The sequence below is a fragment of the Thalia democratica genome, chromosome 5 (genome assembly GCF_965202585.1).
Source record: "Thalia democratica chromosome 5, ktThaDemo2.hap1.1, whole genome shotgun sequence".
Taxonomy (NCBI): domain Eukaryota; kingdom Metazoa; phylum Chordata; class Thaliacea; order Salpida; family Salpidae; genus Thalia; species Thalia democratica.
The window spans coordinates 73,048,286-73,120,374 of record NC_139169.1 but is presented as its reverse complement, the minus strand read 5'-3'; the positions used below and the strand labels follow the sequence as shown (position 1 = coordinate 73,120,374).

The 72,089-nt window shown below is 26.3% G+C and overlaps 1 protein-coding gene across 1 annotated transcript; it reads right to left on the bottom strand.

The window, feature by feature from the left end:
* Positions 1-28,414: 28,414 nt before the first annotated feature.
* LOC145837170 (kinesin-like protein KIF13A) lies at positions 28,415-67,404 on the bottom strand. The gene is made up of 31 exons (XM_082944938.1): positions 67,288-67,404; positions 66,740-66,802; positions 64,202-64,399; positions 63,637-63,817; positions 63,092-63,321; positions 60,416-60,524; positions 58,958-59,161; positions 54,031-54,148; positions 53,387-53,485; positions 50,685-50,819; positions 49,149-49,288; positions 48,642-48,784; positions 47,808-47,909; positions 46,138-46,265; positions 44,017-44,216; positions 43,256-43,418; positions 42,775-42,921; positions 42,033-42,173; positions 40,730-40,953; positions 40,022-40,162; positions 36,541-36,828; positions 35,936-36,068; positions 35,537-35,655; positions 35,112-35,236; positions 32,990-33,113; positions 32,218-32,392; positions 31,221-31,328; positions 30,765-30,884; positions 30,399-30,485; positions 29,671-29,790; positions 28,415-29,450 (listed from the first exon to the last, which is right to left on the bottom strand). Exons 1-31 carry the CDS (start codon positions 67,355-67,357, stop codon positions 29,025-29,027), a joined length of 4,761 nt encoding a protein of 1,586 aa, XP_082801064.1. The 5' UTR covers positions 67,358-67,404; the 3' UTR covers positions 28,415-29,024.
* Positions 67,405-72,089: the final 4,685 nt, after the last annotated feature.

The window sequence follows — 72,089 nt, the reverse complement described above, 5'->3', positions numbered from 1 at the left end:
ATTGTATAACTGTATTGTAATGTGCTCAGTTAAGCCATAAGACCGTGCTAGACGCACACGAATTCATTATAAGATTTTTATTATTATTTTTGTTCTATAAGACCTTGATGCTTATTTGCGTTATCGTATTATATTGTGCTTAGTTTAGCCATCGTTGTGCATGAAGCACGATATATATTAAGAATCTGTATTATTAGTACTTTGATTAGTAAGAACTATTTTAGTATTTAAGATTTTAAACACTTTAATAACATTTCTATTTGTAGAACTTTGTGTTTATTTATTGTGTTTATATTCGCAGTTTTATTCAACTGATTTATTAGCTGCTTTATCATTTCTACTTCCTAATTTTTACATTAACATCACGTTTTTAATAAACTGACTTCATTAAAGAAATTATATTTATTAAGTCTATTACATACTTATTAATTACTAAGTTAAACCTAATGAGTAAGGTAAATTCAGTAAAAACCGTAAGAGCTAAACTTGTATTGTTATTATTTACTTCATTTGCATCTTGTTCTAGTTGACTAATATCTTATACATTTTCTTCGAAATCATTGTCAAAGTTGTCGGCTATAAAAACGAATACTATAAAGCCTAGTGTCTTCTTTTTAGTTTTTTATTGATATATGTTAATAAAATAAACAATTATTTTTCAATGGTGTAAACAGATAAAAATAACAAAACCAAAATGCTACTTTATACGGTTTTTTAAATAGGTTTACTTTGTTCCAATTGGAATTATACAACATACATTGTTTTATTAAACATAAAATAGAGACTTAATCTGCATTTATATAAAATTCAAATTCTATTGAAGATGCCCATAGTAAAATTAACAATACATTCTAATACTCAATATTTATACATACTACAATTAACTGTGCTATATTGTTTTGATGAACTTGTTATTAAGGATGTTTAATTACTAAAATATGTTATTATTCCCAGTATCTGTACAAAAAAACTTTTAAATTTAAAAAATGACTCTCTGTTACGATAAGTACATTTCAACTAGACTTGTTCATGGGTTGGCTAAAAAAAAAACAAAAAGAAGTTTAGAAATATATAAAAACTCTTAAATGGAGAAAAAGTCTAAAGATTTTGGTAAACTTTTAAAACATCTCTGTGGTATTATTTTTAAAGTTTGAAAATAGTTGTGCAACATTTCTTATTTAATTAGTTAAAAACACATTAGTTTATAGCAGTTACACTAATTTTTGAATACATTTTAAAACTTAAGTTTTATATGAATTAATAGAAAATTAATATATTGACATATTAAAAAAAAAAAACAAAGACTGAGACAAACATAACGTTTAACAAACAAATTTAAAACAAGTATTTTGGTTAAAAAAATGTAAACTTTTTTAGTTTCTTAATGTCAAATCAAGGTATATTTGTTTATAATTTAAAAGGTCTTATTTTAGAACAAAACATTGGCTATAAACTCGTAACTTTTCAATAAAAGCTAGCAAATAGAAAAAATTAAACTGTCATACTTTAAAAACAAGTTTTACGAATCGTGATATTTTGGATTTACTGATTTTAAACAATATCTGTCAATTTTAGTTTCAATTTACAAACAAATAGGGTTTAATGAGAAATAAAAGTTTTCATAATTAGTTTTAGCTTAATTTATGTTCAGGTTTAATTTAGGTTAATATACAATGAAAAATTAGGTAAATGTATTTCAAGTTCTTTGAAAAAAACTGCTTTGATTTTGACCAAAAACACAAGCTTTCAATATAAAATGAAACACGCTCGACTCAATAGACATATATTCGTCTCGTCCTATGTAGAAATAACAACTTGTTATTCTTTACTGTATGCTTAAAACTGACAGCAACTATCTAGAACCACTTTAAGGTAAAAATATAACTGGTGTATCTTAAATCCCTGAAATACTTTTTACCCATCATACTTTAATGAAACTAAACATTAAATATCTAGAGGAATGTTCTTCAGCTTTTTAAAACTCTGCACACTCTAAAATACTTGAAAACAATTTGTGTGCACACTATACTGTAAGCTAGCAAGCAGTAGTCGACTTTTTTGATGACTAGAAAGTTAAACTAAGTGTTTTGACGACTTTTTTATAAAAATAATTTTTTGTGTTGCTTAACTTTACGTCTCTTTTCGCTTGTCTTTCACTTTAAGTGGTTGTGTTTCGATGACTAGGTCCAGCGTTGAAAAATAAACAAAAATGTATCAAAATAATATTTTGCGAAAGTCAGTAGTAATAAAGTTTATAAAATTTGTAATAAAGTTGACAATAAGTTTTATTTCGAATCAATCCGAGATTTGCGAATAACAATTTAACTTAAATTGACAATTACAAAACTTCAATTAAAAGTTGCAAAAATAAACATACAACTGTTAGAATGAAAGAAGTTTCTTTTTTGCTTTGTAAATAAAATTTTTCAAAACTGAAAATTTAAACAAAACTTTTTGCAAACTCTGTTATTCAAAGCATTGAAAGCTTCGATAGTTTTCTCAGAAAGCTACGCTTCCTTCGAGTCAGTTTAAATTACTACTAGCAAACTTCCGGATTGCTTTTTAATAAAATCAAAACGCAAGCGCATTATGAAAGTTTTATGGCGGGTGGATTTATAAAGTTGATGAAAAAACTAAATTATTAAATATATTTGCTTGAAACACCGCTGGAGTTCAGCTTCGCTTATTTCCGCTCATATTTATAACTTTGTAGATGTTTTTTGTTGCGAATGAAACCGTTTTCGCCAGTAACTATTTCATTGGTTTCCATACTAAGTAGATCGTGTATAATTGATATCTTTATCAAATTATGAAATACTATATTCATTAAAGCATGGGCGACTAATACATAGCGATAATAAGAATTTTTAGAACTTACTTACTTTAGTTCTGTTCATGTTTTTGACTTAAGTAACATTTTTTGTGCGTTTAAAGTGCTTATTTCATTACGTTTTAAATATTTGGATTCAGTCTAATTACCATAATAATTGCTAGTCATAAAATCAGTTGGCAAAGTAAACAATATTGGCTTTTTAGCATTAGTATTTTGATTAAATAGTTAAATACTTTAATCTTTTTAATAATGTGTTTTATAACTAACTTAAATGTAGTTGCTTTTGTCTCATCGACATAATAAAAAACCTTAAGCTTCGTTTCATCAGACTATCTACCTTGTAAAATAAGACATTGTAAAAATGCAGCTTTAACTTTATAACGCTGCAACTAAAATAACTACATAAAATTGCTCTAAAGCTAAAAAGAATTTTACTTTAAGAAAACCGTTCGAACGTTGGTAGGTCTAATCAGTGTTGAGCATATAAAAAGCTAAAGTGTTACAACATTTTATTCTGCGCTAAACAAATAATAAACATTTTAAAGCACTAAACTTATTTGTTTTATACTCAAATAAAATAATAGAACCAAAAACGTTTACTAAATGCAGTAAGCACAAGTATTTTTGTTTTATAAAAACAAAAGTTCAAGTCAAATTTTGTCTTTTATGCTGTCTTTCAAAAGTTCAAGAAGTTTCAGAGTTTCTTCATCAAGCTTATCTTCATTATTTACATCATCAAGATTGATATCGTCATTGTTTACGTCATTGAGTTTATTATTATTTAAGTCATAAAGTTGACTATTTTCATTATTTACATCATCAAGTTTGGTATTTCTATTATTTACATCATCAAGTTTGGTGTTTCTATTATTTACGTCATCAAGTTTGGTATTGTTAGTATTTACGTCATCAAGTTTGGTATTGTTATTATTTACTTCATTTGCATCTTGTTCTGATTGACTAAAATCTTCTACATTTTCTTCGTCTTCTTTGTCAAAGTTGTCGGCTATAAAAACGAATACTTTAAAGCTTAGTGTCTTCTTTTTAGTTTTTTTATTGATATACATTAATGATAATAAACAATTATTTTTTAGTGGTGTAAACAGATCAAAATAACAAAATCAAAATGCTACTTTATTAAATAGGTTTACTTTGCTCCAATTGGTATTTTGCAAAACGCACCGTACTTAGAATATATAATAGAGACCTAATCTACATTTTTATAATATTTAAAAATCTGTTGAATATGTACACACTAAAATTAACTATACATTTTAATATTCAATATTTATACATACTACAATTAACTGTGCTATTTTGTTTTGATGAACTGGTTATCAACCATGTTTAATTACTTAAAAATGTTATTATTCACAGTATCTGTACAAAAAAAACTTTTAAACTTTAAAAATTTATTTCTATAATTAGTTAATGTTAATTAATTTGGATCGTTTTGCTGCGCCAAGTTCTGCAGAGTATAAAAATAAAAAATATATACAGCAAAAAATAAATTACTTAAGACAATTTTTGTTGACAATATACTGAAAATTTTTTTTAAATACTGAGGTTGTCTAATGTATTTTAAATTCCTAAAAACCTTTGTTAAATATTTAAGTCTAAAATTTACATTAGTATGGACTCTGATTACCCAACAATTGTACTTTTGACTTGTCAATAAACTTAAAATATTTTTTAAGTACCTATAAGCATATAAAATATATTTTCTTATTTAGAATGAATAATTTTACTTTCTTTATCCGGGCTTTTTTTTAATTCTCCGTATACTTTTTAAATCATACTGCTTGATAATTTGAGATGGTTAAAATGTTTTTTGTTCTTTATATAACTTGTATTAATTTGGATATAATTTGAAACCATTGGATTTAAATTTTAATCATTTATAGTTCTGTATATTCCGTAATTTTGTAAAATTGACACTGCTATTACTAAAATGTTATTTATTTACCTTGTTGTCCATCTGATATTTCTTTTATGTCATTGACCATTTTGTAAGTGGCTAATCTACCAATAGAATCAAAAATATTATCCAAAGCTTAATTAGTAGCAACTTTTATATCATCCGATTCTGCCTGAAATAAAATTATTATTGTTCGTTTGAAAATTAAATTAGCATTTACTGTTGTAAAAATCTTAAGTATATTAATTCTCACATTCAAATTTTATTAATAAATATTTGTTTTATTTAATACTTATTTTTTGTAGTGTTTCAATTTTATTAATACTCACTTTATTTTTCCAATTGCGAAGTCCGTAACTTATCCCTGCTTTCAGAAGACGGCTTCCGCTAAAAGTTTTTGAATTGTTTTAATGCCCAAAAACCAAGTCATAAAAAGTAATGTTAAAGTTCTGATAATAAACTTTTATTTTTGTGCTTTTTGTAGACAGTGAAAACATAAAGTACAAATAAAGTTTTAATGCAAAGTTTAACAGAAACTCACCATCTTCTACTCCTACTGCGTCGACGACCGCAACTTGCGTTTCGTGCAATCAAAATAACGAGAGCAAATGTGAGCAACTTCATTTTACTTTCTAATTTTAGTCAAATGTTGCAGATGTCTAATATTTGAAACTTTTATTGCAAAAACTACAAATAGTCACCAACAGATTGTAAAAAGTGTTTCTATTTTATTATTAAATTTTGTTGTATTTTTAGTTAATGAGTCTACATGTATTTTAATTTAAAAATTTGAACTGCAAAACTAAAAATAATTTTTATTGTTTGTTATAAATATAATCAGAAGTCAAAATGTGGTTGACAACCAAAGTTTACTGTTTATGACTTGAGTTAAAACTAAAAATAATTTCAGTGAAATTTAATCCTTTTAATCAGTAACACAAACTTCAACGTATTATTAGCTCAAGATTCACTTTGGAAAACTTTGTAGAAATGTTATTTTAAATCAAAAAAATTTTATTTTTATTTATGTAAACGTATGTTATTGTCTCAAAAATTATTTGAGCTTCCTAAGTATGTACGCATAAATCTTATGGTAAAAAATAAAACTATTTGACTTATAAAAGTATTTTTAGTTAATCAGGTCTCTTTAAAACTTGTTATTTATATTTAAATAAAAAAATATATTGTAAAATTGAGCTTGCAATTTATGCAATGAGTTTATTTAAACTACAAAATAATAAAACAACTACAATTTATACTACTATTTATATCCTTGTTCAAAACTGCTAGAAAACGAAATAGGATATTGCACGCGTTTCGAAGATGCGGAAAAAGGAAAATTAAACAATATTGTAACTTTAATTCCAGCAAAAAATAACCTTTGGCCTAAATCCTTATTTGAGAGTTTATAACATTTTTGAGTATATATCTTTTTTATTGTGAAAACAGTGTGTAAAAAAAAGAAATTAGGTTTACTTTAAGCTTCTTATTATTCTGAGCAATCTTTATAAATGCTTAAAAATAAAGCATTTAACAAGATATATAATGATTAAACAAATATAAAAAAAGCTAACATAAACAATCATATGTTGTTCATAGTATTTTTTGTCATATATATATATATAAAGTCGCTTTTAAAGTTTAACAAGTTTTAATTTCATCTTAAAATAACCTAAATTTCAATTTGCATCTTAATTTTATCTTTATCTCTTTCAATTATCTGTCCTAATATATAGTTACTCACTAAAATTATATGAATTTTTGCTAGTTTATTGTCGATTGGTAAATTAATTTTTGCACAAGCCGTTTTGCATGATTTTTGATAGTTTCAAAATTACGTCATAATCTATTTACGCAAAAAATTTTCAACTTTCATTAGTGATTTTGTTTTGTTCTTTATTTTAAATTTGTTTTGAAGCTGATAAGTAAATAGTCACGAAACTCGAGTCCTTTGAGTTTTGCATCTTTAAATAAACCTTTTTAATAAAAAAGCCCTCAAGGTGGGCTCAGTATGAAAAGTTTAATTTATTAGGTTAAATAACTTAATTCTATATATACATATATATATATATATATAAATATATAAGCGCATTTTAACGTAGTTGAAAAATGTTTTTACTTGCTACCTTATTTTTTAGATTTAGAACAAGATTAAGTTACATTTTATGAACTAGTTTGATCACTAACAGTTTTACCTACATTGCTGCTTTACTTACTTTTATTCGTTCTTTTTTGAGTAGAAAATATTCGGTTACAACTTCGCAGCCGAAAAATTAAAACTGATTTTAATAAGGAGTCCATTTAAGTGAGATTTCTCTAAATCTTGCGGTTGTATATCTTTATGATTTTGCTTTTAGTTCATCAAGACGATCCCTAAAAGTTAAAAACCGAAATTATTTATGGCCGTTTACTTAAAGATAAACTTCATACAAAACAGGCATTCCCAAACTGGGCAATACCACCGATTTTGAGCAATTTTTGCTAATATGGGGCAAAAAAAAAGGAGGATAAAAGTAAATGGGTTAAAAACTAGTATGTTTACTAAAGGAGCGAAATCTATGTTCATTATAATTAGTGATTTATTGTCTGTTTAGTTTTCAAAAACAACCTATTTATACAATTAAAAGATAGTTAGTGTTTCTGTATCGACTTTATTTTTTTTTCAGCAAAAAAATTATTCTTTATTCACTATCTAAGCTACTTATACTTCCTTCTTAAATTTAGAAATAAAAATGATATTGCATGTATTTCAAATATTTTATTTGAAGTTTGTTAAGGTAATGCGAGCAAAAATTCAAACTTTCCTTTGAACTAAGTTCAAATTAACTTTTGACCTATATTTTAGTTATCTAAATAAATATAAAATTATTTTAATGATTTTTATTAGTTTGAGTGAAAAACAATTGTATTTGTTATGTTTAAATAATGACTGTAATAATATTCTATTGTATCAAATAATAATTCTTAAAGGAAGTATTTAAGTCGATCTTTTTACCTGTTTAAATTGTTAAACATTATAGTTTGGCATGACCAGGAGAGGTTAGCACACTGCACTGTAAATTTTAATTAAATCGTACTTGTTTAAAACAACAAGATAAAATTTGTGGTTAAAACTTACAATACCTTATTAAAAAGTTAACAATCAGAATACTTTACTGTTGCATATTTTGTCACATTTTTCGTTTAAAGCATGTAGTAATTTTTTATTGATTACTACAAATTCTCTAAGACAATTCAGCTCGCGGAAGACTTTTTTTACAATTTGACCCGTGAACCAGTGGCGTCGCGTGGTATTTTTTTTAGGTGGTGCAGAATTTAGAAAAAAAATCTCCTAATTTAAAACTCTTTTTTATCTTAAATAAAGACTTTTTTCTACAACAATTACATTAAATTGCTAATGTAACCTGGGAAATTTCGTTTAGAAATAAAACATTTATTTTTTCAAAAAAAAATTATGTAAGAAAATAACTTTTAAAAAAAAAGGTAAATACTTTGAAAATTTAAGTAAATATAAGAATATAAGTAAAAAATAATTATTTTAAGTAATTTACAAGACTCAAAAAATGTTAGCTTACTTATGAGTATTAATTTTTAAGAAGACTTTAAAATTTAAACTAACAGTAGAAAAAAATTTGGACAAAACAAATTTTTATTGTATTGAAAAACACAGCAACTTTAATAGTTTTTCTTTTGCCTCAACTTAAATTAAAAAATATTTGATTAAACATCATACTAAGAATGGTTATTTTACTAGTATTTAACTTAACAAAAAAAAAAGAAATGTCTTATTAGGCTTGGCAAGAACATTAAAAAGTCTACAAACAAACAAAAAATTGTTATATACAAACTGCAAGTTTATTTTAAGTAAAATTTATTAAAACTCAGTAGAAAATAATTGCTTATTTACTGATCAATATTCAAAAAAAAAAAAACGAGTATCAACTTATAACTAATTAAAATTTTTACGTTTGAAAAAAAAACAGCTTGACTACTAAGTTAAAAACACAAAAGTAAAATAAGCAAGCTCATAAATATCAAATTTTACGAAGTCTCTAACTTACAATTTAGATTAAACAGATTAATATTATAATAAAAAAATACAGCAACTGCAATGATATTTTTTTAGCCTCAACTTTAGTTAAAAAATATTGGATTAATTAAACATCAAACTATTAATAATTGTTTTACTAATATTTAATAAAAAAAAAGTCTAATTATACTTGGCAAGTAAATTAAAAAGTCTACAAACAAATAAAATGTTGTGTAGAAATTGAAATTTTTTTAAAGAACAACTTACATTACTCAGTAAAGAAATTTAAAATTCATTTATGATAAAAAAAAAGTTTAAATAAGTAAAAAACTCAAAAGGAAAACAAGCAAACTAAATATTAATATTAATAATAATTAATTAATAATAATATTAAGTTTTACAAAGGCTCTAAAGTTAAAACTAAAAGTAGCTTACAATTTAGATATAAGAAACTTATATTATAATAAAAAACACAGCAACTATAATAATATTTCATTTTAGCTTCAACTTTACTTGAAAAATATTGGATCAAATACCAAACTAAAAATAATATTTTTACTTATTTTTAACTAAACAAAAGAAGGAATGCATAATGAAGCTTGGCAAGTAAATTAAAAAGTCTACAAACAAAGAAAAAGTTATGTACAAATTACAACTTTTTAATGAAAAACTAAACTTGCTTAGTACAGAAAATAGTTACTACTGAATGTCTACCTAAAAAATTAAATATAAAGTCTAACTTTGCAAACATAAATACTTAGACTCTTACTTTTCACCTTTGAACTAAAATTCATTCTTCTCTCCTTTTGGATGATAAATTTCTCCATCACCTCTTCTTTGAAACTAGTACAGTTTTTAAGTAAGTCCCTACCAATCGAAATTACTTTCAAAGAATTTAATCTTGACTGACCCATGATGTTTCTCAAAAATGTTTTTATCCTTTTCAAAGATGAAAATGTTCTTTCAGCTTTTTTTTGTTTTTTTAGTTTGCTCCTTGTATAATAAATCAGTGTAATCTCTGGCCTGACCGGTTGTATCTAAAAGTTTAATTGGAAGTTTCAAGTTTATTAAAGAGTAACTATTAGCTTTCTGAAAAACTTAGAATAAGAACAACATGTAAAAAAGTGCCTATACGTTCCCCTCCCCCTTTACCCCTCACTATTTTGCACAATTTTTTAAACAAACTTTAAAATTTTTATAAACTTTTTTTCTAAACTTAATATTTTTTGTTGGAGGTTTAAAATTCAATACTATTTTAAGGGTATCTTTTCTGTATTTGAATTTAATTTGTTTTTTATTTTGATGACAGTATTTTTCTCAAGAGCTCAACTTTTTAAAGTTTAGTTGGTGAGGCTGTTGAACTTTTCAAGAAATTTAAAGATAATTAATAAATATGTAACCATTATAACAGTAAAAAATTGGTCAGTTAGTAATTATGTGGCCATAGGGGTAAAACACTTATATTTTAACTTTAAATAAACTTGTTATTTCCAGAGTAAAAAATTTCAGAGCCTGAATATTTTCTAATTTGGTCAGTTTTAATTTATTTTAGGTCATCTTGAATTTTTTTAACATTTTTAAGTTATCCTGATTATGAGGCAAGGCAACCATGTTTCAACAATTTTATCTAAAATTTTTGCTTTGTTTATGAAAAAATTAAACAAAAAGTCATATAAAGTAGACTAAAATGTTAAACTACTCTAAGTAATCAAAGTTTCTTGGGGGGTTAGACCAATATTTAAGTTAAGGCTATTTACTTTATCTAAATATGTGACTGTTTCAATAATAATAATTTTTATTTAATATAAATCTAAATTATTTTTCTGTAAGATTAAACTAGAAGTTTATAATAAACTGCTTAACATTTTTTTTCAGAACTCAAACTTTTCGTTTAAATATGATTTAATTAAATATTTTATTAACTTTATGATTACAATAATCAGTTATAGTTATGTTTATGTATGCAGATTAAAATAAAAAACCGAATTTCTTAGACTTTGGTGATTTAAGTTTCTTATCTTTTTTTTTTTCAAAATATTTAATTTATGACAAGTTTAAATTTAAAAAATCATGTGAGTACTAGTGATGTACCGGACTCACTATCCGGGTCCGGGTCCGGCCGGATATTGTCGTTTTTGTCTGATATCCGGATCCGGCCGGACTCTAATTTGAAAAAATAGTCCGGATCCGGTTCCGGCCGGATTCTAATTTGAAAAAAAAGTCCGGATCCGGTTCCGGCCGGATCTTTATTTGAAAAAAAAGTCCGGATCCGGGTCCGGCCGGATCCTAACAGAGATCCGGCCGGACCCGGATCTAGTTAGTAAAAAAGAGCATACCGAAAATTATTTTTTCAAAAACAAACTCTGTGTAAATTAATAAGAGTCATTTTCGTCAGTTAAAGTTAAGCACCTACCGTGATTGGCTCATTTTGTACACGTGACTAATTTACATTTGTTTACATTTAAACTATGAAATAAACATTTTAGAAATGCAACTCTTTACATATGTTGTAAAATTGAAGACTTTGGAATGAATACTTGCATCATTTATTGTTTAAAGTTGAGCTCAGAGAACATTAAGAGTTAATATGGTTGAATGTACGAGTCAATGAGAATCATATGACGAAATTTTTAAAACTAAATACTGATGCAACAAAACATCAGAACATGACAGGCAGTTTATATGTAAGCAATTAGTTAGTTCGGTGGGCAGCTTGAAGCAACAAAATATCTTGAACTTTTTTGTAAATGCTTATTGTAAGTAGTGTTTTGTTTTAAAAGTGAATATTTCAACTAGTGTTTAATTGTATAAATATTTAAGCCAGGTTTATAGTTTAGTAGTTTATTAAAAATTTTACAAATTATAAAAATTTTCTTCTTTACTAAAAGTTTTATTTAATTTTTAGTTTATTGTTTTAAGTCATTTGATATAGATTTAAATAGCTTCCAGTTTTTAAAGTGTTACCAAAGTAATTAATAATTTTGTATATGCTAGTATTTCTTGTTGTGTTTTATATATAAGACTCATCACTCAAAACTGTCGTGTCTGATTATAGAAAGTAGTCTCAGTTAGGATTTAGTATTTGTTAGATATTAATTAAATAAGGTAGGATTTAATTATGATGGGTAGTACTAATAAGTTAAGTGTACCACAATCAGTCCACAACTTTACTACCAAATTGTCAACCTTTGCTAGCTGTTCTACTGATTATTAGATTAAAGTAATTTTTTTCAGTTTTTAAAAACCACATTCTGACTCAGGCTAGTTTATACTCACTCTTGCTAGTTTTATTGACTTAAACGGTGGCAACCCTGCTAGTTTGAAAATTTTTGGGAATTTTAGAAAATATTGGACTGCCTCAGGCTAGTTTAGTTTTTTACAAAAACTCAGGCTAGTTTTCTTTTAAATTTTGAATGAGTTTGAGCTGATCCAGTTTTCAATATTTGGTAATTTTCTAGTGTATTTTGTTCAAGAACTTAATTTCATACTTTTAAGTGTAAATAACACCTAAATTTGTAAACCTTGTGGCTAGCTGTTCTACTTATTATTAGATTAAAGTTTTTTTTTCATTTTTTAAAAACCTCACTCTGACTCAGGCTAGTTTATACTAATGATGTAGCGAACTCACTATCCGGGTCCGGGTCCGGGTCCGGCCGGATATTGCCATTTTTGTGTGATATCCGGATCCGGCCGGATTCTAATTTGAAAAAAAAAGTCCGGATCCGGATCCGGCCGGATTCTAATTTAAAAAAAAAGTCCGGATCCGGTTCCGGCCGGATTCTAATTTGATAAAAAAAAGTCCGGGTCCGGTTCCGGCCGGATTCTAACTTGAAAAAAAAGTCCGGATCCGGGTCCGGCCGGACCCAAAATTGTGGGTCCGGTACATCACTAGTGAGTACATAAACTCAAGTTTAATCCTTTGCAGTAGCTTAGCTTTGTTTTTATTTTATGTTTACAATAGCTTGTAGATAATACTTAAGCAAGTCCTGTTTTAGGGAATTTTCAACTTAGCTTACTTACCGCAAGATATTGATTTTGCGGTAATTCTTAAAGAAATTTTGCTTTTTTGAGTTCATTTGCGGCAGTCAGCTAAGAGTTTGCGGCAGTGAAGTGGGCAAAATGGTCGTTTTCTAAATTGGAGTTTTAAAAGAGATTTCGTTCTAAAAAATAACTAAAGTATTATAGATAATTAATTTTTTCCTTACAAAATTTCCAGGTGGTGCAGTTGCGGCAGTGCAACACCCCACGCGACGCCCCTGCCGTGAACAACTTTTTCTTAGTACATAAATAGGAAAGTTACTTATAAAAGGCTGCCGAGCCGACCCTTGACCGAAAATACATACTTAAAGCTAAAAACGAAATTATAAGAAAAAAGTCATTAAAAGTGATAAAAAAATGTTCAGTTTTTTGAACAAATTGGTCATGACGTTTTAAATTTCACCTTAAGACTCTTTCTGATTTTTAACAAAATTATATTACTTATAAAGTTTGATCTCATCAACTTCGGAAAATGGATCAAAAGTTTATTGCGCTTTTGCTCGTAGCTAGCTTCACTGCTGGTTACTTGATTCACGGTTGCTTACTGAAAAGTAACAATTACACTGAAATAGTTGCAAAAGACGACTTAATTCATTTAGACTCTTTGAGAGATTACCTGATTAATCAAATCAGAAAAAATAACGAGCAAAATAAAAAAAAGTATTTTCTTGACGATATTATGAACATATTCAATCGAAAAGTTGCAGATAAAAAAGACCTACCATTATCCACGTTGGTATACAAAGTAGTTGAATTGAAATTTGAAAATTTTTACGATTCAGCAAAAACGGTGATTTATCTTTAATCGGAGTTATTTTTAGATTGATCGTTTACTACGTAACTTCCGAAATGTAAGTGATTACATATTGACAAGAACAATAATATATTTATTGTTGCTTACTAATAATTTTATTTGTTCATTTTTTATTAATAAAGCAAATGAATCTATTAAATTTAGACAAAAAAGTTGTTAATTGGTTCTATAAAAAAAAATATACTAAAATATTTTTGAACTCATGCGACTCAAGTATTATATATGAAGACTTATTTTCTTATAACTTTCAGGCTTGAATATTTATTTACTCACACAAATATTTTTTAATTCTCACTAGTTTTGATAACTAATCACTAGTTTTTCGGAATAGCTTAACATTATTTTAGGCAAAATTGAGTTAAATAAGCATACTTTGTAAACATATTTGTCAAAACGTTTTAATACATATCAAATAACGTGAACCTTAATAGTGTTATGTACGTTTTCTTTGATATATGTATATATATCTAAAAAGTAAATAAAGATATAGAATTATTAATACTAAACTGCAAGTAAGTTTATAAAATTTATTTTGACATTTTATTAGTAATTTAGTTTGTGACCAATAACTTTTAAAGTTCACATAAAAGTATCCATTAAGTATAAAAAGACACTGTAAACAAAAAAAAAACAAAATAAAAATATATTAAATAGTCCGAATTCATTTAAATATAAATTTTTATAATTTAAAACTAACAAAAGAATAAGTAATTTAACTATGTACAATAAAACTTTCAATTTATTTATTAAATAAAAAGGAGGCCAGTCAAAAATCAAATATTTTAATAATTCAAAAAAAGTTTAGTGCCTTATTTAATAGCTAGTAATCATACTACTTTACTTTTTCATTGTTTGTCACATTTTTTGTTTAAAGTACTAATTTTTTATTGATTACTACTAATATATTATAAATTTCGGCTCCCGTTAAACATTTTCGCAGTGACCAACTTTTCCTAAGAAAATTGGAATGTTTCTTATAAATATAAAAGGCTGTCGACTTTTAGTAAATAATAATAACTTGTAAAATATAAAAATAGCTAAATGAGACTTTTTATCAAAAAAGTAAAGCTTTTTTGCAATAATTTTTTAAGTTACATTATAATTTTAATTCTGATAGTTACTATTAACATTGTTTTGTAACACACTACTTATTTTAGTAAGTTAATTTTTTTTCAGTGTTTTTTTTGTAAACCTAACTATCAATGGAAAATATGACAAATATAACAAAATATTGTAAAATATGTCAAAATTAAAAAAAAATTGGCATATATGGCAAGTATTAGTAAACTTTTTTGTTTAAAGTTTTTGCCCTTGATAACATAGCTTAGATTATCAACATAAAAGATTTACCAGTTATATTAGGGACTTCTATTTATAAGTTAAAATATAAATCGAAATTGATGAGTCTGATGAGTTTAAAAGTAAAAACGTACAAAAAATATTAAAACTAAGCTTTATTTCAAGTAGGAAAAAATTAGTTGTTGATAATATTCAAAACCAAGTGAACAATGACATGTTGTTTATTTGACTCTTTAAACACGCGCTTAACAATCAAACAAAAAATAATCAGCATCACTGTTCCTCGATCGATTCGAAGACAACCAAGTACTCTGGCACCATCCCGTAGACGGATCGAAAATTGGTACAAATTTGCCACCTCATCTCGCTCAAGGAGCAGTTTTTCGGGAGGCTCTCAGGATCCAATGTTTCGTCTTCGCTCGCTCCTTCATTGGAGGATGCGACGAAAACAAAGGAGAGTTTTTCCGCGGCTCCGTCCACGCTGCACCGGCTCGATCCTTCGAAGAATTCGTGGAAGATGTTGTTTGAAGCGTGGCATTGCGACTCGTCCGAGCTTTGTTGCTTGGGAAATCCCCGTTGGAGAATGTTAACGACTTTTGTCGAGTCCGCGCCGTGGAAACAAAAGAGCTTCCCGCGTTTTTGTGCGGCTTCCTCGCGGTCAAACGAGCAAATTTTAAAGATGTGGCGTACCTTTGAACTCAGCTGGCTGTCTGCTCCAATAAACGAGTCCAGAACGTACTGGTAATCTTCCTCTGATTTTTTCAACAGCTGAGTTTTGTGCATAAAATTGCTCATTTTTCCTGGTTGAAAAAGTAGGCTTGTATCAAACAAAAGTTGCTGCATAGTCGCAAGCACGCTGTCCTGATGACTTGATTTAATATGGCTCAGTTCAGCCGAAAGAGCCGTGCTCACTGCTTTTTTAACTCTTTCAGTAAAGCCTTCGGTGGTAACTGGACTTTTTTGATTTCTTATTTCAAACTTAACTTTTTTGAGTCTTTTCTTTAAGCTATGAAAGTTATTCAAGTTTTTACTTTTAAGTTCAGTAAAATTTTCACTGATGAACAAATCTAGTTCTAGATTACCCCTTTCTTCAATTTCGACCAGATAAGCAGGAGTTACTAAGTTGTGGTTAGCTAAAACAACTTTACGGTCTCTACCATAGAACCTGCCACTTTTTATCACATTATGTTCGCTGTCACTTTTGCTTTGCACGAAGCCTTTTTCTCTCTGTTGCACACTTTTCGGATCAAGCAATAATCCTGAAAAATACTCGTGCACGGTAGGTTCTGCGTTCATGTACTCTTCGAAGGTTTCAGTTATTCTTCTGTAGAAATCCGACTTTCGCACGCCGGCCCGCTTCACTCTGGCCACGAACAAGTGCTTGAGCACTTTGGGGGTTTCCCTATCCCTCCCCATAGACTCGCCGTACTCCAGCGCCAACCTGCAGTCGTCTGTCAGGTAGACCCCGTAACTTCGCGGAATCTCGGAAGGTTTGAACCCGACGTTCAAAATTCCCATCACGTTTTTCGCTTTCGTGCCGTGAAGCCAAAGCTCCTGGGCTTCTTCGGACTCGGCCGCTCTTTTCGAGTTGGGCACTACTCTGTAAACTTTGGAAATTTTCTCCTTGCTCTTCAACCTCAGCGAGTATTTCAGAAGCTGGTAGTCCTCGAGGTCGTCGGGTGTCAGCATTTTTAGCTTGTACTTGGAACCGTCGGGGAATGGTCCTTTGAAGCTTGTTACTTCGTTCAGGCTGGCGAAATAGTCAACTAGTTGTTTCTCAAGATATTCGAAATCTTCCTTGCACTGGAGTAGTTGATCGGTCGCCGTTTTTACTTGTTCATCGTAAGAATTGACCAAAAATGTTTCCAAATGCTTATTGTTTTTAGAAAAGGTTTTAACTTCAATATCGACGTTGTTGTCTTTTACAAACGCTTCCATTTTGTTGAACTCATCTTTTGAAAAAACTTTCAACATGTTCTTAGTGTTGAATTTATTTAGAAATATTTACTTTATTTTAAATTTTTTAAATAAAACAGTTGTTTACTATAAATCAGTTACTATACAATTTGATTGTTTTTTGCTTGACTAAAAAAAAAAAGTATTTTATAAACAACGAAAAAGCACAGTAAAACTTTTAAAGTTTCAATAATACTTAAACTTAGTACACTTTTAGTTAATAAACTGATTATATAAACTCAAATAAAAATAAGTTTATTTAAAAAAATATTCATACATTTTTGAACAATCTGTTTGTCATCACCATTTTTTAAACAACAAGTTAGGTTATTTTACTATAAAATATTAAAATCAGATTTTGTGTTCTGTGATGCTAATAAAGTTTAACTTTATACCTGCTGTAAAAGTTATTTGAACAGTTTCTACTAATTAAAAACAAAGTAAAAGAATAAGTCAAATTTGTCATAGTTGAAGCTTTGTCAATTTTGTCATAAAAGCTTCGATTTTTTTTATAAATGTAAAATATTAGTTTGTAGACAAACAGAGCTAAATAAATGCTTTAAGTTTAAAATGAAATTAAAAAACAAAAATAGCTAAAATTTTTATGCCCTGAGCAGTAAATGTAAATAAAAAGATCACAACAAACATATAAGACTTATTTTATAACGATTGTGCTAGCCTTAAAAAAAAGAGTTTAGATTAATTGCTAAAAACATTTTAAGCTTAAAACTTTAGAGCTTCTTTGATACCAGTTTGTAGCAGTAATGCATGCTTCACTGCTTTGTTTATTGTATAAGAGAAGAGATTGCAAAAAAAGATCAATTTCTCAATGCTTAAATGTAATAGTTTTGAATAAACGTTGCTTTTGGTAGAATGGTGAGCCGAAGCCACCTGTTAACTCTTATTCAAGCTGAGTATTATTGAATCGACTATTATGTTATGTATTCTTTATAGTGTGTGTTTACTTTGTATATATTGTAATGTGTAATAAATTGTAAAACTTATTGAACAGCACTTAGGTAAATATCACAAAGAGATACTATTTAGAATAAATTAGCAAGGTTAGCTTTTTATAGTAATACTTAGTTTATATAATGAGTCCTCAGGTCTTCTATCACTATATTGGCGTCCTCGGTTATATTAGTAAAATTACCAACCTTTTTGATTAGATCAGTCTGAATTATAAAAACTTTTAGTGAAGACTAAAACAAAACAGCAATAAAAATTCTTGAATATTTTCTTTTAAAATCAGGAATAAGACATTTTTCTATATCTTAATCATACAAGTTTAAGAGTGCATTTACTAGGAATTTTAACAAGTTTGTAAGAACTTAGTATAAGTTTTCTTTTGTTACATTTCTTTTTACGATTAAGTAATAAAAGTTGTTTAAACAACAGTTTTTGATAAAGTGAGTCCACAATCAAAGTTACAAGTATGTAGTAGTAGCTTATTGAATATTATTAAGATAATAATGTTTGTTTCTCGGGAAATTTTTATGCTAGCCAAGATTAAGAGGTACTTAATTTTTTCGTTTTTGTGGTTATTTTTATTCACCTCCTCTATACTTTTTCAAGTGCCAAGGTGCACAATTTTAAGCAAAAGATGCAGTTTATCTAAGACGCCAACACACGCAAAAGTCGTCAACCGAGCGCAATAAATGCACATTGCAATTTTTTTTTATAAAAGTATAGGGAGGAACTTTTTAAACCACGAAAATATTTAGCAGCAAAAAATGAGCCCGATGAATAGGATTCTTGTTAACTTTTATTCTCAACTACTACTAAACGCTTCTAACTAATGTTTCGCATTTTGCTCAAAGTAAGCTACAAATGTTTATATTGTGGATATACTGAATCTGTAGCCATTGTTATATTTACTTTTATGTAACAAAATGAAAATCTATCTTATGAAAAAGATTATTTTAAATAACTGCAGACGGCAAAAAACTGTCTTATAAGTTATGAGCAAGTAATTCTTTAAAATTATGTTGCGAATAAGTTGCTTATGTGTAACGATACCGCAAACTTTCAATTTAAAAAACTAAGTTTAGTCGAAAAGAAAGTGATATTTCTTAAAATTTTTAGCAAATACTCTATACTAGAGGTTAAGAATAAATGAATAGTCTAAGGAAGCAGCTAATGTACTAGCAAATCATTTAAGCATTTTTATTGCTTCGAAAAAAGAAGCAATTTAATCAGGAAAGTAGAAAAATATTTTTTGAAAAACTGTTCAATTTGTTTTCACATTAAAACGACTCGTAATTGTTAAAGTTTATAAAACTAACTACTAAACGTTAGTGTGTTATTGTGAAGTTAAAAAAAAAGTTTATTTTGTTAAAAAAAAAGCTTCTTAAGTAGTCTTTAAACAAATGTATGTTTTGACAAATACACATTTACAGCTGATTTTTCACTGAAATTTGATGTACTTGTGTAAAGGGAGTTAAGTTTTGCACTTCTCTTATGACGTTATTTTCATTACTTAAAAGTAATACTTAATTTCGTCTGGGCTATTATAAGATGATTTTAAAACATTATTTTACAAATTAAAATGATTTTTATCGATGCAGATATTTGATAATTACTTTTAAAATGTTTATAGGAGTAACTCTCATAGTTATTTTTAACAATTGTTTTAAAAACAAATTTGTTTTTTATTTACGAAATCTGATAATTATATCTTTAAAGCTATTTCAAGCCATTTGTTTTGAAGTTGTGTAGCGAAAAGGAGTAATTGATTATTTTAAAACATAATTCAAAACATATACTTCCTCTATTTGTTTACGAATTTAAATTAATTCTTTCGTTTAAGGTTTGTTTAAAAACTTGATAGTTTTGTGATAATATTGTTACAATTTAATTGTATTCAAAACATTATACTTATTAAAAGTTTCTTTACGAAAATAAACTTACTTTGTTTATATTATTAGTAAAGCACTTGTTTAAATTAATAAAAACCTTTAAAAGTTAAAGCATTTAAAGTTTCTTTTGATCTTGAGTGACTAAAATAATATATATTTAAAAAATATGAAACTAAATATATTTTAAAATGTCAATGGACAACTACAACGAACAATCTAGTTCATGTCATCCTATTATGACGTCACAGCCGTAATTTTGATGAAGATCATCAATTTCGATGTAATTAGATGAGCCGATTTATAACCAACTTCAGCTTTTATTAAAGTTCATCGTCTGATTTAGCGGATGTTCGGACTCATTCAGTCGGCGACAACTACCTTCCTATTTGTACCCAACACAAAAGTTTTATGGACATTAGACGCTAGTTTTTCGACAAGATGATAGGAAAAGAAGTGGACTTCAGTTGACTGACTTTATAAACAAATGAACTGAATCAAACATATTAAGTGTTTTATTTGTTGTAAAAACTGTTAACACTTTACATATATTTTACTTATAACTTTGCATGTGCACTTATGTTATGTATATAAGTATTTTTTTAAACCTTTTGATACTTTCTATTAAGTTTTTATTGTTTTAAATAGCAATATAAAAATAACTTAACCAGTGAAATAATTTTTTAGTTTTCTAAAGAGGGGGAAAGAACCTAATATGAACTAAATTTCATATTTATGTTTTTATTTTAGAAACAAAGGAACAAATTTTAACTTTTAAAAAAGCAGGTTAAGGGAGTGTAGCAGTAATGCATGCTTCACTGCTTTGTTTATTGTATAAGAGAAGAGATTGCAAAAAAAGATCAATTTCTCAATGCTTAAATGTAATAGTTTTGAATAAACGTTGCTTTTGGTAGAATGGTGAGCCGAAGCCACCTGTTAACTCTTATTCAAGCTGAGTATTATTGAATCGACTATTATGTTATGTATTCTTTATAGTGTGTGTTTACTTTGTATATATTGTAATGTGTAATAAATTGTAAAACTTATTGAACAGCACTTAGGTAAATATCACAAAGAGATACTATTTAGAATAAATTAGCAAGGTTAGCTTTTTATAGTAATACTTAGTTTATATAATGAGTCCTCAGGTCCTCTATCACTATAAGTTTTTAAAAATTTTAAATTTACAAAGTGTAAACATTAAATAAAAAGTAAAAGATGCTAACACACGTTTTATCATATTTTTTATAAAATGTAAAAGATTTTCAAGTTAAAAAAATCTCACAACAACATAACTGTAATGAAATTTGGCAGCTAACCATAATTCAGTATTAATTAATCTTTTAAAGTGTATTAAGTAGTATTAATGTACTTATCATTAATTTATGTCATAGTGACTTTAAAATTTTTATTAATTAAATTACACTGAAAATTAAAAGATATCATTCACTAAAGATGTCCAAATTTAATAAAAATAACACTGCCTAATTAAAAAAATTTAAATGCCATAATAACAGAAGGTTTAAAAACTCATTTATTTCATTTAAACAAATTTCAAACTCTTCTCACTATCGCCCACTAGCAAGGTGACGAAAATGTATCGCCCCTTATTAAGTGATTATTGAAGTTACAGTTTCTTTTTTAGTTTCTCAAGTTCCAGGATTTTCTACGTATTTTACCTAAATTGTCAAGTTTAAAGTTTTTCCAAAGTTTCAGGTTTTTTGGCAACCCACTTTTTTTTTTTGCATTTTACTTTAAGAAAAATTTTAAAAATATTTGAAAATATAAGCACTTACTTCATTTTATGCAGTTTCACGAAAAAAAGTGAAGTGTCTGATATATTTCTAGAATAATCTTAGAGTACTTAATGCCCGTCATCAAGTATAATAATTCTTTATTGTAGCAATTTAACCATTTTGCTTATAAATGAGAAAAAACTTGGGATAGTTAATATAAAAATATATTAAGTAATGTAGGATCATAGTGTAGTGTACAACCACACTACAAACCATAAAACTTATAATTAACTTATACTAAATGCTGATAATAATATTAACAGGGTTGCCACTCGTTTTTTCAAAATTTTTTCAAGGTTTTCCAAATTTCTTCCAGGTTTTTAAAATTTATTCCAAATTTTTCAGATTTTCTTCCAGGTTTTTGAAAGCACAACTTTTTTTTTGATAATTTTAGTAGTAAGTTATTATTTAGTTAAAAAACTGTTGTTCAAAAAATAGAAATTACTTAAGAGTTACTGTAAGTTTATAGAGTTTATATTAATCATTTTAAACTAAAGTCAAGTGAGACTGCTATTTCATTAAAATATACATAGATTGTAACTAATCTATATAATTCTTTTCAAGCTTTATAAAACTTAAAAAAATTGAGAAAAAAACTAATTTGCCTGAAATACATGAAATTCATCTTGTGCTAAAATAGAAGAATGACAACATTCAAGATGTGCGTTGTTTATGATATTTTTTGTTAAAAGATTTTGAAGAGTTTTGTGTTCACTTCATATTTTCTGTAATAAATTTTTAACAATTTTTGTTAGAAGTAATGTTTTTATTTCTTTCCTTATGACCTTCACTCACTAACAATATCTACAAAAAGTTAATTTTAAAACATTATTGTTTCCAAAACAACAAAGTTAGCTATAACTACATATTAATAAGTCAAAAAAACTAAAGTATTTCATAAAAATTAACAAAAACTCAAGCTTAAAAAACTGTAGGTTTTTTGTTCAAAAATCCAGGTTTTTCCAGATAAAAGGGCAACCCTGTATTCAATGATACTTAGTGCTACTCTATATACAACCTGACATGACATGAATGTACATATTAAAGAAAAATGGCAAACACTAACAAACATTTAAAGTACATCATACTTAAGAAAATACTCCAAATGTACTCAAAACTTTTACTAAACAATCAATCTTACAGGAACATACCTTAAGAATGTATAAAACAAAATAAGATTTAACTACTTAGGATCAAAAAAAAATAAATAAAAACTAAAAAGGGTAAAAAAATACTTTAAATATAACAAGAAAACAATATAAATGTCTATTCTTGAATAACTTATTTACTGCAGTAGACTGTGGCTAGAATCCCAAACCACTTTCTGTGGCTTGTTAACATAGCAATGTTCTTAACTTTGTTCAACATTACATCAGTAATTTCTTGTCTGCTCTTTATTTTCTCCTTATCTTAACTGTAATAACGTTGCATCAGTAAAACACATGACATTGCGAGCTTTCTCTTAAACGCTTGGGTGACAATGTTTTGAACTCAAAACTTTCAAATAAATTTACACAGTTATCAATTACAGTTTGATATCCTGTTATTGTATCTTACTAAAAGACTGAACTTCTTAATAAGCCTTTTTATGCTGAAATTAGCTCAGATATTTTTTTAATGCTTCATCAAACTTAAATTACAATGAAACGGAATATATTTCAAAAGCAACTACAAATTGTATGTTCGCTACGAAGAGAATAACAAATAATAACAATGATATAATTGAAATGTTTACTCTCATAAGGAATGCTGCCGTTTAATAACCGGTAATAAACTTGTTTCACACTGAACGTTCACTACTAATCAGTAACTAAATAAAAAAACTTATAAGGGGAGGCTTGTCCTGGTTAAGACGTTAAAAGGAATCCATAGTGCACGAATCGATACCCAAATGGTTTTTTTCCGTGCACCAGGTCGTAAGACCAAATATTTTAAGCGTTTTTTTGTTGTTAAGTAAACTGTAATGGTTATATGTGTGTAAGAGAGTATATTGAAGCTTTACTTTTTCTTTATAACAAAACTTAGTTAGTCTTTATCAAATATTTTATAAAATGAATTAAGCGTCTACACTGTTTAATTATAACATATCTTTATGAAAATTTTAACACAAAGAAGTGCTAGTAATTAAAATTATACTGTTAAAAAGAAAAACGCGTAAACACTTGGTCCTAGGACTTGCTACACCTAGAACCTTTTGGCTATCGAGTCGCACACCACAGATACCTTTTTACGTCTTGTCCACAACTATATAAACATATTTTTTAAGTTATAATTTGAATTTTTATATAGTTCAACTATAAAACTATTCGAATAAAGTCTTTTTATTATATATATGTTTTTAAATTCAAAGTTATCATTTATTTAGTTTAAAACTGAATATGCCATTTTCCTATCAAAAATTTTTATAGACATTGTTATAAAAACATTACAAATCTTTATTTGACTCCCAATTAAAAATACTTTTTGTTATACAAATATTATCGGTGAAATTATGTTAGTTTAACTTAGTCTTAGTTTAACTAATAAAGTTTATCTGTCATAATTATAAAATTCAATGATTTTAGTCTAGGTATAAAAGTTTTAATATTAAAGTATCATTAAAAGATAAACTAACATTAATTCTTAGTTAGATAGAAAATTAAGATTTTTTCTTAATTCACTGTAGTAATGTTGTGTTAGTGCAACATGGTCAGATTTAGTAAGATTTAAAAACACAAACTTTATTTTTTCTTTTTAATCAAAAAAAAGTTTAAATAGCGTGAATAAATCTGCTTTGATAAAGCTAAAATTTAAAATTTATGCTTTTAACTAAAACAAAAATTTGATTCGCATAATTTAATTTTTGCAAGATAATAAGAATAACACAGCATTACACTACTGTAGTGTAACAGTTGATGTAATTAAACTATCTAATTTTGTTTCTTAACTTTAATTGGTAGCTCAGGCTCCAGAAACCGCCTCTCTTATAAAGGGGAACATAATAACCAAATATAGCATTTAATTTTAAAATTTGACTTCTATCTTTTTTTAAAATAACATGCTACCTTTAAATTAAAATAGTTCTGATTAAAAAGGTTCAATCACTACTTTCAAAAGTATTTACAATGCTCTAAGTTTTTAAAGTCTAAAAAAGGGTTTCCCAAACTTTTTTGCTAATGGCCCCCTTTAAAGATTTTGAAAAAGTAATGGCCCCCTTCAACATATAGATTACTCATAAACTACGATAAAATAAACATAAGACCTTTTTTTTTTGCTCTTCATCTGAAACTCAAGAATATCTAGTGTAAGTTTCTAAACTGCCATAAAATACACATCAGACCTTTTTTTTTTTTCTCTTCATCTGCAACTCAAGAATATCTAGTGTAAGTTTCAAGTTATGGCCTCATGGCCCCCCTGTGGCTCCTTTACTGCTCATGGCCCCCTGAGTATCTGTCATGGCCCACTTTGGGAAACCCTGGTCTAAAATGACCGTTTTGTTTTGATCAGTCTAAAAAATTTATCATGAATATAATATCAAAGTTTTATAAAACGTATCTTTTTCATTTAGCTATGCTTTATCAAAAATACATACAATTTTCAACTAATTAAAAAAAAAAACTTACTACATTATTTATCGTCTCTAAAAAAATACACTTAACTTGTTAAAGAAGTTATATGGCAATTATATATTTTTTGTACATGTAGTTATAAATTTGTAAAATTCTATTTAAAAACTGTTTTTTAAGTATAAAAATAAAGCTATCTTATAAGACTTGTTTAAAATTAATTGTTTTTTAAGCAAAAAAAAAAACTATTTAGTTTGAGGATATATCTAGAAAATAAATGTGCCTGAGTCAATGTAAATTTACAGTTTATTATAACGATACTTACTTCAATACTAAAGGTTTGTGCCTACATTTGAGTTTCTGTGAAAATTAAAAAAAAAAAAAAAAGTTTACGAAGTTTTGAGCATAAGCTTTTATAGTTTTAGCTCAGTAATCATTTTTGAGAAAGCAAGCACACTGCTTTAACCTAATAGTATTTATTAATTGCTTTCAACTAATTGAACAAATAGTGTAATGAAATACTTTGATTGTGTTAACTAATTTATTATAAGCTGTAATAATAAACTGTAAATGGTTTATAATGTTTTATAAACGTAGATGAATTAATCTGCTAAATCTGGTACACAATGTTTTAGGAATTGTTTATTTTAGTTTAAGTAACTTTTAAGTTAGTTTCTAAACTATAAAACTGTAAGATAAGTGATATAAAATTAGAAATTTTAAAATCTTTTAATACTTATAACATATTTTAATGAACAATATAAACTCTGTTAGAAACTAAATCTTATGATAATGAAAGTTTTAAACTGAAATTCAAATAAAAAAACTCAAAAGCTCAAACTTAAAGCAATTATTTGGAAAATAAAGTAGATTATTTAATTTTATCATTGTTTTACGTTCAAAAACAGCAAAAAAATTTACAGTAAAAATTAAACTGCTAAAATAAAATTTTTGTATAAAAGAGGTCCAAAAAAGGTATGGGTTTTAAAACACATTGAAAAAACATTTTCAAATAAGCCTAACAAGCGTTACTAACTAAAAAGTAGTAAATAAACTGCTTCAAAACTTTTGAGGGAATATTATAGGTTGTTTTAAATAATAATCTTAAGAATCTTTATTAGATAGCTTTATTTAGATTCCATGAGTCGTACTTAGTTTTTAAACTAAATTTAGTTTTATACATTTGATATGAGTAATCAAAGTCTACCTTTATCTTATACATATACCTCAGAAAGTTTTCAAAGAATCATATTTTAGTTTGTACCAAAAAAGTTCTTTATTAAAATCATAATATTTTTTGTGGAATAACGCTTTTATTTTTTGCATCTTAAAAGTAATTCATAACAACTTTTTTATCAGTTTTATTAAACTGCATGTGTTTTACTTAGTGACAGGCACGTAGCTTGATTTTTGATTTGCAGAAACGTATATACTTATGTGCAAAAAACTTAAGCTTGAAAAGACTAGTTATGCAATCCTGAGAGATCATTTTGACATATATGTACTCTTTAGTATTCTTAGTTACGTAAAAATAAAACGAAAAAAATACACCTATATTGTATACATTTAGCGCATTAAAGATTTAGTTTGTCAAAAAGCTGCATTGCAAAATTGATTTTAATGGAAGATTTTTCTTAGAAAATCATACAATTTTATGTTACATAATATGCATAATTTTATGTTTATTTTATTGTCTACGTTTTATGTTTGACTTTGAAAATAATATAGATGTATTTGAGTTAAATTGTGATTTTCTTATGGTTACTTGTTTTTTTTTTGGGTTTACATAAGTGGCATCACATAAAGAGTCATAGGGGGTGTGGAGCAAAATAAATTGCCTTGTATTCAGATATCACTCATACTACAACATTCCATTTTTGAAGTATTAACAACTGCATATTAAATTCAATAACATTAGAGGTAGTTTAAATTGCTGTGTTCCCGCTAAGACGTTATTACGCGTCATTTCAGATGTTTTAATTTTTGCAGACTCGTAACTTTTTTGAGCTAGCTACGTCCCTGCTTAGTAATATTTATTTGCTTTTTAGATTGGTTTACTTTTTTATATTTGACTAAATGTCAGTTATGAAAGTCACGTTTACCTTCAACGTAATTTGAAAGAATTCGACGGAGTAAACACTCTTAACAAATAATTACTCTACTATAAGTTATAAGAAGTTAGAATAAAAAGTAATTAAATTATTTAATTTAGTAGTTAGTGTAAAAATTACTTCTACTTTGCAACAGCTAAGAATTGGTACTACTACTAAATAAGAGGAGTGAATTCATACAGTTTGTATACATATGAAAAAGCTCCTCTTAAAATTCAATAAATTTTAAAGTATTCTATAGTCACTAAACTGGAGTTTGTGTAAGTTTTAGTTGTTTGTTCAGTTAGATGGAAGATCAATTTTTGAACCGAATATTTATATGTACAATATTCAATTCTTATGTCATATTGTTTTTTCTATAACTTTTGCATCTCTGTTTACCAAAGTGTTTTTTATTTTAAATTGAACTAGCTGAAGATTTTAAGACAATATTTTTATGTTTTTATGAAACATATGTTATGGAAATTTTAAAATTTCATTTTGCTAATAAATAAATTAAAAGCCCTTCAAGTGGGCTCTGTAGAAAGTGATTAAGTTTAAATAATCACCTTATTTTCTAATATATATGTATATATAATATAGTCAATTAAAATTTGAGTTTTTTAACTGAAAAGTTAGTTCTTTTAAATTTAAGTTTTATAAACATTTGCACTGTGTATTTTATATTTGTATTTTTAATTGTAACTTTTTTGATAGCTAATCACTAGTCTTCAGAAAAACATTAAATAAAAACTTTGGATACAAACCAATAAAAACGTATTAAACTTACAAAAAGTTCTGGTAGCTTACTTTTGGGTAAAACTTAACTTGAATAAATCGTACATTATAATGCATGTGAGTTACAAAATTTTAAAACTTTTTAAGGAACATATGCTTTTTAGCTTCAAGCACATTCTTATTGAGATATATAAAAATATATATCAAAAAATAAAAGAAGTAAATAGCATAATTGATACTGTAGAAGACTACAAGTTTTAAAATGTATTTTGACATTTTTTTAACAATTTAATTTGGTGATCGACAGTTTTTAAAGTTTACATAAAATATCAGAATGGCCATTAAGTATTAAAAGGCACTTTAAACAAAAATAGTAAAATATAATCCGCCACCATTAAAATTTAAGTTCTTTTTCTTCTGAAAACTAATGAAAAAAAAAAAGTAACTAACTTAGAAAAATAAAACTTTTTTAGTTTACTTAATAAATAAAAAGCTGGCCAGAAAAAAAATAAAAAAATTCAAAGAAAAAATCCAGAAATTTTGCACAAAAAAAAAATAAATAAAAGGACAGACAAAACTTATTGCTTCTTAAAATATGTCTCACGAAAAGTATATATATATGAAAATTTGTTTTTTTGTAATTTTTACCCTGAAAAAAAAAAATCACGGCCATTTTAGAGTCCGGCCTGTAACACTTTAAATTGTAGTAAAAATTAAAAAAAAAATTTTGATAGAAAAAAATCGTATTGAAAGCTTTGATAGAAGTAACTGAAACTTGATGATAAAAAACAAAATCCAATAAAGTAGCAACGCCTGATACGATTTAATTTGATTTTATCATCTAAAAGAAGCTTAAAAACTATTTCTATAAAAATCTATAAAATAGAACTATAAGATATTTTACAATCCATCATCAATTGCTATATATAAAAAAAACTTGAAAAACAATAAAATTTTAGCACAAAAAAAAATTCTTAGAAACTAAACTGTCGTTTTAAGAAAAACAAAAAATTATTATAACTAATTTTTTTTTATTAAGCAACCTGACACAGAAATGATTAAAAACTAAAGTAGAAACAATTAAATTAAACGCAAAGAAATAATTATTCTAATCACGTGTTGTGGTCGCTCACGTTCAAATAAGAGTTCGACTTTTGGGAAATCCCCGACAAATTCAGGTGGTTGCCGTGGGGCGAGTGGTTGTCATGGTGATTGTTGCCGTGGACCGCCTGCGAGTAGACCGAGGAGGCGCGGTTGGGGTTGCGCCCCCGCGACCTGCTTATCATGCTGATGACGTCATCCTTCCTCACCCTGCTGACGTTGTGGTTGCCTAGCAACAGCGCCCTCCACGCCAGCTCCTGACGCAGCCGGTCGAGCGCGATGATGTGGTCCACCGACCGCGACACGTTCACCACGTACGTCTCGAACGACTGTGACGTCACAACCGCGCTGCTGTCCTCTTGAGCGCCCCCCTGCGACTGCGTGTTCTGAGTTGTCGAGTCGTTCAGCGAGTCTTCGTCGCTCAGTGGCGCTTCGAGCTGTAAACATGTTTAATTGATTTTTTAACAGTTAACACCTGTGTATAAAAACTTCACGTCTCAATGTTAATCATGATTTCATAATAAAGAAACATTTTAAATGCTTTTATACTTTTTTTCGGTACTTATTTTTTGCTAAAATGTTAACAAATTAAAAATACGTTGACTTTTAATTTGAAAAGCTTTAAAAAATTCAATAGAAAATCCAACAAAAACTCACATTTTGCGCGCCGGAAGCGGCCATGAGCGCCATGATTTCCTGGTCGGTATTTTCCGAACTATTGAGGGGGAGACCGCTGACTATTTCGTAAATAACCCCGGATGTGGAATTTGTGTTGGTCTGTTTGAAATAATCCAACTGTTCACGAGTGGTACAAAAAACAAGAGGTTGATTATTTGTTAAGTTTATCAGGAAAAAATTGAAAATTTTTTATTTATTTATTATCAAAAAATAATATTAAAGATTTATTTATCAGACACAAAACTACGTTTGAATTCGCAATTTAATTATATAGGAAGCAAATTAAAAATCTTCCATTTAAGTACTACAGTTTTTTTAAGTTAGATACTTTCTTACTTATAAAGTTAATATTTAATTGTTAAATGTTGTGATGGTCAGCTAAGTTTTCTACTTATCAATTTAAAACTTTCCACGGTCAACACCAGTTGTGTTATAATAAGCAAAATCTATCTTAGTATTAAGTACGCAGTTTATTTTTTTTGTTAAGACTAAACTTTAAATCATCAAGTAACACAAGCTTATTAATTTTTGCACCGCAATCTAACAAACCTTTAAATTTTAGACAAAACTTAAAGTCAACAAAAAAACTTCTTTTCACTAATGAAAACCTTAACATTGTTGAAAATGTTAACAAAAAAATCCAAAGCAATGATTCTATGATGTTGAAACGCATCATATGTACTAAAACCCTTTAAAAAATGTTGAACCTGACAGCTATAAAGTGGCAGAATAAAGTTGTTATTGTTTGGGGGTCGAAATAAACTCAACACAAACAACCAAGCCATATCCATTATCTATATTTACACAATTGTATTTCACAAAAAAGTCAAATATGTAAAGTTTTTATAAGCGGCTTGTTAAATGGAATATATGGTGATACAGGTTATTTGAAAAAGCTTGTTTGTTTTAAAAATACCTTAGTTTTTTCATTCCAAACCGTATTCTTTATCTATTTCAACAAAGTTACTTCAAAACATTTTAGTCAAAATTAGCAGTAATTTGATGAAGAACGGCTTGCAATTTAAAAGTTAAAGTTAAAAAAAAAACTCAGATTTTTGTTCATAAGAATATACCTTAGAAAAGGACTTTCTGAAGAAATTGCTGGAGAACGATTTAGATCTGTATAAGGAAATTCGAATTCTTTTTCTCAATACGATGTCCATCGAAGCTGGGTGGCTCAATCTTACGTGAACCTGTATTATGACGTAATATGTGATTAACAAAGTCTATTTGCAATATATATATATTATTAGGAGATGACAAAACAAGACATTAGTTGATTTCAATACGCGTTTTAAAATATAGTGAAGACTAGCAGTACACCAAAATAATAAAACTTCTACCATTAAAACCATAAATATGACCTTAAAAAACAAAATCACAATCAGTATAAAGTGTGCCAACTGTTATTAAATGTACTGTAAAAATAAATATATTGTAAAAATACAGCTCATTTTTTGCATTCAAAACATAATTTCCGAAATAAGGCAATTATAAAGTAATATTTAGAAGCCAACAAAGATTCAAACCTTTATGACGACATAGACGGCTTTGTTGCTGGGAGTGACGACGTTAAGCGCGGGGTTGTCATGGATCGATGAATCCCAAGATACGAGTCCGCTCACCACTCCGTCATGCTGTTGATTAAAAATAAATCATAAGTTATTAAAATAAAATTAAAACTACACAATTTACGTAAATTTTATAACAAGTACAAACATTATCGGTTTTTATTGCTACTTTTTAAAAATAAACATTAAAAAAATACTTGAGAAATATACATGATACATATTAATATAGTTTTAAACATCAGAATATTTTCAACGAAGCTTTTATCAAACTGATCAAAGTGTATTAATAAGTTTGGTATAATAAGATAACTTAAAATAGAAGGGTAAATGTGAGAATATACTTAAATAAAACAAACTTTAGATACTCTTTATAATAAGTACTAAAACCAATGTTTATGAGCTACTTATTTGAAATAGACAATGTAAAAAAATGTTTGAGATAGACATGAAGGTACATATTAATACAGTTTTAAATTGAAATGTTTTAAATAAAGCCTTTTATAAACTAATTAAAGTGTGTTTAAAATGAAAAATTCGTACACTTAACTATTCTTAGACAGTAATTAACACCTTGCTCAACTTATAATAAATGTAAAATTTAAGCATAACTTACAAAGTCTTATAAGATCAACTATTTAGGTCATTAAAAAAATTAAACCAAAACTTTATTCCGACAGTTACTCGTTTTATAAATTGTTTTTTAGCATAATTTATATTCTACACAACAACCAACTAGCACTGGTTTACGTTACCAGACAAAATGCTATTGTTTTAAATAAAAAAGAATTTTAATATCTATAATATTAAATCTGCCCACATTGAAAATAAAAGTTCTAGAATGAATAACATTAAAAAAATTTGCAAATGTTAAATAAAAAACATATAAAATTTAATATTAAAACTGCCCACATTTTAAATAAAAAGTATTCGAATGAAATATAACATTAATACTAACACTGGCTTGCGTCGGCCGGACGAACTGAAGCGTGACGAAGCTGCCCACATTTTCATCCTGAAGGTCTGACTCGAGTCCTGCGGGTGTCCTCATAACGTCCATGTTGTCCACTTCATCCGGGTCCAGGTCCAAGTACAAGAGCGGTACGTGACTCTCCACTCCTTCGGGGGCGACCCTATGTTGAAGGTAAAAAGTTTTATAACTAATTGTAATTTTGTTTAACATTACAATTCGGATTAAATTTTTTTTAGCGCTTATACTAGTTCCCCTCCTTTCGGGCGACACTGGGTGGTAACATAGTTTAATTTCAGGTTTTAATTTTTTTGGAAAACTAAGTTCATAATGCAACACTTACAATACAAAAAACAGGGGCGATCCTTGAAGGTTTGTAAATAAATTGGTTTAAAAAAAAATTGTACAGGTTAAAGTGTTGTAAAATGCCAATATTCAACTATTAGTTTTTTCGGCGATTAAATTTAAAAAATGAACAGATGACACTTGTTTGAAAAAACTGTTAGAGGAAATATTTTTATGTCACATGCAGAAAAATGTAAACTAGTATTTAACTTTTATAAGGCCACATAAAAATTGTGTTAAAATTTGATTTTTATTTACAAGAAACTATGTACGTATAAGCGAGTACAGTGAAAATTTCCATAGCGCTAGTGAAGAATATTTTTTATATATTATACATCTTAGGCTCTTTAAATACATAATATACTCAACAAACTGCAAGTATATTTAAACATAAATAAACATACAAAAATCGTACCATTTATCATTAGGACTACCAGGTATGCCCTTCCCACCGACTTGCGCGAGTTCCATCTCAGTAGTCAGTTGTTTCCACTGATCGAATAATTTCATCTCACGTTCACTTTCAAGTGCTGTCTTGTCTGTAAATTATATAAGTATATTTGATAAAGTTTAAATGAAACTCTACTGATCGAATAATTTTATCTCAAGTGTTGTCTTTTCTTAAATTGGTGGTAATTAGTTATTTTTAATGCAGTAAAGTAAAAAATAAAAAAAATAAATTTTAAAAATCTGACTGTTTAGGATAGTTAATTGCCGTTCTTTCGTTACTAGTTTATGCAATTATATTCAGTACTTGTAGCAGTAAGTTTTTTTTTAAAAACAACTAGTTATGCTAAAAATAAAAGTATTACTTCCCATAAAATAGTTCAATTTTCTTGTAGAATAAAATACATGGTTGCCACTGATCAAGCTAAGAAAAATTTCCTGACTTTTTACCAAAATTTTCCTGACTTTTCTAAATCAAACTCTTCAATTAAACTGATTCAAAATACATAATCTAACACTTAAAACTATATAAAGCTTTCAATCTAATTTTATTACAGGTTAAAAACAACAGTTTTTTGCTGAATTCTATCATCAAACTTCCAGTACATCACTTAAACTATCTGTGTATGATTGATGTTTGTAATAATAAGCTCTATCAGCAAAATACTTGTATTATTACCTAATAAACACAGCTTGTCTGAAAAAAGACACAATTTTTTAGCATTTCCTAGCATAAATGTATCTAGATAAACAATTGACATATAAGGAACTTTTACTATAAAAACCTTGAATTAATAACAAATTTTCACAACTAAAATCTTAAAACAATAACAAGTATTTACAGTTGAAACCTTAAAACAATAAAGAACACATTTTTTTATAATTTCCGAGCTTAAATATATCTAAATAAACGAAACGACATATAAGGAAATTTTACAATTAAAACCTTAAAACAATAACGAATTTTTACAGTTAAAACATTAAAACAATAACGAACTTAATCAAATACTGTTTTTTTAAATGTATGTACTAAAATTTAATTTCTCCGTTTTTTAGTTAGCACTTCAACCTTTTCATCTAATTAAGATATGGTTTCCTTCATGCATACCGCTTAATTTTCTTGGCAGTTAAAATCATTTGCCTCATTTTATTTAAATCGCTCTCATCTGCTGCCTCTACACTTGTTAAAGAGAATCTTTTCTCTAAATCAAGCCACAACTTATGGGCTTTATTTATTTCTTTTTGGCACTCATTTATTTTTACTTCATTTATAAAATATTTCCTCTTATCATTTAGTAAAAAATTGTAACAAATAAATATACTCTTATTTACTTTAAAAACTTAAGTTACTCTAAAAAAAATACAAATAATAAGTAATCTTAGTCTTGGCATACTCCTCTCTTATAATTTATGTTATAAATTTAAACAACTTTAAAAAAATTATAAAGAGGTAAAGTATACACATTAACTTGTTACATAAAATACTAAACTAACTGCTTAGTTATAAAGAACTCAATTATTTACTTAAACAAAAAAACATTTTGATTCGAAAATTATGCTAGATAAACTTTTGTTTATATATCACAGTTTCACTATGGTAGTGTCCTTGCTACAGATCATCAATACTTAAAAGCTTACTTAATCAGCTTGTTCAAGTAGGGTACTTGTTTAATATGTTAATAGAAAATTTTTGCAGTTTTGTAAAGAATATTTTACTAACTTATACCAGATGAAGGCATTGGAAATAAAATTAAATTTCTAGGAAAATTTTGGAGTTTTTTTCTGACTTTGAAGGACTTTTAATTAATTTCTACCATTTGAACGCTTTGGAAAACAAGGAATTTTCTAAATTTAAACTGACAAAATCTGACTTTTTTTAAATTTTATCAAATTTCCTGACTTTTCCTGACTTTTTTTCAAAACCCCCCATTTTTTCCATATTTCCTGACTTTTGTAATTTTTTCAAATTTTTCCTGACTTTTCCTGACCGAGTGGCAACCCTGAAAATATAACATTATCTCTATTATTTTTTATGAACACAGAATAGCTAAAAACTAATGGTTTTACATTTTATAGTCTTCATTAAAAACCTTCTTTTTTGGTGATGGCGTCAATTTCTCTGGTCAGGTGGACTTTTCTCCTGTTCAGACATTTCAGCCACTGGTCAGCCAGATATTTACTGTCCCTGTCCTGGTATGAGTCCAGCCCTGGCGCTCTGTAAAGAAGTTTAAAAATGTTAATAACTAAGTAATTTTTAATAGTTTCATCAAATAAACTTGATTTTATGCATGGATAATAAAAACATGCTTAATAAAAAAAATAAATTATACAGGATTTGTTGTCATTATACAGTTCTGACAAAATTTAATTTCTGTTAACTTTGCAAATTTCTAAAATTCATAAAACAAAGTCAGACCAATTGTTTTAGTAAAAGACAAAGAAACAAGTATATTAAATTAAATATTTTTATTGAGCTTATTAGTATTCAAATACGCAACAAAAGTTTTAAACAAACTTGTCACTAATGGTTGAAATACTTCCCGCCAAAACGCTTCCCAAATTTTCACACAAAAGAGGTAAGGAACCTGATTTTTCAATAGGCGCTATTTGCACTTCTAGCCTCCTGGATAGACCCTGAATTATAAAAGTTTTTGTATTTACAAAATAATAGCACTTTATTTCATATAGATAGGCATTATTACTGTAATGCTATAATCTTCAATCAAAAGCAATATTGGCTAGTTAAAAAATTATCCTTAAGCAATAAATATTAATATGGTTGCTAAGTTTTCGTTTGTTGTCATATTATTGTTATTATTAAATTTCTAATAAACTTAACAAAAACCATTGTTTAAATTTAAACGACAAACTGGAAAAATATAATTAATTTTTATAATAAATAGAAATATCAAACCTGTTTAAGCATGAAACAGCCGCAACTGGGGTTATTACTTCTATTTTCAACTTGAACGGGTTCGTAATTTCCATTATCCGTCAACTCCATTATCCGAACATCCAACCGCAATCTCTTTGTTACTTCCGACCATCTGGTTGTATTATATTTTACTATTTGATGTCTATATACAGAGTTTTCTTAAGAAGAACTCGTAAATCAGTTTATATTCAAAACACGAACAAAATCTAAATAGGTATAAATTTAGCACGGATATCCCTAAAACTAACGCTTCACCTCTAACTCTTAGAGTAATATATCTTATACAAAGTCTTTAATATGTAGAACCCATGATAACTGCAACTTTTTTATAAGGCACGCAGTAAAAATTGAAATTCTTGGATTTAAAACTTAATACAGAAATATATCGCAGACTCGCGAATAAACTACTTTAGAGAAACAAAATAGTTAAATTTCATTTTGGAACATCGCTAGTCTAAACTTGGCTTTGCAAGATGACCCAGAGAAAACATAAATTAAAACGACTAATGTTTCCTTTTAACTGATTTTAAGACCCAGTAATATTTCAGCAAACAATTTTTTTTACAAAAAAAAAAAATTCAAACCTCTCCTGCAAATTCTCCTCGATTTCTTCCGACCTCTCCTCGATCCGCTGCACGTTTCTCCTCTTCTCCTTTTTGTCGCCACCACTAGATGTCTCCCTCCGCTCCTCCCTTCTGCTCCTGCTCCTGTGCACCTTGTGGTGGTGGTTGCTGGGCGTTTTGGGGTGGTTGTCGACGTAGCGGTTGCGGTGGCCCCACACTTCTATCGACAGCGAGCAGTTTTCCATCTGAACGTTGTCCAGGTCGAACAGGAAGTCGGAGGAGTGATCGAACCGCACTGAGAGGGAGGATCTGGAGGAAAATAATTATTATACAAACAAACTAAACTATTTATTTTAAGAACAAATGCAAATAATATTACGTTGTTATAAGTTTAGTTATCATATGTAGGAATCGAAAACGCGGAAAAAGTATTTCAAAATATTTTTAATATAAATTTAAGTCAGAGGAGTGATCGAACCTCACTGAGAGGGAGGATCTGGAAAAGAGTTGATAAAAAATTAATTAAACATATTTACTTTTAAAATTAAATATTTAATTAACTAAAAAATATAAACTTTTACATAAAATATATAAAAAAATCTAAAAAATGTAATAAGTAAATTTAAACATCATGCAGTATTTAAATTAAGAGGACCTTGGTATGTTAAATTATTTAAACTTATATCTAAAACAAAATATTTTAAGTTCAAAGTTATTACAACTTTATGAAAGAATTTTACAAAATTAGCATTTAAAGGTCTGAAGAAGTTGTATTGAAAAAACAAGTTTTATTAAAACAAGTTAAACAAGTGTTGTCTGAGTTTTAAACCTTACTTACAATGAGAATAAGATATTTTAAATGTTTAAATATTACTGATCTCAACCAAAATGTACAACTACATAAACAATATTTGTTAATGTTTAGTTGCATGAGATAAGAAGCAGAGATAGTTAAAAATCAGGACTTTTATTAAATATAAAAAGAAGTAATTTCAAAAAAAAAATTTGAGTTAAATTTTTTTTATAAAGTAGACTGAGTTTATAGAGCTATTAGATGAATGCTGTTAAACTGTTTTACAATAAGTAGTTAAAAGTTGAAATAACTAAATAAACATTAAACTAAAAACGAAAAGTAATTAATCAAATACAATCACATGACTTTAAAAAATTCCCAAATATCACCAAAATAAAGTCTAGCCAGTATTTAACAAAACAAACCTGAGATTTACAAAAATAACTTTAAAATAGTATGAGTGATAAAAAAACGTCAAAAATAATTTTCTTTATTGTGTTATTTAACATTTAAAAGGAAATATTTTGATGAATTTTGTAACAGTTACAAGTTAATCAAGACAAAAGTTAGCTGAAACAAGTTTTAAATACTATTATTAAATAGATTATAGAGTAATAAATAAGTACACAATTACTTTAATAAAAATCAAGAAAAAATTTTTTGAGAATGTTCAGCTGAAATTTCAAATTAAAAAAAAAGAGAAAAAATTCTAGTATCAGTTTTGAAAATTTTGTCTTTTCAGTGTTATATAGTTGTAAAAATATCTTTCCGTAAAACTTTGAAATAACACAATAAAATTAAATAAAACGTGACTTCGTCTATTTTTACTAATTATAATAAAATGCAAATTATGCAGCAAATATTGGTAGGTGCGTCAGTATTTTTTAAATTTAAACTTATGAAATGGTTTGAAAAGTTGCTATACAAAGAAATACCTAAATAAGTTAGTTTAAACAATAAAAAATTGCGTTGTAAGTTTAAAAGTGATGCAGCTTAAAACTGATAAAGTCAATTAGAACGAACATAAGTGTAAATACTGGAACAATGCAAGCTATTTACCGCACAAATTCTTATTAATAGATAGTGTCTGGAGTTGCAGAAAACATTTACACATTGTTAAACTGCATATAGTGTTAGCATATACTATAATATAAAATATAAATATTTACATTTTTTCTTTGATAAACTAAATTTGTTTATTTAGATTCAAAATTTGTATTATTAAGCCAACTTGCTTAATACGTAAATTAATTATATAAAACGAAAGCAGCTGTAAAATAATTAAAACAAAACTTATCAACTATATAAAAAACACAGACTCTAAAATATCTTTCATTAAAACTTCACTATAAGAATGTAGATTTTGCAACTTGGGTTGATATTACAGTATTTCTCATTAACAGCAATCAATAAAGCCAAGCTTAACTTGTGTGTTATACAAACTAAAAAACATAAGTAAACATCTATGTATTTAAATAGAAATTAACTATTATACAATACAACTTCTTAATAAAACTATTTTTAGCTTAAATTTTGCTCAGTTTAATATTTTTTACAAGCAGTTATAAAACTAACACAGTTTATACAGGTTCATTTAAATATTAAATTAAATAGTTATAATCATTATAACTATTTTAACAGCACTGATAGTTTTTACAAAAAACCAGTGCTCCCGGATTTATGCAAATATGCACAGGTTAAGGCCATAGGGGGGGGGGGGTAGGCCATGTTTTTTACAAGTTGATCTTATTTTATAGAGTTTTTACTAAGCTTCAAGTTGCTTTTTACCGTTTTTAAAAATTCGAATTAGTTTTTGAGATATGACCGGCCAAAGTCGGGCCGCATAACAGGTTCCTTATGGGGAAGGAAAAACTAAAACGGCGAAAAAAGACTAATGCATTCAAAATCTATCTCCTCCTTCATTTTTTAAGCAATCTTCTTTAAACTTTAACAGTCTATTCTTTATACAATAACAAAAAAACGTTATTTGTGACTTTAAAAAATTTCAAGTAAAAATACATTTTTTTTGAAAAAAAAAAAAAATTTTTGATAAAAAATAACTTTTATTCTTTAATTTTTGTCATAAAATTTTTATTTTTTTAAATTATTAAAATTCACAAATAACGTTTTTTTCTCATAATGTAAGGAACATTTCCTGAAAATTTGAAGAAGATTGCTTGAAAAATGAAGGAGAAGATAGATTTTAAAGCCCGTTTTTAAAAACTCGAGAAAAACGGCTTTAAAGTTACCCTTTGTATACCCTTTATAAAGACAACCCTTTATATAACCGGTCATAAAAAAAAAGTTACTTAATATTTTTAAAATCTAAAAAAAGCATCTGAAAGATTATGAAATTTACTATAATATAAGTCTATATGTTATTTTTGGTCAAAAAATGGCTTCTACCCCCCCCTATGGCCTTAATACAAAAATGTTTACAAAGATTAGGTTTTAACTGAATTCTAACGACTATATCAAAAAATAATATATACCGGTTAAAATAATCGAGTACATACTTGTTTACCAACAAATCTTAAATTTCTTAAATGCCATACATCGATCAATCATCCAATATTACATTTACTGGTTTAAAAGTCATATTACGTCCGTAATAGTTTTAATAGATTTAAAAGTTTAAAATTAAACCGTTTATAAAAGTTAACATTATTGTTGTCAACTAAAGTTTAAATATAATTTAATCAAACTAACTGATGGGTGGGTGAAACTTCTTCGGGGGTTATTTTCGGCGGGACCACGGTCAAAGGGTGGTTTCCCCCTGGAAACGAATACTGGCACTGCACGAAGGGCGAAAGTGTCGGAGTCAGCCCGCACGCTTCAATTACTTTCAATCTGGGGGATTTTTTATTTATATAAATGAGCAAATAATAAGAAAATTTTTATTATGTAGTTAAACTGTAGAAAAAAAAAATTATATAAAAAATAACTTTCAATCTAGGACAAAATTGTTTAATTGCTTAGTTAAGTTAAACAGAATAATATGAATAGTAAAAAATTATAATTAATTAAAACAAAAAAGCTTTATTCTAGAAGTACTTTATGTAAAATATCGTGTAAAAGTCATGTTTACGTCTGGTTTTAAAAGATTACATTGTAAATTTTTTATAAATACTTTTAACTTTTACCTACTTGACTACTAGGTAAACCTAGTCTATTAGCAACTTAAATAAAAATGTTTTAAATTTAGGGTAAAAATTTTAACTTTAAAGATTTTATAGTCAAGAGAATTTTTGTTTTTGAAGTTCTTCTTGCTGTGCAAACGAAAAAACAAAACAATAAAGATTTTGTGAATTAAAAACTTGGTTCTAAAAATTTAGAAACAAAGTTATAACTTATACTATAAATTATAGATTATACTGCCAATTGTATTTAAAATTCAAAAAAAAAACAGTTTCAAACCTGCAAACAATTTTGCTTTTCTTCTTCATAGCAACGGCGTCGCTGTTCTGCTGGTTGCCATGCAGGTTGGTGACGTCATCACGCAACAGTACGTCATCATCGATGTCGTCATCGGTTGCCATGGAGTTGGAGGAGGAGTCCATGTTGTTGCCAAGCAGCTCCGCAATGTCATCGTCTCCATCCAACCGTATCCTCTGAATTGACACTGTCAGTTTTCCGGCAAGCTGGAATTATAAAAAGAAGTCTTTTAATTTGTATATTTTCAACGTAAAAACTTAATTTTTTAACAACTAACTAACAACAACTTATTTAATCATACTTTTAAAACTAATCAAGTACAGTAGACTACCGCTTAAGTACGCACTTTTTTGGTACGCACCCCGCCTTAAGTATGCACTTATCTTGAAAGACAAAATCAAGAATCCATTGTCATTTCAGCATAGAAAATCCTAAGAAGTTCCCTCATATTATCACGGGAGACATATGTTGGCTTTGGTGGTGCAACTTTACCTTTATCCTTAGGCTTGTTTCGTAAAGTCATTTTCTGACTAAATACTTATGTAGTGGTTGCAAAAAAGTGAAAAGAATAATGATACTTGAGCTGTAATGGTATAAAATAAATAAATCTAGATGACAAAGTTAAAAAAACCTACAAATACAACATATTTAAGTCATAATTTAATTTAAATGTACACACATCGATGTTTTGAAAATGTTTGGTAAACAAAATGTAGTTTGTTACTTTCCATCTAACAAAACAAAATATGAAAAATATAGCTTAATATTCTTTTTATATCATTGACTGACATTGACTTTCTATATTAAATGTATGTATTAATTATGTATAAAACTTTTTATAAAAAAAATAAATCATTTTAAAATCTATTAAATAATTTTGCAGATTAGAATTATGTATTAAATATTACTTAAAATAAAAACACTTGTTTATTTGGCTTAATTATTTGATGGCTAGTTTTAAGAAAGAAAACAAACAACTAAATTTCATACTATACTATGTCATCAAAAAGTATGCACTACCCGTGCTAAGTACGCACTTTTTTGTCGGGTTCAATTTGCGTACTTAAGCGGTAGTCTACTGTATCTTAAATATTACAAAATAGGACACATTTTGGTAGTTTATAAAAAATCTAACAAAAATTATACTTGTACATGATAACTTATTACTGTGTTAGTAATCTGCATTTAGCATACAACTCTTAAACAGTACTAGACATTAAAAAAAAAAAAAAGTTACATCTAAACTTTAAAAACAAAATAATCATAATAAAATAAAAACACATACCATTCCCTGCTGATTGATGATAGGTACCGGATAAGTGAGTGGTTCATCTTGCAACAAGCAGTTGAGAAACACATTTGCCACCCCAATGATTGATTGCGGGTTGTCTATCTCGTTGAACGGGTCGTTACTTGTAGTGTACTCCTATTAAAGAAGTGATTTAAATTAAGTTATTAAATAAATGTTGTTGTAGTTGTTTTACACTGATTAGCAATTATTATAATATAAGAACAGCTTTGCTATTTTAAAACTTGCCATGGTTTTCTTTTCGAAACAGTCGTACAAGTAAACACATACATATATATACCTCAAACAGTTTAATAACACTTATTTTAAAATTACCTTTTTTGAAGCAATTATATATTCTATGTAATACACATATACTAAGTATTTTTAAGCTCACTTTAAGTTCACCCTGATTATATTTGAAACAAATAAAAACAAATTATACAGTAATCTTCCTTTATTCTACCAACATATGTTTCTGTGTGTCAACGAATCAACACACTTCAACTGGGTTCTGTAAAAAAATAATTACTGTAATGAGAGAATAGAAGCATAGAATAAAGTTGAAGTGTGTTGATTCGTTGACACACAGAAACATTTGTTGGTAGAATATAGGAAGATTACTGTATAATTTGTTTTTATTTATATTCCAGTGAAGTTACTTTACTAGGATCTTTTGTTAGCAAACAATTAAAACTATATTTTGAACAGTTATTTTTGAAACAGTCATACAACTAACTTTAAATTCATCCTGATTATTCTTGAAGCAGTCATACATTTCTCTCATCTCGTACAAGCGATCGTTCAAAGTGTCCACGCTCCACTGCTGCTCGTCTCTTCCCTGCCGGATCACCTTGATCGCCGGCTCACACATCAGTGTTCCTTCCTGTGAAAAATATATGCAAGATTGAACGCATTATTACGTCATATATAAGGAAATTCTTGTTTAATCATTTGAACCAAATAAATGTTACATTACACGTTAATAAATACATTTAAATTCTTGAGAAATATATTAGAAAAAGAGGTTGTTTAGGAAGTGAGGTTCTAATATAACTCCTGATTAGAAATTCGGATTTAATGTTATTTATTTATCACTAATTTAATTTCAAAAATAACAGGTCAATAAGAGTCAAGAACTTTCTTACATTTTATAAGCAAATTAGATTTAGACCAAACATAAGTCACATAAAATATTATTTATAAAATTAAAAACTAACAGGTCGATTAGGGGTGAGGTTTTTGATGGGCACCCTCAATATAACGGCGAATATGGTGTCTTTGTTCATCTCATCACTCATCGTGTTAGCTTCGTTCACCAAGGCGTGCGCTTTGACCAGGTGATTGCGCAGTTCAAGTAAGCACTCGTTGAAAACACGCACTCTGGTGGATATAATTTTTATTATTAGAGTTCACAATTGGAGTTAAAAAGTGTATACTTAATATTTTTTGTAGAGCAAAGTTTTGCCCTACAGGGCTATTGAGCTATAACTAAGTTCTTCTTTAAATTATTCTTTTAAAACTTATAAACAGTATAACAACAAACTAATTGGTAAACTTCAAACAGTAATGTGCTGATCTTTAGTTAAGATCATTTATGTGTGATAACTTAAAGTATTGATACATGACTTTGAAACGTGCTTGAGTTATATGACTTTAAAACTTGTTTAATTTTAAACAAGCATTTAATAATTTTTGTCAGCTTTAAACTATTGTGTTTCTATTTAACTTTTGAAATTTTCGTAAAATTAAACAATTGAAGTCACAACTAAACAATTAAAACATTTAAAAATATGGACACAAAAAAAAAAATCTGAAAAACAAAAAAGCAACAGCTTGTAGCAAGAATCACAATCATAGTAGTCTTAATTCAAAAAAACATAATTGTACAACTTGACGTATATTCTGATATTTAAGTTACATATTTTTAATAAAAACTTTAATCAAGTTATTTTAACTATTTTAATAAAATATATCGTACCTTTCGTTCTTCTGCCTGTACGCGTTGTTCAGTTGCGCCTGTTGCGTCATAGTGGCCGGCTGATCGTGAAGGTTGAGGGGAACGGAGGTGCTGCCGTGCATCGACGACGACGTCATTACGGATGACGTCATATTCGGTGACGTCATAATGCTGTTGGAAGGCGACATCATGGAGAGCTGGTCTTTCAGCGACTGGATTTCCTGTGTGGGAAATAAATAAACTTATAGAAAAAAGTTAGAAAAAGATACTTAAAAAATTGTAAGTATTTAAAATTCTCCTTATAGTTTGTAAATTTATTTTATTTTTGTTTAACTTTTTGTTCAAATTAAATGTTATTATGTTTATTATCTATAAAATAAATAAACAAATAGTTTTAAAAGTTTAACAAAAGTAAAATTTAATATAAAAATTATTATTTTTGAAATTAGTTTTTGACTTTTTAAATGAATAAATATAAATGTTTATTAAAATTTATACAGAAATACTTAAAACATAAATTAAAAATATAATGATCCTTGTAAAAGTTTAAAAATATGTTTTGAAGTTGTAATTAAATCTTAAAATTACAGTCAAATTATTAATCAAAGCAAATAGATTAAGTCAGCTTAAAAGGTAAATTTATGTTAAACTGCAGTCTATCATGTCATCTTGAAGTTAAATCTCAAAGATAATCTATAAAAAAATGTTTTATTCTTTTATACAAGTTGAATGCGACTTCATTCTGCTAATCGATTCGTCTTACTTGAATGTTTAACATTGTATAACTTTGAACTTATTGCTACAGAATTTGAATTATAATGCAATGTATTTTACGTACTGAATATAATCACAAATGATTTGCATAGCTTTGTTAAACATTTATGCACTTTAATAAAACCTTTAAAACTTTCACATATATTAATTACTTATTATATAACTTATACTTTAGTTAAACTTGAGAATGGGTCGAACTAACTATTTATTTCTATATATTTTTGTAAGTTCGTTTTAAACTTAGTTTCAAATCACATAAAACTTTAAGGCAAAACTAGTCAGCATACAAATACTTTAGCTTTGCTTAATAATTATTTTCTCTTTTGACTCAAATAATAGTTAATTGTTGAATAATTTATGCATGACTGACTATTTAATTACCTACAAACTTTTAGTGAAGTTTAAGTCAACTAATTTTTCTGTATTTTAAAGTTTAATAGTTAATTTGCTCAATTTTTAATCTATTAACAATAAGTATTTAGTTTATTCTGAATTATTGTTATTTTTAATACGCATAGTAGATAACAATACAGTCTTTTTTGTTTTCAATTCAAAAAAGGAGTTTAGTAAAGTTTAATAGACTAGTACTTTTAAAACCTTTGATAAGATCCATCAGTATATCATTAAAAATTATTAAGTAAATACTAGATTTTAAGTAGAAGTTTAATTACTTATTAACATTATTGTATGGTGTAACTATAATCAGGGACATAGTGAACAATATGTGTAAACCTAACTAAGCTTAAAATATGAATTTAAATAAAAACTTTAGAATAGTTTTCAATAGAAAAAAATTGCGAAATATCTTCCACTTTTATCAGGGTTGCCACTCGTTTTTTCAAAATGTTTTCCATGTTTTTCAAATTTCTTTTAGGTTTTTAAAAGTACACAGTTTTGGGTCTATTTTTAGTTTAAAGTTAAATTTAAGGTAAGAAACTGTGCTAAATAGTATAAAAAGATTGAAAAGATACTGTAGAGCTACTTAAAATGTGTTTTTTAATAAAAAAATTTTTGGTAATGACTTAATTTTTTATCTATATGATAAATTTTTTGAGTCAATCTGAAACTTTACTACTGAAGATATTAAAGTTCTTAAAATTTCCAGGTTTATCCAGGTTTTTTGATCAAAATTCCAGGTTTTTCCGAGTTTTTTTTCAAAATTTCTTAAATTCCAGATTTTTCCAGGTGTTTTTTGCCTATATTTTCAAATCCAGGTTTTTCCAGGATTCCAGGTAAAGTGGCAACCCTGATTTATTTAACAAAAATATATATAAAAAAAAATTTAACTAAGTATTTAATTTGAATCCATGTTAAAAAACTTGAATTAAATATTTCTACAGTGACACTTATTAAACAACAATCAATTACCTTCTCATATCTCATTTTGTCTTCATTTTTCAACGGCGTGCTCTCATTAGGCACCAATTGTTGCTCCCTGTTTTGATCGTGGATTTTCTGAAACTCTTTTTCTATCATGTCGATTGTCTGGTCCACGGCTGAGTTGAAAGTTTAAATTTTTTATGTTAGGCTGAGATTATTTTATAGTTCAACTACAAAAGTTTATAAAGTAGACAGTATTTTTGTTTTGGCTAATAACAACTTTCACGCATAACAATACATATAAACTAAGTTCAGTGTGACTGTCAAATTAATATATAATAACGTTTTTTTAAAACTATATATATGAAGTGTGTTGTTTTCAACAATAACATCCAAATTTTACTGTCCCTAAGTAAATTAAAACTTGTTAATGGTATGAACGATAATTTATTTCTTAGACTTTAATTTAAAGTATAAACAGAATTGAAAATTTTCAGAGGATAACCCGCAATAAAAACAAAAATTAATGTATTTATCATGTAAAATGCGTTATTTTGAAAATTAAAAACTAACTAATTAGTTAACTATTTAGTTAATTCTCGTAATTTTGAGTACAAAGTTAATCAAACCACAATATATTATTAAAATCCATTAACTTTATTATTACTAAGACAAGCTTGTTTTCAAAACTAAAACATTATTGTCAAAATATTGCCGATGAATTAAACCCAAACTTATAAAAAAAATTGATTTGAAAAACGCAAAACAAAGTAATTATTCATGACAAGCAACTGTTTTGAGGAATTCATACAAAAAATTTCTCCTATTAGCTGCATTAGACGAGCACTATTACGTCATAACCACATGTAACAAAGCGGTCATTTACTCAGGAAACTTCTTTGTTTTTCTGCAGACACTAAAGCGCATTGAACATTTTAATTTTCTTGTAAGCCACCAAAAGCTTTTTCTCAAACAACTTATCTATTTTAAGTCGCATAAACACTATTGTTTGAAAAAGTGATGTTATAAATTAATTAAGACTTATTATAAGTCTTTTGTAAACAATAGTTTAAGTTGAATCTTAAGTTTTTAGATAACAGAAAAGGTAAACGTTTCAAGGTATTTAAAATCCTTACAACTCATATAACAAGATATTGATTTTAAAAAATTAATTTAAAAAAGTGGAATTTTTTAATTGAAAATTATATATATATATTTTTGATACAAAAGTTAAGGCTTCCTGATAACTTTTTGAACTAGCTTGCTGCCTAGTTACTTTATTTTTTTGGATAATTAACTATTACGGTTGTCTAGCTTATACTTTAAACCAACCAAAATTTCATGTTTGCTTCAACAAGATCAGATCGAAAAGCTTCTTAATTTCTTATTCATAAAATCTCTAATCTACTTTACTGAAGTACTATATTATTGATGTTGATAAACATTTGTAAGTGATCGGTCATTTAAATTTATAGAAAAAAACATGACAGCTTAAATACGTACACACTGATAATGAACAATTAATGAACTGCTAAAACTAGATTTGTTCAATTTAACTAGATTTATTTTTTATAATAATAAAAAGCTTCACCTATAAAGTTAATTAGTTACAAAATAGCTATTTTTAAACTAAATTACTTTGTATTTGATAACATTTTTGTGGGAATTATCACTGCTTAAATTAAAACCAAAGTACAAAAATAAAATATAAACCATACCTAGCTGCTGATTGTTGGCAATGACTTCATTTTGAGCAAGTTCAATCATATCATCATGTTGTATTGTCTGATCCAGTGTAGTGTTTGCCTTTGATTCGTTGACTGTTGGTGTAAAAAATTAATTATATGTTCAGTATGTTTTATAAATTAAACTTGACTGTAAAATTAAAAACATTTCAGTTAGTAGTATGAACTTCGTATGGCTTAAGGAATATACCAAAATTAATTTTTACTGTTTATAACATTTTCAATTAAAATAAAGATTTTGCAAAAAATTGGTTGCAAAAAGATATTTGTAAATTATTTCCAGGTTTTCTGAATTTCCTCCATGTTTTTAAAGTTCAAGTTTTCTCGTTCGTTTATAGTATAAATTTAAACTTAAGGTAAAAAAAAATCTTAAATAGCATAAAATTATTAAAGACAATGCCATGATATTTTAAAATGTTTAATAATGAATAAAATTCTGAATGGTACCAAAAAAACTTTATTCCTTATTAAAGAATTTTGTAACTATTCAAAGTTTCACCATTTTACACGTAAAAATTATTTAAAACTCCTAGTTTTTTAGTGATTTTTGTTCTCAATTCCAGATTTTTCCATGTCTTCCGTTTTTTAGCAACCCTGATATAGTTTTAATTGATTTATCTTAAATATATTTTTACTTTCAACAACTGAAAGAGAACAGTAATTTGAAATTTAAAAAATATATATTTGTAAAATAAAACTGAATTTCTTAAAGACCTTGTAAATATTATTTATGGCAGAAATTAACTCGTTTGAAAAACTAAAAAGTTAATAAAAACTAATAAAATAAAAAATATTTAATAAACAAACAAGGATCGTCTTCTTCTTCTTCCAGCATCGACTTCCTGGCTTTCGGAATCCTGATCCTGTAGAACTGCTGGTTCCCCCACAGGATCCGGTCCCCGTTCTTCACTTCCGTGTCCCTCTCGATGGGCTTGCCGTTGATGCGCGTTCTGTTGGTTGGAATGTGTGTTGGTTGAAAAGAAACAGAGCTCCGTTAGTTATATAAAAAACTATTTCCAAACTGAACATGAAATTTTTTACACAGTTGCGTCACTTTGTTGCAAAATAACTGGATACTTTTTGGACAAAAGCAAATAAATTAAAAAACTTAAGTAGTTTTTGTTAATAAAACTTTTAAAATTGGTTTTAAATCATCGAAAATACTGTAAGATAATAATAGTATTTATTGCAATACTATTACATAATTAACTAAAAAATATTAATCGAACCTAAAAACTTTGTTTAAACTAAATAACATATTCAAAAAATATATAAAAATGAATATTTTAATTTATCATTAATATTCCAACTAACACAGCATGGGGATAGGGGACCACTGTAACGACCAGGTTGTCAGCATCGTATATAATTTTAGCGTGGTGGTCCGCCACTCCCAAACCGTACACTATTATGTCGTTCGAATTTGCCCTTCCCACACGAGTTTCCGCGTTTTCCTGGCAGATGATAATTTTAAATACATAAAATATAAATGTGTTTATTAAATGTTTGTGTTTATTTTCTAAATTAAAAACAGCTTTATTATATAATGCGTTGGCCTAGTCGAGAAGTAGAGTTAAAAATTGAGTTTCTTTGTTTTCCTGAAAATAAAGTTTTTCATATAACAAAACATGTTTTATAACATAGCTTTTTTCCAATCATTCAAGTCATTACTCAATCCTCATTTTTAATGATATTTAAGTATTAACTATTAACGGAAACAAAATACTTGGTTGAAATATATTTAAGAAACATAAGAATTAAACGAGAGAATAATGAAATAAAAGTGTTTTTTTGTTTGTATTTTGAAAATAAGTATGTTTGTTTCTAATCAAAACCTAAATGAAAGGTTTTTGATTTCTATTAAAGTTAAGAAGAATTTTTTAGAAAAAAAAACATTGGTGAAGTTAAAACTCAAACTTGTTAATGATCGCAAACAATAAAAGAAATAAGGAACACAGCTATAATAAAATAAAAACATAACTTCTCAGTTTAAAAATAAGTCACAAAATTAAAAAAATATTTACTTTACATTAGTTCTTAAAAAAAAGTCTTTTTGTTTTCAATAGTTTGGAAAGTAGTGTAAAAGGCTTGAAAAAATTATAAATAATCCATAACAAAAGCCATTAACTTCTGTCACACATCCAATTAAATTTGTTTTAATAAAAATTCTTAAAAAGGTTCAACTGAGTTTTTGTGTTATTTGTATTTTATACATTTGAAACAAATTAGGACCATCACAGATGTTTTACATACTAAATAGTTCAAAAACTGTTAGGCACAATTTAAGTTATATTTTTTAACCTAAAAATAAAATCAACTTAATCATTACAGTTTGTTTAGATACAACAATCAACTTAAGCCAAACATAAAAATTGTTTTACAGTGCCAATAAAATTTATGAGATTTGTTATCTAATTACAATTCTATTTGAACAATAACTGCGTTGTAACTAATAATATCCTTTAGAGAAAAAAGTTACCAAGGATTATCGAATAATAAATCTCGTAAATATAGTCTCTATAAAATTTTACTAATTAACTACTGTCGTTTGATTCATAACTAAAAATATAAATCGTATAAAAATGACTTCAAAGCAAATGTCACTTTAAAATTTCCGTTGAGACTGTTTTCGATTTGATGTTATCAGCAAAAAATTGTTAGTAAAAACTAAATTAAATGTTTTACAGATAAGTTATGACCCAAGTCAAATGTCTGAATAAAATTTAAAAACTAACTTTTAAAGTAAGTAATTATCAAACTAACACAGTTTTTGTTACACTAACAAACTTGTATTATTATCATACTGTATACTGATACAAGTTTATTATATTAAAAATAATTTTTTATTACCTTCAATGTGAACATTAGTGTGCCATCCATTTGAGAGTCTATGCTCATATTCATAAGTATGCACTTGTACTGACTCACTTTGACCCCGTCATTACTCACTGTGATGCCCATATTGCTGAATTTCTCCTTGTATATCTGCAAATATTAACTACTTTGATGAGATATAAAAGACTAATTTATTAAATATAATCTTACATAAAACTGCTATTTATTGGTATATATTTATTTAAATGATATTTTCAATCTGCAATAAGTGATAACTGATGCTTTATATGAGCAAGTTTTATGCATCGACATATATTTAGTAAATATTTAAATCTGCAACACATAATACTTGTGGACAGCTGTTAAGCTGTTTTTCAACTCAAATCCTTTTAAATCCTATGACTAATGGTCAAAATTCATGTAGGGTGTTAAACTTCCATAGTAAATATTCATCAGTTCAACATAAAAAAAACATGTAATTTTTTGATCTTTACACCTTTTGTTTTTTTAACAGATGCTGTATATCATAGTCGTCATTATAGCGATGAACCTGCTTCCACACAGCTATGAATTTTCAAGGTAGAAGCATTATAAATAAAAACCGTTACTAACCAACTTATTGTAATTTTACTGGTATTTTAAACAAGTTTAAAAGACAAAAAAATAGTTGTATAGTTTTTTACTAAAGCTATAATAAAATTTTAAACTAATTTTTTAGTGGGGATTAAAATAATAGTTTGTAGAAGTATCAAACACTTTATAATTTTCAAACAAAAAGTTTTTAGAAATAAAACTGTTTAGTAGCTTAAAATATAACTTCAATTTATCCTGTTTTTGTTTTGAACTTTTGCAAAAAACATAAATAAGGTTGACTATCAGGTTTTCAGTATTAATGATTACTATACTAATATATTACTACTGTTATTATTATTTTTATCATTATTATTATTGTAATTCAACACTGAAATATTAAATAAATGTTCAAATAAACATTATGAACAAAAAACTTACAACTTAATTATTTTCATAACTACATGTCAAAAACCGCCCAAGAATTTACTTTGATTTATTACTTTGGACTTCACACAACTAAATTCAAAATCAACCAAACCATCAATACAACAATACTAACTTATCACAGCCCCGATTTAAATGAAATTCTCATAACTAGTTATTTTCATAATCTTATGTTAAAAACAGCTTTTCTACTTTGAATTATTAAATTTGAAACGAGCCAAGTCGTTAATTTACACGCTAATCCATTAATACAGCAAGTATCCAATAACTTGAACAAAATGCAAAAATCCGGCCAAGAAATCGTCGCGACCGGTGAATTTTCAGCGATAAGCATCGGAAAGAAGGCAGGAATAAGCTGGTTAATGCTGAAAGTGATCAATAATTCACAAAACGCAGGCTGCAACCCTGAACACAAATATCTTGTTGTTTTTTCAACCGCGCTCTTATACTTCAAGAAACTTGCATGTTTTATGAAGCTTACAAATTATTGAAATTGAGAAATAGTTGCACTTATCGCTTTTACAGATAAACGCTATTATGTATTTGTTTATGGTTTCTTTTTATTTCAACGTTTTGTTTGGATAATTTAAAACTTAACATAAAAGTGAATACTTGTGTATTAATTTCAAAAGCTAGGTTTAATAAAAGTTGTCTTTATTTACACGATTTCAGTGTGTTTAAAATATACTTTACTTTTGAAGTTTATAGCCACATTGTCTTTTATTAGTTCAAATAGTAAACATTCAACTAATACTTAATAGTTTTTATTGGCCATAAGTTAATTTATAGTGATAAAAAAGCAAACAGTAGTTAAATATATAACTTGAAAAGTTTATTTGACTTAAATGTTTGTTTTTTGGTGTTAAAAATAAGAAGTTTAGTTTATTTGATTTTATTTTAAATCAGACTTATTTAAAACAACAGATGGTCATAAAAAAACTAATTACATACAACTTTTTAATGTAAACAAAAAAATTTTATACCCTTTTTAAGTTATTTTAGTTTTATTATCTTTTTTTATTGTAAACTAGTTTTATTTTCTAGCTGGTATCGTGTTTTGTAAGGTTTTTCTAAAACATTAAAAACTATTACTGTTAACTAACTTTACTTCTTTAATTAAATTAAATGTTACTGCAACCGTCAAAACTTTTTGTCAAAAAAAACTTGAAGTTCTATACGATTGTTTTGTAAAAATATGATTATTTTAAACTAAATGTTAATCCTATGCTTTATGTTACGTGACAGATTAAATCCCTAATGCCTTATGAAGAAACGTCGTATGATAGTATACTTATAAAATCTAAACAGATTTATTGCATTAGTAGAAAGTAAATATAGTTAATAATTAATTTAACTTAAACTATAACTGATTAAGTTGTTAAAAAAATAGTATTATTTAATTATTAATTTATTTTTTAAATAAATTAATAATTCCTATATTCAAATACATGATAAACAACTTAGAATTTTAACATTTTCAAACTAAAAACATCGTTTAACACTTTAAGAATTTTTAAACCATCTTATCCCATTAGTTGTTTAAAATAAAAAAGAAGAACTTTATCTTTTTAATATTTTGACAAACTAATAAAACAGAACACCTATAAATTTATAATTTCAAGCCAAGCTCACATATTCCACAACCAAACTAAATTTATCAAAACATATTTAATTTTTTTTTGATATTCAAGAAAACTCGCCTTTCTGAAGTTGTTGGCTTCGTTTATCTTCTGCTCCCAAGATTTCGTCTTCTCTGCAAGAAGTTTCTTTTCCGCTTCTATGCTAACGCTGTCCTCTTTCTGTGTTTTAATTTGATATTTTTATTTCATTTTTACAATTTTTTTTAATTACCCCATCTATATACGTACACTAAAACAGTTTGGTCATTTAAAAACATCTTTTATAAATTAAAAACGATTTTTTTATTAAAACACTTCACAGCCTTAAAAAAAAATAAAATTGTTTAACAGTACAGTTATTAGTAGAACTATGAACATATCCTATAAGCATATTAAAACAAAAACAATTAAAATTCTATAGACAATTTATAAAACATTATTATTATAAAAATTATAAATAAATATTATAAAATTATAAATAAATATTTTAAAATAAAAACTACTAATAACCGTTATTTTAAATAATTAAACTGTGGAGTATACATATTCTTTAAAATTGAGGAAATTCCATATTAGTGTAAAACGCTCAAACAACAATATATTTAACGAAAAACTGATTTTATTAATTTTAGTTTCTGTAGATAGCATATAAGTATGTTTGTTCAAAATTAATATTGAAAATCAAATAACAACTTTAACAACAAACTAATCTTTATCTAATTAACCTTTTCAATTTGGTTTTGGAGCATTTCAATTTTTTCCATGAGTTCCCTGATAACTTTAGCGGAGTGGTCCTCATTAACAACTGCCTCATTCACTATTTGCTTGGCACGATCGGCGTATCTGTAGATTTGTTACGTCATAATACTTTTAAATATTACATAAATCTCAGTAGTGAATCTATTTTTTTTATCTAATTTTGTAGTGAAACATTAAATGTTTCTTTAATTCTAAATTTAAACGAGATAATGTGTATACAATTAACATATAGCAAAAAAAAAACGGTTACATGAATGAAATAAGCAAGCTGATAAACAGAAAGAAACATAAAAGTTTGATGAAAAGTTGTTTGTAAGGCTAAAACGTTTTTATTAATTCTTTAGAAAACATAAACATTTTTATTTCGACAAGTTGATCGGAAATTTTCTTAAAAAACAGTCAAAATTTAAATTCCAAGCATGTGCTATGTGAAAACTTGAAGCCTATAATTAAATCAAACAAGATACTATACTTTTTTATGATACTTTAAAACAATGAGTTACAATTATCTCCGTAAACGCGTCACTGAAATAGAGTGAGAAATAAAAAGTAAAATAGATTTGGCAATAAAAGAGCTATGCAATTAAAATGCAACAAACTAACTGAAAAATTGTTTACAAAACAATAGTGATACTTTTTATGAATTTAGTAATGAAACACGTAGATGTAGCCATCTTGGTCGATTGACATTTTTTAACAAAAAACTTTTACAATTATTAGATTTATGTTAAGAAAGAAAAACTAAAATAGCTTATATGTTTTGATGTTGATAACGAATTATATTAAACAACTGATATGTAAGTAAAGCTTTCAATAGAACATTACAAATAATCACTGTATTAAACTACGCTTACTTTGAATAAAGCTAAGATTAAAAGTTAATTAAATAGCTTTTGTTAAGTATAACACAAAAAGTGAATTAGTTTTAAAACAAAGCGATTACTACACACTCGAATGCAAACTATTTATAATTAAAAGATAATAACAAAAGTTCAAACAATTAATAAGCGGGCTTAGAAAAATTGTTTGCACTTTTCATAATCAGCTATTGTTAAAAAACAGATTTATAAACATTTAAAATTTACAGTAGAAATAATTTCGTGTTATATTTTAATCTTGTTCAATGAGTGAACAAGTCTAAAAGTGAAAAAGTGTACTCTGCTGAAAAATGACACAACTAAATGAACATCTTCTTAGGTTTGAAACAAACAATTCAATTGCAACAGTAACAACCATTACATCATAGGAATATGTATAAACTTGAATAACTTGCAGGTAAAAATAAGCGTTTAGGGTGATCATTTATGTTAAAACAAAAAATATAACAATTTCGGCTTTTTGAATACTTGTTTTTAACTTGAAACACGTTCTAAATTTCACATTAAGGAATATTTAATTGGAAATATACAAAGACCAGTGGGATATAAACTATAGTTCTAGAGCTGAAAATAAAAACTACTTGTTTTCAAAAGTTTTGTTTCGTAAATTTTACCTATAAAAATATTTTAACACAAGTTTTAAATCGTGTGCTTAATTTTGTATAGGTATAAATTTAAAAAAATAAAAGTTGAAAATTTATTAAAATGCGTGTTTTAAAAGCAGTATTACTTTATATTACAATATACAGTAATTAATATAAAAATTAAAGAAAAAGGTAAATATAGCAGACTGAACTTGTAGGCAAAACAGAAAATTTTTATTTTGAAAACTTCTATAAATTAAGAAGTTTGTCAAAGTTTATGGTAGAATCAATAACTAAAGTTCAAACCCCTTTTAAATTGAAATTTTATAATTGTAAAAAAAAACTTAGTTTTTTAATAGTTTTGATACGTCAAATTAAAAACTTTGTTTTATAAATAAACACAAGAACTTATCTATAAATTTTTTCACTTAGATATATAATATTGCCATATCAACAAGAAAAAAAGAATAGTCAGTTTTTAAAAGTATAAAACTTTATAAATAGTTAACAAGCAAAAACATGGTAGACCGCTCATTAATAAACCTGTTTTGAATAATTAAGTCAAATAAAAAGTGCAAAACCAACTTCAGTACAAAAAATTGCTATTGCTTTAAAAAATTCTTAAGTACAAGTAGATAAACACTGTGCAAGATTTACAAACACAATGTAGCACTTAAAAGTACAAATAAAGTTAAAAGTTTAAAAAAAATTTTACACAAATTTATCAGTACATTGCTGAAAAATTATGATCCGGTTGTAATATCGACTGTTACATCATATTGATGAACGTTACGTCACAATGATAAGTGTTGACGCGATTCTATTTTGCAACGATCAATTTGACCGAATAATTTTAACTTACGAATACATAATTAAGTAAGTATTTTAATTTGTTCCAAAAAGCATCTAAAAATAAAATATTTAAAAAAATTATGAGAAAAAATGCTTTGTAATCACAGTAAACTTAGATTAAGGTGGAACAAAACAAACTAAAAAACTTTTAGATAAAACAAAAACAAACAATTAAAAATAACTTTAAATAAAAAAACTAAAAAAAAAATTAGAAAAACATAACATAAATATAAAAGAACCCATTGTGCAAAGTTTAATTTTTGTTTTAATATTTACAAAGCTGTTCGCATTCAAATAGTCATCACGTGTGAACTACATCTGGAAAAAATCACTCAAAACAAATGGAAAATGTCAAAATAATGAAGGAAAAATCAATATAATTGAAATAAAACGAGTTTTTTTCTAATGATGTATTGCATAAATAAAAGTTTTACAATTAGTTTTGATCCTAGCCAACGTAGAAAAATTTTCAAAAACTAGTTTTATTTAAAATTAACTAAAACGATTTTATTTCAAAAATGGATATAATGTTAAATTTTAATCATTTTACTTTCTTTAACTCAAAGTTTTTAACAACCATAAACTTTTTAAAAATAATATACATAAACAGTATTTATTTGATGTCAAAAACACAAACTACCAACTTTTATTTTGATTATAACTTTGTTTGTTTTAATTCTTGCAGCTGAAAAAGAACTTGATTTTTTTTTACACATACATCAAACACTTTAAAATAAAACAAGATTGTGAAAACCAAAAACATCAAAAACCACCAGCAGAAATGTGAGATAAACAAATAAGCAGCACAAATCTCATATAAAATAGCAAAATATATTATTGTTGCTCCCCAGGGCACTGGGATGAAAAGCTTAAAGCAAATCCATGCTTGTTCTTATAAAGTAGTTTTTTCAACATTTTGTTTTATATCAAGTCACAACAATTACAAAAAATCCTTGTGGGAAATTGCAAACTTGTTGTCAAACATAAGATATTCATAAAAAGATACTTTAACGACTTTGATTTTATTAAACATGAACTATTTTTAGTAATATGAGGAGCGCATACACGGTAAACAAGATGATTATATTAACCATCTTGTTTATTGGAGACTTTTATGTGATGATAAATTCAATTTGCAGAAAAACAAGTATTACTGGATTGATAAATGTTATGATTGAATTGAAGCGTTTTAATAACTAATTATTACATAAAAGTTTGCGCATTAAATGTACTTAAAAAACCTAGTTTATCAAAAAACACAAACTAAAAAACAAGGTTTTATTCTGAATATCGTTTTTATTTATAGTCCCTTTTAGTGTAAGTTATTTTTTAAAACAAATAAAAAACTTGATCAAATATAACACTTTGTTAAATAAACGAGCCATTTGTCATATATTGTGTAAATAGTTTGACGTAAACTTTATTTTTATGTAATTAAGATCACAAGCCTTGATATTATGACGCAATAAACAAACAATTTATTGTTATACAGGAAAAACTAGTTTTATTTCTTAATGTGCAAGGATAAATATTATATTAGCGGTTTAGATGCTATCATATTTCTAAAATAATACATCAATTAAATGAATATTTCTAAAAACAAAATGTTATAACCAATAATCAGTAATTTAATTAAGTACTAAATATTACCGTGAATTTAAAGTACTCAACTAAAGTGACAACAATTATCTTAGCTAAAAATTTAAGGATTTAAAATAAAACTAAAATTTTAACAACATAATTATTTCTAACTGTTAGGCTACAATTTAGTTAAAATTTTAAGTTGTTAACTAGTTTCGAAAACGTTTACGAAGAAATTCTCAATTAAGTTTAAGTTATTTAACTATATTCGAGAATTTTTTCGTTACACAGTATAACAAATTTTTAATAAAAAAACACGTGTTTAGTTTATTAAACAAAAAAAAAAAACATTTGAAGTTTTCTTTGTTTTAACAATACAAAAATTGTTTAAAAGTGATGTAACAATTAAACAATGACGTCATAATCTATTTTAATCTCGATACTGTTTATTATTACGTCATTATTCTCGAGACGTCGCGACTTCAAGCTCAAGTTCGTGTTTTTAAAAATTAGCAAGTTAAGTATGACACAAAGCTTCATTTAAATATCATTCAAGTTGTTTAATTTCTAAATAAAACAATTTTATCATGATAGTTATTGGTTTAATAGTTACTTCAAACAGTAAGAACTATTAGTAAATATAAATTATATATTAAAAGCAGTTATTTTATTTTCAATTTTTTTATAACAAACAAACAACTTAATTTTACTTGTTAAACAAAAATACTGATCAAGAATTAAATTAACAGTAATTAATTATTTGTTTACTCTATTTTTAAAGAAATTACAAACCATCCTAATAAAATAACACAAAGAGTTAAACAAAAATAAACTTCTTCTATGTATACATTTTCACTTTTTCTTCGATACAAAACTTTATTAAATTACAATTTAACAATATAAACAAACAATTCACCTCAATGTGGAAAGTGTTTCTTCGTAAATATTAGAACAAGTTTAGTACAATAATTTAAATTAGAAATTAACAAACAATTCACCTCAAAGTGGAAAGCGTTTCTTCGTAGTTGTTATCTGCGGGGCTTATTGTGGCCACCATGGTGGTCCGGCTGTTCCCGCCCAAATTGTCCTTCAAAATATAAGTCAGGGTGGAGTCCCTGTACGGGATGTGCGCCCCTTTCTTCCCCTTCTTCTTGCCCTTTTCCGCCAGCGCCGATATGACCAGGCCCAATGTGGTCAGTGATCTGTAAAAATAATATAATGTGTGTGCTACAAAATACATTGATAAATCAGTTAGTTTGCTGTGAAATGTATGTACTGTTTGTTGTTAAAGATACTTAGGTATTAATACTAAATGTTTTTATTTATGGTATTTAGGCTTAATTAGTTGGCTTAAGGTCTTTAGGTATTAATTCAATCTTCTAATTAGTTTGCTGTGGAATGTAAGCGTGTCGGACTTAAATAATTTTATTTTAAGAATAACATTGTAAGGTTTTCCATAATAAAAGGATGTTATAATGATAAATGATATAAACACATAAAAATAGATTAATTTTAAGTAGTTGCTAAGAAATGTAAATAATGTTAGGCTTTATTGCTTTAATTTTATCCACAAAAATTGTAAATTAACTTATTTTTGTCTAACAGTATTTTTTAAGTAACTTAAACAAGCTAAGAACTTAAACTTAAGAGAGTGTAAGCTTTATAAGGCAATATAATAAAACTTAGTTCGCTTGTATAACACGCAAGGACTTCTATTCAAATTTAAACTCATATCACTGTAAGTTATGAATGATTGCATTTAAAAAAAGCACATGTTAAAAGGCAAATAATAAACATTGCAATCACTGTACTGTGGACTTTTTGTAATTATTTTTCAACAAACAAACTTCACATTCAAGCGTCTCAAAATAAGTTGGCGGTTTTTTTTTCTGTATTTGGAAGAAAAATATTTTAAGACTGTGTAGTGCCATTGTTAGTAAGAGCTACTATTTTTGCATGGGAGAAATGTGTTTTTGTGCTAAATAAGCAAAGTTAGCAAAAGTAGCTTCTAAAGTAAAAATAGTTGCAAAACATAAATACCTAAGTTAGTTGGATTGACATTATTTTAAACTTTTTGTTATAATTAAAGCTTCAAAAACTATTCAATTTAGTGAGTTTTATTATAAAATAATTAATTGTTTATAAATCACATTTTATATTTATAGTTTAAATGAATTCTGGCTAACGTTAAAATAAACTTAAGTTATTTGTATTCGAAGAGTAATTGCAAATGGTCAAACTGATAAAGTTAACAGCATCTAGTTAAACATTTTAGCTTAAACCATTAGGTAAGTTATTTAAACAAACTTGTTGACATTAGACCGTTTTTTCAATATTCATTACAGCAATATATTTAAAACTAAGTGTTCTTGTTTTATAAAGTAATCAACAACCAAAATTTTACAAATAAATAAAAAAACAAATCTAAACTTTTGCTTATTTAATTTATTACAAACTTGTTAATATTTGATCCCTCCTTCAATCTTGCTCCAGTGGCTCCAGTCTTGCTGGATCGTTCGCTTCCCGCCAAATCGACCAAACTGATCTTTGAAACCCTTGTGCCGCCTAGTTCTCCCTTGAAATTATTACACGTTAATAACTTAAAATTTTCTTAAATATTTATTTAATAAAGTTTTTTTTTTCCGGAAAATTTACCAAACTGATCTTTGAAAATTTATATGTATTTTTCATTCATTTTGGTAAAGTTGTTTTCTTAAAATTTAAAAGGTATAGTACGAGATTTTTCACAGCTTATTGTAAAATTTGGTTTCGCCTAATAGGATAACCAGTTACAAAACTGTTCTCATAAAAATTACAATTTTACTTAATAGTTATTTTAATCCTAGCTAAAACAAACATTTGAACACCCAGAATTATTTTGCTCGATCAACGGAATTTCTAAACAACACAATATAACAACGGTTATGAGTACTGAAGTGCTATTTAAACAGTACCACACTTAAAACGAAGAAATTCATTTGAAAAACAAATAAACAAACTTTTAAGTTTTACAAACACTTGCAAAAGTTTTCCATTTCTGAACAAAACAACAATAGATTTATGTTCACTAAACTATTTATACTTTACAAAAGAATAGAACATATTAGGGGAATTATAAAAATGCAGGCAAGCAAAACTCATTGAAAAACTATATATTCCTTTATTGAAAACAAAATAACTGTAAATGTAAAGTTAACCGTATACTTGAAATAAAAACAATAAGTATTAAATTAAAATACTACATTTATAAACATAAAAAGCAAGTAAGTCGTAAAGTTTAGTTTTAATTTCACTTAAAATTCCTTACCTTAGAAACAGCAAAATTTAAAGTCTAATAGATAACTTGGCATAGATTTGGCTGAAAACAAGATTTCGAAGTGTTAAAATATTTGGTTTTCAACTTGTGCAGCTTATGGAAAAGCTAACTTAAATTTTTTATAAAGTTTATGACTACATGTTTTTACAAAATTCATAATTAAAAAATACATCAATTCGTTTAAAAAAAAATGTACGGTAGTAATAAAATAGTAGAAGCAAAATATAATAATTCTTTGTATAACATTAAATCTTTTCAATTTTGATATACTACAACTAAATGGAAAAGCTAAAATAAACACATAACTACCTTTTAATTATACATTTTTCAAAACAAATTTAGATTAAAAGTGCATCAGTTCATAATTAATAGTAATCAAATTTTGCTTACAATAAAAATAATATTGAAAAAGCAAAAAGAAAGAAACAAATACTCTAATCAAGTTTTTTAAAACTAATTGTATCAAAACTTGTTAACCAAAGTAAAAAAAACAAAAATTTAAAGTGTAATAAATGCAATTATAATTACAAATTCAATAGTTAGTTAAAATAAAAAACATTTTAATTTATAACAAACTATAAAATAACAACATATTTCCAAATAATAATACAGATTTTTAACTTTAAAATAAAACTTGTTGTTTTTTGCTTATGTGAGTTGAAAACGATTTAAATTTGCATCAAACTACTAAACTAGGCAGCGTATTTTTTATAAATCAAGCCCATAGTCAATAAAAAAACTATTTGGAGGCAATAAAGAAAACTATAAAATAAAACGTAGGTAAAAAGTAAAAAGATATTTATAAAATTAATATATACGGGTGGGTGTGTATTAGCAGAGTGCTTGTTGCAAGTTTACAATAAACTTATTGGTTTATAAGTGCCTTGAGTACTAAAGTGTATATCTAGTATGACTTTGTAAGCATAAAATTAAAAGTAGCTTAGCTTATAACAAGAAACTAGAATTAAACGTGTTTTAATTACATAAATAGGTATTACCATACTCAAAATTAGAGTGTAACGTAAACATTTCTGACAATTTTAATTAAACGTGACATACTTGTACTTAGGTTTACAACACCTTTTTATAAAGTTGAATAGATAACTCTTATAATTGAAAATAGTATTTAAACGGTTTTTTTTTGTATGCTTTACTATTAAGTAGAATGTACATCTAACAACTATTGTTTTTGAAAAATCTTTTTGAATAAACGGTTCGAATTTACTATAAAAGGAGATTAAAAAATAAAAGAACCTTTTTACACACAAAACCTTTATAAACAATGTATTTATTGTACGCATACTTGGCATGTAAAAGTTTTTAATATTAAAACCATTCTATTTACATGCTTAAACAATTTATTGATCACGACAGATTTTAATTATAAAATAGTCTTAATTTTGTATGGCCTATGCTATACTTTTAAGATTAAAAAAAATGATAAACAGATCCCCATTAAATTCCCCTTAGTGATTTAGAGAAACAATAAAAAAACAACTGCTACTTATAGAACGAAATTTCAAGTAAAATAACTTATAATGCTTTAAAAACACAAAATTACGTAAACATATACACAAATAAAAGCTACTAGTTGCGCTAACTACTAAGCGCAATTATAAAGAACAAAAAGATAAACCAAAATTTACAAACGTAACAAAACAAATAAAATTTAAAGAAACAGCTGACAGAACTTGAAAAATCTTAAAATCAAAATAAACAATTTACTCAAATAAACATAAGATAACAAATCAAACAACTAACCGCTCCTGCAACTTATAATGCTTCAAAAACATAAAAGTATATAAACAAAATCAACTAACCGCTCCAGCCACGTTTCCCTTCAACGTCTGCTTCACTTCCACGGTGAACACGGCGTGACTTCTCGACGATTCAGCGTTCATCTTGGTGGCCGCCACCGTCCTGCACTTGGTGCCCGCGTCTATGTACTCCTCTATCGCGTCGCTGTTGGTTGCCGCCAACTTGGACAGTCCCTCCACGTACGGACCTAGGGTCTTGTGGTGCCGCACTTTGAGGTTCTTGTTGGATCTAAATGGTGGAACTTCGTGAATATTTAAAGTTTTACGAAATGTTAGAAATTAATTTAGAACTTTTTGATCATTTTTTTTTACTGTAATATTTATTAATAATTTTTTTATTATTAGTGTATGTTATTAATAAAGCTTTTGGAAAAGGTGTTTTTTGTGAACTAAATCAAGGTTTTTAACGTTCACCATTTTCAATGACTTAAAAGCTGATACCAAACGTATTTGAATATTTTGACACTAATATATTATAATATTATTTGGTGTAAATACAACTACATAACTAAAAGTAATTGTCTAACAAACTATTCAAACTAACGCGCTTGGGTCGAGAAGATCGCGCACTTTCTCGTTATAAATTTCCAAAAACGACACTTCAACGGTGAACTGCTTCGATTCCGAAGTCTCCTTATTGATCCGGTTGAACAATTCCCGGCACAGTTTGGGGATGAGTCCAGGGTCTTTGGGCGCGCCCATCATTGTGTATGACTTGCCCGAACCTGTGTGAATTGAATTTATCTAAATCTAGCGGTTGTGGATGCTACAGTTTTTTGCACTAAGATTTTCACACTTTTAGTCTTGATGAATTAAGTAAAAATATTTGCCTTTGGAAGTATTTATTAAAAGCTATAACTAAATAAAAAGAAAAACACAAAATTTTAATAAAAATAAACTAAAAAAACAGTTTCAACAACAACAAATAAAAATCATTACATGTCTGCCCACATACACAATAGTATGATAAATTAAAATAAACCAAATAAGGAGTTACAACAACAACAATCTAACACAAATAAAAATCGTTACCCTAATTACCCGTACGCGAATAAGCTTTACAGCCTAATAAATTTGATACTTAACAAAAAAAGCTCAACATTTTTCACCTGTCTGCCCATAGGCGAATATGCACGCGTTGTATCCCTGAAACGAATTGTCCAGCAGGTCCGTCCCCACCTCATCGTAAACGTCCTCCTGGGAATCGAACTTTTCGTTGGACGGGTCCATCGACCAGAAACACCGGTCGAACGTGAACGTCTGTTGAAATAATTTGATATTTAATTTTTTTTTTGTGGATGGATATGCTGTTGAACAATTGTAATACTAGTATTTTTAGATATCTTCGCTGTAGTTAGGAGCCTTAATTTTATAAGTAACATTTTTGAGTTTAAGTTTATTTTTGTACAAACTGTTTCACGCAAAGCGTTGATCACAAAATAAACTATCGATTACAGATTACAATAAAATAGCTTCTGATTAGATTTTAATACATTCAAGTTGAAAAGTTATTTTAGTTGGTATTAGTTGAATGTGGATGTCTGAGATCACATTGTTGGGTTTGAGATCAAAATAGTTTCATATTACAATGATTAAGTAATTTTTTTATCAATGAGGAAAATCTCGGTTGTATATAAACAAAAAAATCAAAATGATGTTTACTTTTTTTAATGTTTTTTCATTGAATTTATTTTAGTATAATATAAGACATGTCACTTTTTGTTAAGTGTAGAAAAACATAGTTAACTTGGCATAGAATCAAAATCTTTTTCAAGGATAGCAATACACTGATAATTACTAAAAGTATATAAGCTTTAATTAAACGTTTAATAAATTAAAAAGAACCTTTTTGTGATTTGAAAATTCATAAAACCTATTTAAAATAAAAAGGGGTTTAAAACTTTTCAGTTTTAGCGCTAAGTCATAAAACAAGTTATTTAAGTCCTAAAATATATTATAGTAGATACTTTTTAACAAATTTTATTCAAAAACTTGAAATAGTAAACTACAATTGCACATTCATTGAATTTTATAATTTTACCAAAAAAATATTAAATTTAGCAGTTAATCAATAAAAATCTATAAAAAATTCAACAAACCTTTGGTTGCATTTTCCTGTGACAAGCGGAAGGGAAAACATGAAAAAATAAATAAATTATATTAAATTAAATTAGAATTTTTAATCGAAAAAGCATATGAAATTTTATTAATATAAAATTATTAGCTAAAAACAGTTTACGCAACAAAAGTACGGCTGTAGATGATCATGCAAGTTTTATACTTAGTGCATAAATTGTTTAAAATGTTAAAACTTATAAACGTTAACTTAGTTTAAAATTAAAGCCTTAAAAATACTAAAATTACAAACAAAATTAATCCAAAACAGTAATTAAAAATTAAAAAGAATCAAGATTAGTTCTAGAAAAAAATAAACACTAGAAATGTATAATTAAAACTTTAATGTATTATTTAAGTGAACGATTTAATAAGTTGAAGAAAAATTTAAAGAAGTTTTAAATCAAAAGTAAAAACTTAACTAGTTTCTGCACAATAATTTAGTTGTAAATTTTAAGTAATGATTTAAATTAACTTAAATATTAATAAATGGTTTACAATAGAGAATTAATACAGATAGTTTATGTAACTTTTTTTAACATTAAAAAATGCTGCGTAAAACTTGAAAAAGTTTCAAAAAAAAAATTGACAGTTTAAGTTTAATTTGTATGTATGTTGAAAGAACAAGTTTAGAGTTAAGTTTAATCTATTATGAGAGATTTCAATCACATAATACAACAATAATACAAAAAACAAAATCTACAACAACTATTAAAATTATTTTCAAAGTGATTTTCAAGGAAGATTAACAAAAAAAAACTGTTTAAAGTAATTAACTTTTTTTTTAATTAAAAACAATACAACAATGAAAAACATAATACTTCTTCTGATACTAAAGCCTCTTAACTCTTTATATGACATCAAAACTTCAGATATTACAAGACATTTAAATTGAATTATACATTTCATACACAATTACTAAAATTTTCATGCAACAGCTTATACTAGGTTATAATAGACAGTAAACATATTTTTTTAACATTTAACACACAACATTTAAATTTTTACGTTGTTCGTTGGTTCAGATTCCGTCTGTGCATTTTAAAAGTAAGCAGAAAAAAGTTGAAATTAAGTTTAAAAACAAACATAATATTGGCAAGTAAAATTTTTTAACAACTTTTTATCTAATTGTACTACAAATGAAGTTATATAACTGAAAGTATACCAAATTAAAGCATAACATTTTTTTTTCTTGTAACTGTCTTGTAAAAACAAGTAAGATGTCTAAGCTATAAGATGTGTACTAAGCTTTAAAATACTGTTTAAAAAATACTTAATTTTTAATAGAAGAATTTCATATTTTTTTAAAGAAAATTTAATGTTAATAAAAATAACTAAATATTAACTAGCAAGTTTTTCTATATATCTGAAACTAATGAGTATAGAGATTTATAACTTTAAATTATCTTTACTTAACTTTATTTTAGCATTGATCTTGTTAAAACATAAAACTTTAAACAGTTAATTTTAAATATAGTAAAATATTACTTGTTTCAATTTAAATCTTACTTACTTATCATTTACGTTTTGGCTTGGATTTAATGTTGTCTGTGTTTTATTCATTTCAATTACGCATTCTGAGTTTATTCCAATTTCTACAAAAAACAACAAGTTAGCATAAAAAAAAGTTGATTCCAAAAAGTAACTTTCAAAAACAATACTTTCTTTTTAATACACACTTAACCAGATATGCATAAATAAATATAAAACATTTTAAAGGTTATAAAAGTGATATAAAAAGTTAAATACACACTCTAATTATTTTCTTTTTATTCAAACTTGTAAAATGTACAAATAATAACTGTTACTGGTATACAGAAGATTGTCTTAAAATTTTAACGGCATTTTTTAGCCGTTATAAAAAAGTTGAACTAAAATTATTAAAATGCAATACTACTTAAAACACATTAAAGTACTGTTTCTATGATTATCTTTTAAATTTTATAGCCTAAAAACCAAAAATTACAATTGTTATTTGAAACACACTTAGAGTCTTTATAACTCAAAACAGTAACAATTTTGTAGTAAAAGTCAAAAACTAGTTGCACAAATTACATTAAAATGTTGTTGTTATTTTTACCTCTTTTATTAAACGGTCTGACTCTGACCACGACTTGAACTTTCCCTGCATCTTGTTGTTTCTTTGTCATTTTATCATTAAATTTATTTGTTTAAAGTGTGTTTCGTTATATAAAATCTGTAAAAATTATAACTTGTAATATATATATTTTTTTTTCTAAATCAGTTTGCAGTCAGAAATTTGAGCAAAAAAATTAGCTATTTTTGTTTTACAACAGTACAAATAAATATGTTACCAAGTATATTACTTGATATTCTTTATATATGTTAATTATTTATGTATGATATAATGATTATAGTGTTCAAACAATAATTTAAACAACACATTTCAAAACAAACTTTAATTTTATTCAAACACCAAGGGTAGCCCAAAAATATAAATAACTGTTAAAAAACTATAAAAGAAGACATGCTTAACAGACACGTACTTAATAATCAACTTGTAGTGGTTGACCACCATGTTCAACTACCAGGAAATATCTTTACATGGACTAATTGGACCAATATTTTTAGAAGTTGCTGCGTCTGCTCTTGCATACTTGAACCTGCCGCCACAGTTTGTTAGAGACTGGGCATGAGAGATGCCTTTAATTAGGTAAAAAAAAATCAAGCTGGATAGGGCACTGCCCAACACTACTGCAAAGTAAGTTCTTTTTGTTATAATTTTTTTTTCAAAATTATTAATTAAAAAATGAAGATTTTATTATTCAATCATTTTTCAAAATCAGCAGTATTTAAAGCAGAACAGACATTAGTTTGAGAAAACTCGATTTTAAGAGAGTTAAGTGATACTAGTGAAATACAAAATTACTTGTTGAATTTTCTTCAAATAGTATTAAATATTAAGTTTATAATTATTTGAAGAGTGATTTTTTTGAGGACACCCTGTAGATATATAACTTTAAGTTAAGAACTGTGCTATAGTTATACTGAAACTCTTAGGATTTAAAGTTGGAAAAATTTAACTTTATGTGAAAGTTTTTACATTAAACTACACATAAAAACGCATCAAATATAAATCTTCATTTATGAAATTATAGCTTATTTTTTTGACATTTTATACACACTTTTTTATTTTATTAAACTTTGAATACATTTAACAACTTTAAGTTTTTTGTAGTACATTTAAACTAGTTTAACTTAAAAATATCTGAAAAAAAAAATTTGATTTTTTAACATAATTGACAATTAAGTTTTAATACACAATAAATTTAAACTGAAAAATGATGATAAAAACTGATATAAGTTTGCATACAATACAACTAAACAGTCTAAAAGTTATTAATACTGCATAATAAAAAATCATAACAAATAGTAAAATTATCTTTGTTTAAATTTTATTTAAAACAAAATAAAAACAAACTACTGTTCATGTTACAAAAATATGTAAATCATGTTTATCAAAATATGTATGCACTATAACTACTTTCTAACTGTTATTATACTAAGTTTTAAAGTAGAACTTATGGCTCCATAATAAGATGTTTTAAAAGATGTTTTTTGTAGTTTAAAAAAGTATATTTAAATAAATTAAACTTAATACTAAAGTTTTATTAAAGTTTAAATTTAGATTACAAATTCTTAAACATCTGTTTTATTATTAGAAAATTAAGTAACTAAATCATAGTTTAATTATTGACAAGATATGATTTTAAAAGATTATGAAATATTACTTTTGATAGTACTATGGTGTTAAGTTACAACTAGCAATGTAAGTATTTCTTTAGTTATTTTATGATGCTTCAAAAAAACCTTTTTGTGAAAATAGTAAGTCCAAAATTTATACCAAAATAACTTAAAAATAATAAATAAAAGTAAGCATAATACCATTTAGTTGTGAAATTGTTTACAACATCTCTTGGTATTTAACAACATTGATATAATAAATAGAAAATATCTGTAAAGTAAGCAATTAAAATTTAACTTTTTACTTAGCATTTAATGAGCTATGCAAATGTAAAAAAAAACTGAGATTAAGAAAAATATTAAAACTTTTGACAATTCTAATCATTGTATACTTTTTAAAGTATATTTGTTATATGTATAAATAAAATGCTAAACTTGATACAATATACTTTTATTTTTATAAATAACCTATTATTTACTTATTTTTAAACTGTTATTTACCTAGTAGCTTAAAAAATATTTATAATACTAGCTTACAACTATCTTTTTAATTATTTATACTATTTCTAATTAACAAAAATCTTGTTAACGAAAAGATAATATAAAACAAATTTTATCAATTTTATAAATCTATAATAATATCCATATAAGCACTAAAAATATTTTAGTTAAAAACTCTAATATCTACTATAATACTTAAATTTAATAGTTAGTTAAAAACTTTGATCAAGAATGGCTTTAAAAGTAACTTTTTTAGAGACAAATATTAACAACATAAGTATTCTATAAATACTCCAGAATTATATATTTTTATACTTTACAATATGAAAATTCATAAATGTTAATTTTAACTTTTTTTTTGATAACTTTAAAATTTATCAGATTTTTGTTTATTAATTAAAATAAAAAAATTGCTTTGAAATGCTTGTAAAAATGAAAGTATTTTAATTGATCGATAAACTGCTTATTGCTGCTTGAAAGTGAGATTACTTATGTAAAACCATACTTAAAACTAAAATGTAATAATAAGTAAAATAATTAACTACATGCTTCAACCATTTTTAATAACTGATAACAACTAAAAAACCAAACAGTTTAACAACAGTTGACAAAAACACAAAAAATAATAGTTATCTTACTAGATCTGATACACGTTTATGTGCTTATACTTCTAACTGTTGTATATATGAGAGAGGCTACTACTTTTATTCTCATCATAACTTAAAAAGGTTTTTTAAACTACAATTTATAATAATAAACTTGCTTAAATTTAACACCCTGAAAAAAAAAGAGCTTTTAAGAAAGTAAAAAATTCTAAACATATTCAATTGAACCTGAGACACTGTTTAACTTGTTTCGAATAAATCTAAATCTTCAAAAACAAAGTGTACTGTTGAGTTTGATGAGTGATAAGTAAATTTTACCAAAATGTTTCATTTGTAGTTTAGAATTATTAAATAAGCCTTATTGTCATTAAGTTAAATAAAAAATACTTAATTAATACACGCTTAAATATAATGATGTTTATATTAAATGTTTAAAATATCTTCCTTTAAAAAAAACTACTGCATAATAACTTGTTTGTTTGCATACTTTAAAATATTAGTCTATTTTTATATAATCTTATTATAATGTGTAAATAATAAATACTTTTATAATTTAGAAACTTGTGCTTTGTTTAAATTGAAAAGAGAAACATTTATTAATTATTATATTCTAATTGTATACCTATATTAACACAAAGCTTCAAAAATTTGTACCTTTAGAACAAAAAACAGTTTAAAAGTTTTTGTTTCAGTTGAAGCTTAAGCTTATTTGAAACAGTAGTAAGAAACTAATATAAACTACTATTAACTATAATTAGTAGTTACTTTTACAACAATGGGCAGTTTCTAATTACTTATAATTACATTATTGATATAAGTACTACAAACATTTAAATTTAAAAAGAGTTCATTAATAGGTTATAACCTTAACTAAACTAATTTCTTAGTTAAAAAATTGTCTACTTTGGAAATTAAGCATATTAGCTTGTAGAAACAATATCTTAACAAACAACAATGATTTAAAAACAAACTTTTAAAGGTTGGATTTAATCTATTGAAATGTGTTTAGCTTGAAAACTTACAACTATTTATTTAACAGAATGAGCACGTTGATACCAGTATAAAAAAAAATAATAATTTGTACAGCTATATTCAAGTAGACCTTTTTGACAAAGAAATAACAAAGTTTCTCATAAAATTAACAAAAACCATAACAGATATAGTCTATAACTATAAAAAACTGGGAAACTTGATTGAAATAAATAAGTATGAAAAATTTACTTTAACCCTGAGTGGTGTAAAAACAAATATAAATGCAAACATGAAATATGAATGCTCAACAATGAAGTTGAGGAGCTTCTTAAAGTAATAGCTGACAATAATCATACACACAAGCCTACTTTAGAATTTTCAGAATGAATACATTGCGTACCAAGTGAACCAAAACATGCTTGTTGAGCTTTTGACAGGAACTTTCAACTAACAGTTATTTTACACGATTTAAAGAAGCAGTAATTCGCCTTCATAATCAAAATATGTGTTAAAAAAAAACAAAAAATATAATGCAATAACAAAAAATAGCAACAAAACGTAAAAAAAGAATAAACAGCACAAAACAAAACATAAGTTAACTTGTAAAGAAGTTGTTTTTAGAAAAAGCTATCTAAACTTATTCAAATTTATTTGACAAATTATAGTGTGTATTTTTACTACTCTTTAAAAATATGCCAATAAACTTTATTTTTGTTCTGATGATATGATAAAAGCATTGAAACAGCAGTAAAAAAATATTAAAACTAAATGTTTTTTAGTTATAAACACATAGACAAAGTAGAAGTATAATTGTTAAAAAATTGTCTGTTATTGTAAAAGTTTCTACTATAAAAAAATATTAAAGTTAAGATAATTAATCAGTTTGCAGTGTGTAATAATTTAAATAAAGCTGTCAAAAAATCTAAAAACTAACTTCTAACTTTTAATAATTGTTATGTTGGTTATTTGATAGTTTAAAATGGTAATATAAACTCAGGGTTGTCACTCTTTGAGGTATTAAGTCAGCCTGAGTGACAAATAATTGCTTGAGATAGATTAAACTAAACTGAATTTATTTTTTAAGCTTTTGTAAAAAAAC

Bases quoted from the DNA above. Each gene is read 5' to 3' on its own strand.
- LOC145837170 (XM_082944938.1), bottom strand. From the start codon at position 67,357: ATGACAAAGAAACAACAAGATGCAGGGAAAGTTCAAGTCGTGGTCAGA. The intron at 63,818-64,201 runs GTGAAAAATGTT...CAATTCACACAG, and splicing joins ATTCGCCTATGGGCAGACAG to GTTCGGGCAAGTCATACACA. The intron at 50,820-53,386 runs GCGAGTTTTCTT...TAATATTTGCAG, and splicing joins AAGCCAACAACTTCAGAAAG to ATATACAAGGAGAAATTCAG.